The 70,680-nt window shown below is 52.7% G+C and overlaps 2 protein-coding genes across 2 annotated transcripts; both read right to left on the bottom strand.

The window, feature by feature from the left end:
* Positions 1 to 252: 252 nt before the first annotated feature.
* Positions 253 to 40,770, bottom strand: ATF7IP2 (activating transcription factor 7 interacting protein 2). Its single transcript, XM_060174086.1, has 13 exons — positions 39,606 to 40,770; positions 38,056 to 38,223; positions 37,662 to 37,786; positions 25,709 to 25,843; positions 24,506 to 24,604; positions 21,814 to 21,965; positions 11,385 to 11,455; positions 9,512 to 9,573; positions 8,495 to 8,558; positions 8,357 to 8,413; positions 5,334 to 5,419; positions 1,871 to 4,678; positions 253 to 1,828 (listed from the first exon to the last, which is right to left on the bottom strand). The coding sequence occupies exons 1-12, from the start codon at positions 40,252 to 40,254 to the stop codon at positions 4,265 to 4,267; spliced, it is 2,082 nt and encodes a 693-aa protein (XP_060030069.1). The 5' UTR covers positions 40,255 to 40,770; the 3' UTR covers positions 253 to 1,828; positions 1,871 to 4,264.
* Positions 40,771 to 41,574: 804 nt separating this feature from the next.
* LOC132533193 (collagen alpha-1(I) chain-like) lies at positions 41,575 to 51,692 on the bottom strand. Its single transcript, XM_060174087.1, has 6 exons — positions 51,624 to 51,692; positions 51,020 to 51,160; positions 48,922 to 50,819; positions 47,463 to 48,301; positions 45,250 to 45,395; positions 41,575 to 41,619 (listed from the first exon to the last, which is right to left on the bottom strand). The coding sequence occupies exons 1-6, from the start codon at positions 51,690 to 51,692 to the stop codon at positions 41,575 to 41,577; spliced, it is 3,138 nt and encodes a 1,045-aa protein (XP_060030070.1).
* Between the last annotated feature and the right edge of the window lie 18,988 nt (positions 51,693 to 70,680).

The following is a 70,680-nucleotide window of genomic DNA, read 5'->3' on the forward strand; positions in this document are numbered from 1 at the left end:
AGCAAGATTCACGGAGAGATAGAGACCAGAGCCCGACTGCGCTCTGGCTGATGGTGGTGCTGGGGACTGAACCCTCTACCTCAGAGCCTCCCTCAGGCAGGAGAGTCTCTGCAGAACTATCCTGCTTTTCCACCATGCTTCAAGTAAAAATACTCAAAAACACGCACAGTGTTAGCGACTGGGCGGCTAATAAAGGTGGATCTCTGAGATCTCATTTACAAAAGTGGATTCAGACAGGATACAAAAACTGACTGAAAATTATGAAAATATAATTTAGAGATGACCCATCAGTAGGAAAGGGCTTTCTAAATTTAAACACAGAGCCTGCAGGTCATTGGGAGAGACGAGAAAGACACCTGCGTGACTTCTCAATTGCATGGCAGAAAAGACCATTAGATAGCGAGAAACCCAAACTGAGCGTGGACATTTGGTCTGGAGTCCTTGATATTTTTAGCACACTGGCAAACGGACTGGGAATAGTCCAGCAGCTCAGCAGAGTGACAGACATCAAGCACTGCTGTGCAGACTCAGCCCGCCCACAGGGAAAACGGACAGGCGTGCACACACACCTGGTCTACCCCACTCTGTGGACACACACACTCCGTCGTCTCCACTTACTGCTTGTTGCTCAGGGTGGGCAGGGAGGGCCCTGTGAGCGCTGCGATGCTTGGTACTGCAAGGACTGGCCCGGCAGCCTGGGGCTGAGCTGTGTCCCTGCCCCTCCTGTGGCACCAGCCACCCCGCGCGCGCGCACTCGCGTGCCGCACACCCACGCCTTCATTCGGAGTCCCTTCTCTCTCCCGGCAGTTGTTCCGAATCAAGTCTCTCCAGGCCTCAATTCAGATCTGACAGGCCAAGGCATTTTACCCCATGGATCTGGGTTTAAGGTTTTCCACAATGCATTCAAGGTTAGAGAGCACAGGAGTCCGTCCACACACAGAGGGAGCGAAGGAGAAAAACAAAAGGGGTAATAAACAAGAAGCACAGGGCTGGGGGAGAGCATAATGGTTATGCAGAGACAGACTCTCCCGCCTGAGGCTCTGATGAAAGCGGGGCACAAGTCCAGCCCAGTCCGAGCAGCGGCCGACACAGACTCTCCTTTTTGCCTGCAGGGTCGCTGCTGGGGCTTGGTGCTGTGCCAGCACTACGAATCCACCGCTCCTGCGGCTACGGTTCTTGTTTTTCCATTTTATTGGGCAGAACAGAAAGAAACTGAGGAGGGAGGGAGACAGAGACGCCTGCAGCCTGCTCCAACACTCCACAGGTGGGGCCGGGGCTCAAACCGAGATCCCTGCACACTGTACTGTGTGCGCTTCACAGGGAGTGCCCCTCCTGTCTTAGAGCAGTCTGTTGGTTGCAGTGAAATAAACTACAGAGCAGACCCTACGGACAGGACACCCCCCCCCCAAAAAAAAAAAAAGTTTTCGAAACTTCCAAGTCTGGTCTAACTTGTTTCCCTTTCTCCTGAGGGTCTGGTCTGGGGAGCCGCAGGTAAGCCAAGCCCGTCATTCTAGCTGAGGAAACCGGCTGCACGAGAGAGCTCGGCCAGCTTTGCCCAAGTCCTGGTGTCAGTGGCGGGACAGAGTCTGAGTCGCACAGAATCAGCACTTTGCCCCAATCCATCAGCAGTGACCGAGCAGACGGGCCAGACGGTGCCAAGCCCATGCTTCACAAAGACTCACGCATCTCGGGACACCTCAAACATGGGGGACCAACCAGGGAGCGGCTTGGTGGGCAGAGCACAGGGCGGCGAGGCTGACGCTGGAGCTTGATGCCCCAGCACTGCACAGCCAGACTGGCTCTCCCTCCCTTACTGTCAGATCCCTCTCTCCACACACACACACACACACACACACACACACACACACACACACACACACTTACTTCAGTAGAAACAGAGAAATCGAGAGGGGTGGGAAGATAGAGAGGGAGGCAGATAGACATCTGCCTCACACGTGTGACATTTCCCTCCTGCAGGTGGGGAGTGGGGGCTTGAACCTGGCAACGGGAGCACTCAACCTAGTGCACCACCATCTTTAAATCATGTAAACTGAGGCAGGGCAAGCAGAAAGCAGACAGCTCTGCAAGCTCGTGCCTGAAGCCCCAGAACCCAGGGTTCAGCCTGGCACCGCCCTCAGCGAGAAGAGCTCTGGGGGGAGCGGCGTGGCCTGGGGCGGGGGTGGGTGGGTGCGGCAGACAGCGTGGACCCCTCAAGCGGGCGGCCCGAGCACCAGCTCCATCGCTGCATGCGCCAGTGCTGCTCGGGCCAAGTATCTAGCCGCCTGTCTGGACACTCAAAGCACATCCGTGTGCCGAGAGAGGCCCGGACGAGGCCTAGCAGTCCAGTGGCCGTGGTCCCCTCTGCAGCAGGAGGCAGAGCCGGAGGCCGCCCCCAGAAACCTGGCCTCTCCGCGCCCTTTCTCCGTCTTCCTGGTTGGCAATGAGCTCACATCCCCTCACTGGTCTAAGGATGTTTCTGTACCCAGTCCCACGCCGCCTGTGGCCGCCTGGCAAGTGAAGCATCCAGGGTGTCGCTTCCTAACACGGGCCTCGCAGCATTTCCGTCGTCATGCCAGCTGCTGGCGCGGGCCTCCCTGCACGAGGACTCACAGGAGGGAGGGAGGGAGGACGGGAAGGATGGCAGTGCTGGCAAAGCGGGGTCTGCCCTGCCTCTGCCCAGAGGGTGTCTGTGAGGACCTAAAGCCAGGATGCCCGTACCTCAGCGGGGGCTCCCCAGGGACTCGGAGAGGGAGGCACGGAAGTCAGATGTGGCAGCTTATCTGAGGGTCAGCGTCGGCCCACCTAGGAGGGCAGGACAGCCCTGTGTCCAAAGTGGAGGCGCGGACTGCGGGCTGCCCCAGCACCGTGAGAGGCCTGCCCGCCCTCGGGCGGCTCTGTGACCCGGCCGGGAGGACATACCCCGAGCGAGCCCGTCAGCTTCACAGGGTCTCACAGGTCTCCGAGGGGCAGGCTTGCTCTGGGCCAGCTGGCACCATGCCTGGCAGGGCTGGCTTTCCTGCCCACAGTTTGGTTCTCCTGTGTCTGACGACAGTTGAGGCCAGAAACACTCAGGTTTAGGCCCCGGCTCTAACGTGCACAGGGCCTCCCTCTCCTCCTCCCGAGAGCTTCTGCTCAAGATCCTCAAGGTTCCCGGCCCGGAGGCGGGGAACAGTTTCTCTGCCGAGTCCAGGTGCGGGCCCTGCCCGAGGCCATCCTGATGCCCCATCACAGGCACAGTGTTCCCCAGACAAGGCTTCACCCAGGCTGGCGTGGGACCTGCCAGGCAGCAGCTCACCCAATTTCCATCACTCTGGTTCTTGTCCTGCTTGAGAAGGAAACTTGAGGAAACAAAAAGCCTTAACGACATATCTGCCAGCACTCTTCAAACGCTGATGAAAACCTTCTCCTGGCCATCTCTTTAAATCATCCATGCCTCAACTTTCCCTGTGTACCAGGAAAGAAGGCCTTCTGCCAAAGACAATCCTTCAGGTAGAGTCTCTTTGCTGAACCATGCTGCTGTCTCCCCAACACCAGCAGGAAACAAAACGGGGTGCCCAGTCTGTCCCCGTGGGCCCCGCTTTTGTCACGTCTGCTCACACGCAGCTCCCAGGGTCATTTTAGTAAGCGCAGTATCACTTCAGACAGCGTGCACGTCTCAGTGCTGAGGAAACGGGCAAGGACGCGGCTTGGGCATCAGCAGATCAGAGCCCGGATCCCAGGCAGACTCCAGGTTCTCACTTCGGCATTTAGCAGGCTGGAGGATTCCTCGGGAATGCTGCATGTCGTGTACACAACACACAGCACTAGCTGGTTTTATTTCACACACACACACACACACACACACACACACACACACACACGAGTACACAGACAGCTTCTCAGGCTCGTCATGGGACTGACTGCCAGTGCGACACCTCTCTCCCGACTCCGAGGAGGAGGCTACAGACTAAGGGCTATAGAACCCAACAGAGAAGGCATCTCATGCTGTCTCGGTGAAGATCCGGCCTCAGAGCAAACTCACCGAGCAGAGCGGGCGACCTGAGGCTGATTGCCCGCCCACGCACCCTGAGGCCTCTGGGAAGAGCACTGGGCACGGCTCCGCTTCCTCCTGGTCCTCATTCAAAATCCATGAGAAATTCATGAGGAGGCTTCGTACCACACGGAAGGCTGTCCTCACACCCAGGGCTCACGACGGGGCACCTCGTCACAGACAGCGGTGTGAGAAACAAGAAAACTAAGTACATAAAGATCGAGCGTTGTCCTTCTAGGTCAAGTTTTCAGAAAAGCCGGAGACAGCCTTGATGTCGCAGAACGGTCCATAGCGTCCGAATATGTCTTTGGACTGGACGGTGAAGTAGTGCTTGCCGTGAGACAGGAACTGAGAGAGCGTGCACGCCATGGGGAGGGGCATGGCCTTGACCTCGCCGATCTTCTTCCAGCTGAGCTCGCCATCAGGGTCGGCGTGGCACAGGAAGAGGTGGTAGCTGTCCACGGGGGCGCACCGGGGGTCGATCTTGGAGATGTTCCAAGACAGCGCGATGCCCTGGGGCCTCAGCACGCGCTTCACTTTGAGTTCTGGCTTCTGGGGAGGAAGGGTGTCTGTCGCCCACTCGCGAGGCTCGGGCTCTAGCGGCGGCAGCCCTGGGAGAGGTGGCAGGTCCTCCAGGGACTCGAGAGCCTGAAACACATTCACACAGTTTAGGGAGACAGACCACTGGCTTCTGCTAAGATCGCGTGGCTCTGCCCGGCTCCGCGTTCTGTCTCTCCTGCACCGGAAGCCATCAAAGGACCCTTCCAGATCCGAACCGCCACGCCCAAGTCTCCCTCGTGAATGTCACTCGTGTGGCCCGCTCGAGACTCAGCACTCAGGCTGTGCGCTGAGCCAGGGAGGCGGCTCAGAGGCGGGTGCGCTCGCTGTGGGCTCTGGCTTCACCCAGCGCTGCCGCAGGAGGGCGGGCGGCTCGTTCTCCGAGTGACGGATATGAGAGCCGTCAGCACGGCGACTAGACAGAGTGTGAGAACGCCACTCCTCTCTGCCGCTCCTCGTCCGTGTTGCGCGGCCACGTACCATTTGCATCTCTGTAGGTGTCGGAAACCCACCTGGATTACAGTAGCCGCACAAACAGGCAGACTCACGACAGCACATCAGAGTGTGTTCTGGGCTGAAAGGGGAGCCGGGCGTCTCTCCCCGAGTCAAATGGGTCCTTGCACTCAATATGGGCTGAGTCCCCCTTGCACACCGTGCACAGCAGCACCTGGGCTGAGTCCCCCTTGCACACCGTGCACAGCAGCACCTGGGCTGAGTCCCCCTTGCACACCGTGCACAGCAGTACCTGGGCTGTATCTTGTGCTGTTGAATTTGCTTCTTTTGAGACTGAGACAGGTTTCAGCACTGATTCCACAGTGGACGCCGGACACTCTGTGAACACAAAGTTTAAAAGATGAGATGTATCTGCAGTCACCCATCTCAGTCTCCCAGTAAAGAACGGCCTGCGTCCTGGGTGACAGCTGACGTGAAGGAGAAGCCACCGCACTGCACTGTAGCACCAGGCACATGAGACCCAGAAGGCACACGCAGAGGCACTGCCGGAGGAGAGGCAGCGGAGGCACACAGGCTGTTTAGTGGGGACACGGGGTGTCTTGTGCTCGTGAGGAACAGTCCTGGGATTCCAACTGGGCACACCGGAGGCCTGCGCCAGCCTACAGAGCACTGGGCAGAGATCTCCTATGCAGTGGGAAGGAAGAGGGACGGGAGGGAATGGAAAGAGAGGGGAGTGGAGGAGAGGAAGACATGCAGAGGAGGAGAGAGGGCTCAGCAGGGAGGAGCGTGGCTGTGTCAAGAAGGGGCTTCGTGTGAGGAAGCAGCAGGCTGGATCAGTCCTTTCAGGAATCTGGAGAGGCCTGAGGAACACTCGAAAGCAGACCCGCTGCACTGCAATGGCAGGACGGCTGTGTACGCTGTGAGACTTTCCAACTTCTCTCTCTCTGACAGAGAGAGATGACCAAGACGTGGCCTGTGGGACCTGGGAGGCGTGACGGACAAAGCCTTGGGCTCTCAAGCCTGAGGTCTCAAGTCTGACCCCTGTGCTCTAACAAGTCTTTTTTTTTGAAGGGAGTCTGCACAGCCTTTACAATTTTTTCTTCACTGGCTAGGACAGAGAAATTGGGAGGTAGAGGAGAGACCCCTGAGCCCTGCTCCACTGGAGTGGACTCATTAGCACGAGACTCAGGAAATCAATCTGCCGGCTAGACGTCACGCCACAGTTGACACCAACAGCTACAATGACGCTTTCCAGGGGACAGTTTAATTCAATTCTAGCAGAAACTACCTATTGGGAGGATGGCTCGGCCTGGTCAAGCACCAGTCCGCATGGTAGGGCCCAGCTGAAGCCAGAACTGAATGGTGCCCTGGCTTCTGAATATGCCCTCATCGATATAGTTTTACTAACACTGAAAACAGTTCACAACAACACACACTCCTTTAAAGGTAATGTTCTTTCTAGTGAGTCAACAGGCGCTTGGCAAATTCAAGTGGGCTGTAAGACAGAACGTCTCCTCATTAAACTGCTAGCTTTGAAGTTACACTGTGCATTTGACCTTACAGATCCAGTCATCATGGACATTTTTATAAAAACTATTATTTTTTAAATATTTATTTTTTATTCCCTTCTGTTGTCCTTGTTTTATTGTTGCAGTTATAATTGTTGTTATTGTTATCGTCGTTGTTGGATAGGACAGAGAGAAATGGAGAGAGGAGGGGAAGACAGAGAGGGGGAGAGAAAGACAGACACCTGCAGACCTGCTTCACCACCTGTGAAGCGACCCCCCTGCAGGTGGAGATCCAGGGGCTCGAACCAGGATCCTTACGCCGGTCCTTGTGCTTTGTGCCACCTGTGCTTAACCTTTTGTGTTACCACCCGACTCCCAATAAATTTTTAAAATATTTATTCCCTTTTGTTGCCCTTGTTTTTGTTGTTGGATAGGGCAGAGAGATGGAGAGAGAGGGGGGAGAGAGAGGAGGAGAGAAAGACACCTGCAGACCTGTTCCACCGGGTGTGGGTGTGGAGCCAGGGGCTCAAACCGGGATCCTTATGCTTTGTGTCACCTGCACTGAACCCGCTGTGCTACCGCCTGACTCTTTAAAAAAAACTATTTTTAAAGTTCATATTTCAGAGTGACTATACATAACAAATTGCTCCTTCATCAAAACTCAAAACAGCACAAATTTCAAATGGGTATAATCGATTCTTATAATCCTCTATTTCTTTTTTTAAAAACTTTTTAAAAAATTTTATTTTCTTTTTAATTTTTTTCCCTTTTGTTTACTGTCATTGTTATTATTGTTGTCGTTGTTGGATAGGACAGAGAGAAATGGAGAGAGGAGGGGACGACAGAGAGGGGGAGAGACAGACAGACACCTGCAGACCTGCCTCCCCTTTTCTAATCTTCATCTTGACACTGGGAGTCGGGGAACCTTCTGGTCAGGCTCCGGCTGTTGCACACATCCTCAGAGCCACTACTGATGTTCCCGAGTAAGAGGCGCGTCAGACAGAAGACAGGAAGTGAAAGCAGAAGCGAGTGCACCCACCTGCACCAGGCACTGAGGAGGCAGTGCGCCCACACTGTAAGCTGGCGCACAGGGAGGGGCAGGGAGTGAAAGGAGTCATTTTTAGGCTACATACTCACACCGCCTGTGCGGTGACAACTGTCCGGAGGTGCAGATCGGGGCTTGGGCGGCAGGCTGTGGGGGAGAGCAAAGGAGGGAGTACTGTGCCTGCCGGGCTAGTGTGGGGATGCCTCTTCCCGGGCGTGTGCTCTCTGGGTTGGAGAGAACTCGACCGGAGCCAGCCTGGGCTACTGCTCAGGAACAGAGGGAGATGACTCAGGAACAGACTTGTGGTGGCGAGGCAAGGCAATTCTTTATTGATCAGAGAGCCAAGGCTTTTAAAGGGCCGACCCGGAAGTGGCAAATCGGAAACAGAAATGGCTAGGAAAGGGGCGGAGAAAGGCTGGAAAGGTAGGAACTTCCTTAGCAACTGTTGTGAGGGTTTTAACTGGTGGGATTAATAACACCCTGCAGGCAGGGAGGGTCTTGAGGGTAGAAAGAAGATAGATCAAAGGAATGGAATAGGTGGGGATCTTTCAGGCAAAACAATGATTATGTAGATAGGCCATAGTATCAAGAATGCAGGGTGCTTTGTGAACCCTGCCCAGCTCAACCACATCCTCACAATTTCCCGACATCTCCCCTTCTTTCATCTAATGGCCATAGTATCAGGAATGCAGGGTGCTTTGTGAGCCCTGCCCAGCTCAACCACATCCGCACAATCTCCCCACACGTGCTGACGGCACTCACCTGGCTCACTTGGGTGGCACTGAAACGGGTCCGGACACTTGATGGAGCTGCACAGAGCTACAAGCACACGGACTAAATCGTTAGCACAGATTCACCAGCAGATCACATCTCTCCTCCCTCTTAAGCACGACCCCTTACCTATGTTGCAGGTGGACAGGTCTTCTGTCAGGTCAATCACAGAGTCACGTTTCTTCACTACAGTCTGAGAAGTTTTTAAAAATGTAAGACTTTGCCTCAAGAGCAAAAATGTTTTTAAAAACAGCAGAAGAGAACCCATTCCCCCCTCCAGGGCTTCATGCCGGCATGACTCCACTCCTCCCGGTGGCCTCAAAAGCAGACAGAGAAAGGCAGAGAGGGCGAGGGGGAAGCACAGCAGTCTCACCACAGCCCCCACTGGCGTGACACCCCGCGTGGTGGCTGCACACATGGCGCTGTGTGAAGCCAGGACACACTGTACAGTCTGAGCTGGGGACTGACATGCCTTAGTGCCTTAGGACTTAACTATCAACAGGGCCTTGCACCTGGGCTGTCTGTCTGTCTGTCTGGGCTCCACCAGGAGAGGGAGCTGGCAACTCCGCTGCTGCCACCTCCAGGTGCCTTGCTTCTGCCCACTGGGGCTTCACACCTGCACAACCCCACTCCTCCTGGTGCAGAGGGGGGACGGGGAGGGGGAGGGGGAGAAAGAGAGAGGAGGAGAGGAAGAGGGGGAGGGAGAGAGGGAACACTGCCACTCCCTCCAGGGCTTGTGGGTCTTCAGGAAGTGCAGGTGTGCAGGGACCAGGTGAACGTCTCCCGCCCCTTAGTTCTGTTTGCTCAGGGCCCTGCTCAGCTCTGGCTGCCAGTGGTGTGGGGATCGCCCCTCCCAGAGGCAGAGAGGCAGAGGAAAGCCCCCTTCAGTGCAGCGGGCGGGCTCAGCCCGGGTCATACGCGTGGCAGAGTGGTGAGCTGCGGGAGCTCTTCCAGCAGCCCAGCTGTTTGCCTTTCAGTGTTCAAGCTGAACTGGAACCTGGCTACACTGGCTCATCAAATACTGTATTTCTCATAGAACTGATCTACCAAAGAATAAAGGACAAAGTCAAGTTACTCAACATGTAATAATGCCAAAGACTGCAGATTCCATACTCAAATAAACAAGAGACGATGTTTACTACCTACCAGAACTTCAATTTCTGCAGTGGGTGAATTTTCAGCATCTATGAATGTAACTTTTGTAGGACCTGAAACAAATATCAAAAATGAACATCTGAGGTTGCCAGAACTATTGCCTATTTATGAACTCTAGACTCCATGAAAGCTGGAACAATGGTAGTGGAATACTACGCAATCGTGATCACAGAATTAAATCACAGAATCACAGGTAGTACCTCAACTGACTATTCCAATGACTAGTAAGTCAGTTAAAGAACACCTCAAATGGGTTTTGAAGGGTTAGTCCTCCTTTGATTTTCTGCCATATCAACGCTTTCCATTTAGAGCTGACCTATAAGGGGACATGGTCCTCGGGAGCTCGGCAGTGCGAGGAATTTTCTTCAGGGCCTGCAGGGGCTGCCTGCGAGGGACGGCTGCCCGGCCGGTGGCAGGCCCTGTCCTGAAGCCACCTCAGCAAGCAGACAGTGGAGCCAATGACGCGGCCACTCAAGATTTTTGAAATTACGATGCAAGCATTCCAATGCAGTAAAGAAAACGCAGAGAGACTTGTATGAGGAAACTGGGTGAACGTGACAGCTACTCTGACAGGGCGTTCACAGAGAGGACCACGTTCAAGATCTTCACACACTACTGTAACAAAACAGGCTCTATAACCAAAAGTATAATAATAAAAAAGGAAAAATACTGGAGTTGCTAAAGAATATCTAAAACTTACATCTTCAGTAGATCACAGATGATTCAATGGATAAAACAGAACCAATCACTTCTACCACCAACAGAAGGGAATAAAAACCAAGTGAAAATAAAGTATTTGGGGCCTCCAGGAGCAGTGGATTTTGTAGTGCAGGCACTGAGCCCCAGCGATAACCCTGGAGGCAAAAAAATAAAAATAATCTACAGTTTGGGGCTAGGGAGACAGCATCACGGTTCTACAAAAAGACTCTCCTGACTGAGGCACTAAAGGTTCCAGGTTCAACCCCCAGTGCCACCATCAGCCAGATCCGAGCAGGGCTCTGGTAAAAATAATAAATAAAGGGGGGGGGGCGGGTGGTAGCATGGTGGGGTAAGCACACATGGCGCGAAGCTCAAGGACCTGAGTAAGGATCTCAGTTCAAGCCCCCGGCTCCCCACCTGCAGGGGGGGTCACTTCACAAGTGGTGAAGCAGGTCTGCAGGTGTCTGTTTCTCTCCCCGTCTTCCCTTCCTCTCTCAGTTTCTGTCTTATCCAACAACAACAACAGTAGCAACAATAACAATAACAACAACAATAAAATGAGAAAAATGGCCTTCAGGGCAGTGGATTTGTACTGCAGGCACCGAGCCCCAGCAATAACCCTGGAGGCCTAAATAAATAAATAAATAATGGCGCTCAGCAATGGCATACCAGTAGTACAAAGCCCAACGACTGGCTTTGTACGAGCCCCCGGCTCCCCACCTGCAGGGGAGTCACTTCCCAGGCGGTGAAGCAGGTCTGCAGGTGTCTCTTTCTCTCCCCCTCTGTCTTCCCCTCCTCTCTCCATTTCTCTCTGTCCTGTCCAATAAAATGGAAAAAAATACCACCAGGAGCAGTGGATTTGTAGTGCTGGCACTGAGCCCTAGCAATAAATATATGAAAGGCAAGTATTCAATAGTTTTAAACTTGTAGCTATTAAAAAAAAAACACACAGCAAAGAAACAAAAGACCACAAGCTGATACAAGATTAAGAAGAAATCTTAATCAATGAATCACTTATTTATTTAGGTAATATCAATTATAAATTATTTATAAACAATTACAATTCTATTCTTCAGAAAGATTGATTCTCTATTTTAAATGAGTACTGACTGAAGCTTCTGTTTTGGAAAGATCACAGTTAATCAGCTGGAGAGAACTGAGGTACCTGTTGGATCTGCTGTGACCGGACTTTTCAAATCACTGCTTCCCACAGAAACCAACAGAACATCATCGTTACTAAAATGACAAAAGAATAAAAGCAAGATAAAACAATTGTGCACTGTTAGCCCAAACATGCACTCAATACTCAGACTGTTTCTGAATAATTCATAACTGATATGCTTTAGTCTCCGAGAATCTCGGTGTAGTACTCATCTGTAAGCCAAGGTTCACGGGTGTCCAATACAGACTAAAATCTTTGCATGGACTCGCTCCTGACAAACCCAGATATGTTCTATCCAAGTCCAGCACACACAAACATGTATATGAACTGGCCCGTGACAGTGGAACAGCACCACACGGAAAAGCCCCGGAGACAGCCCAACCGCCAGCCAGCTACGAGCCTCTCACTCGCCTCAGGCCGTGTCCGAGCTGAGCTGGGAGCCACGGCAGTGACGCTGCACCCACAGCGCAGGCTGGGAGTTGAGCGCACGTGGCTGGGGTACCGGGCTGCAGAAAACTCTAAGCTGGAAACAGTCTCCTGCTACTTACTATCTCACCCGGACTTTTAGGCTCTTGAATGTTATCAAGAATACGCAAACAGTATTTCAAAGAAAATCTTGAATGTTATCTTAAGCTCACAGAACTAACTGCGACTTGAATTCTACAAACTGTCTTGAATTTCAGCTTCTGCTTTTTAAAACAGATAGTTTCTTAAAAAGGAGTTCTGATTCCTTTTTTTTTTTTTTTTTAAATAGTTTGTTTATTTTTGAGAGAGATGCAGAGGGAGAGAGAAACACCAGAGCACTGCTCAGCTCTGGCTTATGGTGGTGCGGGAGGACTGAACCTGGGACTCTGCCTCAGGCATGAGTCTGTTTACATAACCATTATGCCCCCTCCCTCATCTGAATCTCAGCTTTTGTATATAATTTAGGTCCAGGATCCATTTCAGGTTATTTGAGAACTGACATTCGTTTCCCCCTCTGGCAGTTCCAGGAAAATGTGTTAAAATGTTTTTCTGGGGAGTCGGGTGGTAGCGCAGCTGGTTAAGCGCAGGTGGCGCAAAGGGCAAGGGCTGGCGTAAGGATCCCTGTTTGAGTCCCCGGCTCCCCACCTGCAGGAGGTCGCTTCGCAAGTGGTGAAGCAGGTCTGCAGGTGTCTGTCTTTCTCTCCCCCTCTCTGTCTTCCCCATCTCTCTCCATTTCTCTCTGTCCTGTCCAACACAACAGCAGCTATGACAACAATAACAACTACAACAAGCACAACAAGGGCAACAACACAGGGCTCTCCACCGTCCGCTTGCTTTGTAAGCCACGCTCAGAACAAGCCCGGGGCTCAGGCTGGCAGTGCCGCTCCCGCGCAGGCTCCCCCACCCAACTCCTCCTAGAGAATCAGAGGAGGAAGGAGAGAAAATGCAGAAGGACATACACAGCAGTGCTCAGCCAGCCGAGCACGTCCTCTCAGTACCGGCGTGGGACTAGGGTCCACAGGCAGAAGCTCACACATGGGCGTCGGGCTGTCCCCTCAGCCCGGGGAGTCCAGCCATAGACATCAGGGGACCTCCTCACCCCTGGGATTCCGTCCATGGCCCTCCAGGATCCCCTCAGCCCTGGGGTTCCATCTTTGAAGGATCAGAGACTTGTCTTCCTTCCTTTAGACATGTTTTGTGTTGAATAATGTTTGATTGTGCTTGTTGGAAAGTCATGATGCATTTTTAACAAGGACAGAAAAAATATGTCATGGCTTTTTCGACAACCAGTATAATTTCTTTTCTTTAAAAAATGTATTTTGGATAGAGACAGAAATTAAGAGATAAGGAGAGAGACACCTGTCACAAAAACACATAAAGAACAACTATTAAAGTAAAAAAAGAGAAAGAGGAAGGTCTAACACGATCTGTTTCGGGAGACGGCTGGTAGCGCTGTGGGTTAAGGACACATGGCGCGAAGCGCAAGGACCGGCATAAGGATCCCGGTTCGAGCCCCCGGCTCCCCACCTGCAGGGGAGTCGCTTCACAAGTGGTGAAGCAGGTCTGCAGGTGTCTGTCTTTCTCTCCCCTTCTCTGTCTTCCCCTCCTCTCTCCATCTCTCTGTCCTATCCACAAACGATGACAACAGCAGCAACAATAACTACAACAATAAAAAACAAAAAAACAAGGGCAACAAAAGGGAAAATAAATAATAAATATAAAAAAAATTAAAAAGCTTAAAAAAACTTTCTGTGTTCAGATGCAGGAGGAGGCTGTATCTGGGCGGTCTGGGCTGGGGCGTGGCCTGAGGATGCAGCCTGTGTGTCTGTGTCTGTGTGGGGGGGCGCACCGGCTCGAGGGCCTGCTTCCACAATGCTCTGACCGCGTGCGTGCCTGCTGGCAGCGGCCTCGCCGGTGGCCTCTGCGTGCCTGCGGAACACCGGGACCTCACACAGCCTTTGCTCGCCGGCTCGCTCTGGAGCTCTGGCCCAGGAGGATCCAGAGAAAGCAAGGAAGACTGTCTTTTGTCACTTGGTGATGCGCTGTCACTCTTGCCGTATTCTGTCTGTCAGAGGCGATCAGACGCCTCCCCTGGAGAAAGGCCTACCGCCATGGGGAAACTGCGGAAGCAGCAGAGTCACCTGCGTGCCTGGCTCCGGGCCTGGCCGTCCCGAGCGCGTGCTGGAGCGCGGCCCTGCCCTCCTCGGCTCAGGCCCCGGCCATCGCGGCTGCCAGTCAGGCTCTGGTTCTCTCTTGCCCTCATTCTCTCATGAGTGAATAGGTATTTTATTATTTTTCTTTTCTTAGCTTTTCTGATTATGAGATTGTAGAGTTACAGGATATAGTTGCACACCGTACACACCAGCAAAAATTCTGGGCCCCCACATATTTATAAAACACGAGTACCTTATAAATAAATATTATTTTAAAAAATTAAAAATCCAAAAAAAATTCCAATGAATTAGAAATTAAAATTAAATGGAAATTAAAATTAAAAATTCAATACATAGGTGGTTTTTTTTTTGCCTCCAGGGTTATTGCTGGGGCTCGGAGCCTGCACTCATAAAAACTGCATCTCATAAAAACTGCAGCAAAGGTGGGCGCGAGGAATCACATCATTGCAAGACTGGCCAGCTCCTCATGGGGCGCGAGCGCTTCCACACTACGATCATCATCTCTGGCATTATGCTATTCCACTGCAGAATACTGTGCCCCAGGATGGTTCCGCAGCCCCCATGTCCACTTGGTCGATTCCAAATTATATTCCTCCATGAGGATCATTTCTGGAACCATCCGTTCCACCCCGGTTCCATGGCTGCCAGTTCTTAGCAACATCGCCCCGCCAGATATTCGTCGGGACGCGGCATCATCTAAGTTCATTTCCCACGTCTACGCTCGACCGGACCTGCCAATATACGCGGAGATCTTCGCCCACCCTGTTCAACGCTTGACGTCTTGTCACCCAATCTGGTCCCCTACGCCTACACTGAACTTCTCTGTTCCAGTCTCTTGGAAACAGAGTTGGCAGTCAGCTGAGGTAAAGAACAAACACCTCATCACAGACCCCTGCAAGCGTCAACCCGGCTTTGACCTAGCACGTTATGATTGGGCCCTCCTCAAGCGCTATCGAACAGGCCATGGCCGGTGCGCCGCTATGTTCCATCTCTGGGGGGCCAGAGACGACCCGAACTGCCCCTGCGGCTCCAGACAGACTATGACCCACATAGTCAAGGACTGCCACCTCTCCAGATTCAAAGGAGGTCTCGAAACTTTACATCAGGCTCAACCTGACGCTGTTGACTGGCTACAGAAGAAGGGCAAACGCTAGAAGAAGAAGAAGGAGCCTGCACTACAAATCCACTGCTCCTGGAAGCCATTTTTCCTATTTTGTTGTCCTTGTTGTTGGATAGGACAGAAAAAAATTGAGAGAGGAGGGGAAGACAGAGAGGGGGGAAGAAAGACACCTGCAGACCTGCTTCACCGCCGTGAAGTGACTCCCCTGCAGGTGGGGATCCCGGGGGCTCAAACCAGGATTATTTAAAAAAATATTTATTTATTCCCTTTTGTTGCTTTGTTGTTTTATTGTTGTTGTTACTGCTATTGAAGAGGACAGAGAGAAATGGAGGAGGGGAAATGGGGGAGAGAAAGACAGACACCTGCAGACCCGCTTCACCACTTTCAAACCAGGATTGTTACACTGGTCCTTGTGCTTTGTGCCATGTGCGCTCAGCTCACTGCGCTACCGCCCACCTCACCCCCCGGGGTTTGACTTTAATCCAGTAGAAGGGAGACCAAAAGCTGACAAGTAGCTCAGCAGAGAATATCGAGAGGGCCAGGAGGCACCCCTGGCGGAGCACATGACAGGGCGTGGGGGACCCAGGTTCAGAGGGAGAGTTTCACCAATGGGGAAGCAGGGTACAGGTGTCTCTCTCCTATCTCTCTGTCTCTATCCGATAATCAACAAGAAATGAAAAATATCCAGGTAAAGGCATAGAGGACACGAGCAATGGTGTCCACAGAAGCATGGGACTGGGACACCGGGCAGACAGGACGGCACAGACGCCTCTGAGGAGACATGGGACTGGGACACCGGGCAGACAGGACGGCACAGACGCCTCTGAGGACATGGGACTGGGACACTGGGCAGACAGGACGGCACCGACGCCTCTGAGGAGACATGGGACTGGGACACCGGGCAGACAGGACGGCACAGACGCCTCTGAGGAGACATGGGACTGGGACACCGGGCAGACAGGATGGCACAGATGCCTCTGAGGAGACATGGGACTGGGACACCGGGCAGACAGGACGGCACAGACGCCTCTGAGGACATGGGACTGGGACACCGGGCAGACAGGACGGCACAGACGCCTCTGAGGACATGGGACTGGGACACCAGGCAGACAGGACGGCACAGACGCCTCTGAGGACATGGGACTGGGATACTGGGCAGACAGGACAGCACAGACGCCTCTGAGAAGGCATGGGACTGGGATACCAGCCAGACAGGACGGCACAGATGCCTCTGAGAAGGCATGGGACTGGGACACCGGGCAGAGACAGGACGGCACAGACGCCTCTGAGGAGGTGGCAACCAGGTGACCGTCTGTTTGCCTGTGAGCACGACGGTCAGGCTTGACCACAGGCACCAGGTCTGCTGGGGTGGCTCCGCTTCTGTCTCTCGCAACAACAAATAACCTGTTAAAAAGACACTGTTACCAAAGACGCCGAAAGAATTCAAGTTACACATTCAGGAGTGACTCTAAACCTTACTCAAATTAAAGCACAAATTCCCCCAGCTAACATACACTGCTGAAAATCAAAACTAGGTTGAATGTGCTGGTGGGTGGCTCAAACACAGGTCCTTGAAAACAGTAAGCCATGCACTCTACTTGGTAAGCTACCTCCTGGCCCCCAAACGGACATAATTTTCCCTGAGCGTAACTGAATAAAGCAGTGAAAAGACGGAGTTCTCCAGACTCACGGTGGAAGCAATTCGCATCCAACTTGAATTTACAGTCTAAAAGCTATGCTGCACTCTTTAGGATAACTTCAAAAGAATGAAGGAAGGATAGTTAACAAGTTAATGCGAGCTGGAAGAAAAGACGTGATTCAACTGTCTGTTTATGAGGAGGTAGAGGGGCAAACCAAAGCATCACTCTGGCACACGTGATGCCAGGGCTCAGCTGGGAAGCGCACGCCTGAGAGCCCGACAGGTTCATCTCCCGCAACACCTCCCAGGCCGCAAAAGGCAGACCGCGCCTGTAAGGAGGGAGACAGCTGGCAGGAGCTGGGAGGAGATGACCGTAGAATAGATAGCCAAGTGGAAAATGAGTGGAACTGCAGTTAGGAACTGCAAAGATCAGTAAGATCATGCTCAACACAAAAACTTAGATCTCCTAATTAAAGACAATCATTTTAAATTTTATTTGAAAACACACTATAAAGCAAGTACTTATAATGCAAGGACCCACTAAGCTACACTCGGGAAAATACATTTTCAACCACTGGCACTACGGAGACCAAGGCACCTGCCACTTGACTTTGAACCTGAATTCTATTTTTGGAGCCCGCGACTCTCTGGTCTGCTTTTCATTATTGGCTTTATGGGGGAATGAGCCTGTTTGCGTGAAGACATTTCCTTCCTTTTCATCCCTGTACAACGCTCCACAGCCCGGATTCACTGTGGCTCCTTTCTCAACTGCAGAGTACACGTTTTTGTTCCAGTGTTTGGTGATGAGAAGTGCTTCCAATAAACACTCTGAAGCTCCCACCCACATGAACATGTCAGAAATGGGACTTCCAGGCCAAAGGTTATTCAGATCTTGGACAGTCGGGAAAAGTTTCTTAAGCACTAGGTCAATTTACTCACCAAACAGAAAACTAAACTAACTATAGCCAACATCCTTTACTGCAAACCTCACCACTACCTGGCGTCCTCTGAGGGGATGTTTCATCTTTCTCCCCTGGTTACTAGTGAAGAGGACGGGCACAGCTTCACGCAGTCATCGGTCCCTGGGAGCCACTCTGTTCTGAAGTAGGTGTGCAGGGCTCTGTTCTGAAGTAGGTGTGCAGGGGGCTCTGCTCTGAAGTAGGTGTGCAGGGCTCTGCTCTGAAGAAGGAGCGCAGGGCTCTGCTCTGAAGAAGGAGCGCAGGGCTCTGCTCTGAAGAAGGAGCGCAGGGCTCTGCTCTGCAGTAGGAGCGCAGGGCTCTGCTCTGCAGTAGGTGTGCAGGGCTCTGCTCTGCAGTAGGAGCGCAGGCTCCCGCCCGTTCTCCTTTCCTGTGTCGTGGCGTGGGCCAGGGGGCTCTCTGCACACACTCTGGGAACTAGTCCTCTCCGGGTCACTGGGCTGCAAGTCTTCTCTCCCCTTCGCTGGCCTGAATTCTCACCATCTTTACTGCTCTTTTTGAGGGAAGGAGTTTCCAGCTTGAGTGAGGCGGAGGGCCAGGGAGAGGGTGTTTGTGTCGCCTCCCTGGCTGTAGGACATGGGAGCCAGCATCCCCCATGGTTCTGAGGCTCTGAGGCTCTGAGGTCCCAGGCTCAGTGCCCAGCCCCACCGCAAACCAGAGCTGAGCAGTGCTCTGGTCCAAACAATTCCTTTTGTTGTCTAGGCCTTTCATTTGAGGTTGAGTTTTGCATGCAAGCTGGCACAGGGATTCGATTTACTTCAGCTCTCCCCCAACACAAATCACAGTGACAGCACCTCCCACATGCCCCCGGCTGCTCTCCTCACTGTCACACACATGCAGTCAGACTCCCAGACCATCTCACCGCTGCGTCTGAGCACTGACTCAGTCATGCAGTCCACGACTACGCCAAGTTCCACTGCTTTGTCTCTGTACCTACGAGTGTCACAGTCTCTCCCTCTCTGTAGTCAGACAGCCCTTCAAGTCTAACAGTACAAACTGGGAGATGAAAATGGTGCTATATAAAATAGTGTGAACAAAAGACAGGTCAGAGCTGGGGGCAACAGCACAGGGCTTCTGCAAGACTTTCCTGCCTGAAGCTCTGAGGTGCCAGGTTCAATCCCACACGCCACCATAAGCCAGAGCTGGGCAGTGAGTGCTCCTGTTAAAACACCAAAACAGTGAGGACATTTTATGGCACAGCTGTCCAAAATCCGGAACAGCTCCCCACTGAGTTCTTCAATGCTTGCTCGCTCGCACCGTGGCCCCGCCTGAGCGCGCGCTCCTCAGACCAGCCCTGAGCACTGTGCGCGGTGCCAGTGAGGGGACTGCATTTCTCCGCAAGCCTCGCTTTCTAACTACTCTGTCTCCGGCACAGGAACACGACTTACTGCTTCTGTATCTGACAGCAGCAGTCTCATTCAGCACTAATTCTACCAATTCATCTATAAAATCCTTTTGGAATTTCTCATCGTCGAGAGTCACAATGTTTGATCTTCTTGAATCCTTCTGCTTCCACCGTGTGGTTCTTTCTGTCTGCTTAGCATCAGGGAAGATGTCCCGCATCCTCACAGCTTTCATCTCCACAAGAAAATCTCCAGTGTTTCAACAGCAGTTTTGTTTCAGAATTTATTAGATTTGCTTTCAGATTAAGGACGTCACCTTCTATTTCAATTCTGTTGATGATTTATTCTTACTAATAAATTCAGTATTTTAACACATCTTACAACTGTTGTAAACTGATGATTCTTTCTGGCAATCACATTACATTGATGATAGTAATTGAGGTTTTATTATTATTTTTACTAAGGCAGCCTTGGGGCACTTCTAGGACTAACTCAACAATCATAGACCACTGAACTTAACTCGTCAGTATCTACATATATTTCAGTGAAATTTTCCATTTTGCAGAAGTGATTTTAGACTCAGAGCTAAGCTATCATTTAAAACAAATGGGAAGACAGCTTCTTTTACTGTCCTTAGCAAAAATACAAAGTGGTGCTGTCTTCAAACTTATACATATATATGTATGTGTGTGTGTATATGTATATATATATATGTATATATATATATATATATAGAGAGAGAGAGGGGGGGGGATAGATGGGGGGGAGGAGACAGACAGACAGACAGACAAGAAGCAGAGAGTCAAAGAGACCAGGTGGGGGTAGATAGCAGAATGGTGATGCAAAGAGACTCTCATGCTTGAGGCTCCAAAGTCCCAGGTTCAATCCCCTGCACCACCATCAGCCAGAGCTGAGCAGTGCTCTGGTTAAAAGAAACAAAAAAAGGGGGAGTCGGGCGGTAGCGCAACGGATTAAGTGCAAAGCACAAGGACCGGCGTAAGGATCCCAGTTCAAGCCCCCGGCTCCCCACCTGCAGGGGCGTCGCTTCCCAGGCAGTGAAGCAGGTCTGCAGGTGTCTGTCTCTCCCCCCCCCCCCCGTCTTCCCCGCCTCTCTCCATTTTTCTGTCCTAATGACATCAATAACAACCACAATAGCTACAGCAATAAAAAAACAAGGGCACCATAAATAAATAATTAAAAAGAAAGAAAGAGCGCGGAGACCGCAGCATCAAAGATGACTCCGGCTCCGTGGGCGCTGTGCCCAAAGTCACTTTAAAAGCCCTATTTCAACTGTGTCTGCACGCAGTCCCATCAGCGGCATCTTTCTCTTTTCTGCTACTTTGTTTCAGCACACACAGCAAGAAAGGTAAACTCCAAGACTGACTGAAATGTCTTTTATCTTCATCATCTACATACACGTCTCCTTCGCCGCAGCTTTCCGGCTCCGAACTACAATGAAGGCCTCGCCGTCATCAACTACAGGGATTTCTCCTGCATCAAACGGCATGTGGCAGCCCCGCTCTGCTCAGTGCAGCACAGACCTGCTTCTCCTGCATTCAGCAAGTCCGAGCAGTCGCCTGGGGCAAAGCGCGCGTCTCCCACAGTGGCCACCACTCTTTCACGTGTGCCTGGCTATGTGGTTTCTTTCGTAACAGCTGCAACAGAATTCAGCACATACAGGCACAACTGGAGGGCGTTTTCAGGGGACTTCAGAATAGACAGAGCTCTAAGACTGCCGAGAATCACCGGCACCAGAATTCACTGCAACAACCCGTCGTCCTGCCCCTGCCCTACCCCGCCCCGCCCCGCCCCGCCCCGCCCCGCCCCGCCCCGCCCCGCACTGCCCCTGTGAGCCCTCCCAGCCAAGAGGATGGCCTGCCGCAGTGTTTGTTCAAGCAGACTGATCATTCCCTGGCAGTCTCCTGGCACTGAGGTTAACCACATTTCACTCTTGTCTGGTTCCACCGCCACACAGCAAAGCACACAATTTTTATTTAGCTCGCTGCCTCCAGGGTTATCACTGGGGCTCGGTGCCTGCACCACGAACCCACTGCTCCTGGTGGCCATCTTTTTTCCATTGTTGGTGGTGGTGTTACTGTTGCTGCTGCTGTTGTTGGAAAGGACAGAGAGAAATTGAAAGAGGAGGGGAGGACAAAGAGGGAGAGAGAGAACGACACCTGCAGACCCGCTTCACCACTGTGAAGAGATCCTCCTGCAGGTGGGGATCCCTGTGTGGGTTGTTGCACTATGCATGCTTAACCCGGTGGGCTACTGCCCAGCCCCCGAACAGGTACACTGTTAACCTGCTCTGCTGTCAAGTTAGGACACCGTCCCATTTAGGAGAAGGGTCTCAGGCACCTCCTTTTATCCGTCTTCCCCACTCTGTGTTATGTGTCTCGGCCACGACATGGGCGGGGGTGGGGGTGGGTCCCTGACTTTCCCACAAGTAGAACTGGGTTATGGGAATGATCCAAATGGCCACTCCGCCCTGCAGATGAAGAGCCTCACTAGCTGGCCGCCTGGTCTTAGCAACACTGCAGAACTGTCAGAGAGTGACGAAGGCTTTGCGAATCAAGTCCATCCTTCACAATGTTCACATTGTGACACACATGTTCAAGAGAGTGAAGCTCTCGTCTACTTGATGCTGAGCTGAGAAGAGCCCACTCTCAGGAGGCGTGCACCCAGACAAGCACTGACCCCGCGCGAGTGCCTACCTTTCCAAAACAGGCCCATCATCGTCCCGCGACAAATCAATCCTTTCACTGGCTCTTTCTGAAGGCCTGTTGTTCAAACAAGTCTTCGTTTCTTCTAGACCATTAACTGACTCTTGCTTCTTCAGCAAATTCACAGCTCCTGAAGTTGTAACCTGTTGAGCAGGTGAGGAAAAGGCAGTGGAGGGCAGAATTAGCAACTGTGTAACATTTTCCAGGTAAGATTTACTGTAAAACATCAAAATATGGGGCCAGGTGGGGGCACACCTGGTTGAGCACACACGTTACAGTGCGCAAGGCCCTGGGTTCAAGCCCCTGTCCCCACCTGCAGGGGGAAAGCTTTGCGAGTGGTGAAGCAGGGCTGCAGGCGTCTGTCTGTCTCTTTTCCACCCCTCTTCCTCTTGATTTCTGGCTGTCTCTATCAAATAAATAAAGATAATGGAAAAAAAGAAAATGTCAAAATACTATTCCATAAACACAGAAAACATTTCAAATCAAATGTCTGTCAATGGCTGCTGACCATGACAGTGATCTTTTTTAAAGTGAATTTAAAAATACTTCAAAGGAATAATAACAATAATACAAATCAACTTATTAGCCTGGACAGAAGGAAAAAAAAAATACCTAACTTCTTTTCCAATTAGATTCTTTTTTTATTGAAATTTTTTTTCAATTTTTTATTTTATTTATTTATTCCCGTTTGTTGCCCTTGTTGTTTTATGGTTGTAGTTATTATTGATGTTGTTGTTTTTGGATAGGACAGAGAGAAATGGAGAGAGGAGGGGAAGACAGAGAGGGAGAGAGAAAGACAGACACCTGCAGACCTGCTTCACCGCCTGTGAAGGGACCTGCCTGCAGGTGGGGAGCCGGGGGCTCGAACCGGGATCCTGACGCTGGTCCTTGAGCTTAGCGCCACCTGCGCTTAACCCGCTGCGCTACAGCCCGACTCCCTTCCAATTAGATTTTTTTAAGTTTTAGGAACTAGTAAACATTAAACTTTTTTTTTTTTTTTTTTTTTTTTTATCAGAGCACTGCTCTGCTCTGATATATGGTGGTGCAAGGGATTGAACCTGGGACTTTGGAGCCTCTGGCTGTAGAGTCTCTGCATAACCATTATGCTATCTACCCCTGCCCAACATTAGACTTTAACAAGGAAAATTTCAATTTCTATTATCAACTATTAATGAGTGAATGCCAGAAGTAATTCAAGAAATTTTTCTATTTATTTATTTATTTTATATTCATTTATTTTACCTTTTGTTACCCTTTTTTTTTTATTGCTGTTCTTCATGTCATCGTTGTTGGATAGGACAGAGAGAAATGGAGAGAGGAGGGGAAGACAAGAGAGTTGGAGCCGGGGGCTCGAACCGGGATCCTTATGCTGGTCCTTGTGCTTTGCACCACGTGCGCTTAACCCTCTGCGCTACCGCCCAACTCCCTCTATTTATTTATTTACAAAAGCAACCAGGATAGACAGGGAAAAAAGAATCATCACCAAACACAAAGACACCCAAGGGAATGAGAGATCTTCACATGTCAAGCATCAGGCAGAGACAATAACCAAAATACACTGAGACATCAAAACTCAGAGCTGAGTCGTGCTCCGGTGGGAAACAACAAAAGGGAGAAAGGTGAGGGGGAAAACTGCACAACTGACAGGGCACGGGCCGTCCGTGCTTAAAGTTCCCGGTTTGATCCCTGGCACTGGATGTACCAGAGTGGTGTGCTCAGGCCTCCCTCCTCGGTCTCCTGAGAAGCAATCTCATAATAATAACTAAAATCTTTTTTAAAAATGGGGGAAGGGTGGTCCAGGAAGTGGCGTAATGGATAAAGCACTGGATTCTCAAGCATGAGGTCCTGAGTTCAATCACCAGCAGCACATGTACCAGAGCGATAGCTGGTTCTTTCTCTATCTTTCTCATTAATAAATAAATAAAATCTTTGGGAAAAAAATGGGGAAAGGATCTGAACAGATTTTTCACTAAGAACAAGTCTCTAAAGAGATCTATGGGGGACCGGTGGTGGCGCACCTGGTTGAGCGCACGTCGCACGTGCAAGGCCCAGGGTTTAAGCCCCCAGTCTCACACCTGCAGGGGGAAAGCTTTGCGAGTGGTGAAACAAGACTGCAGGTGTCTCTCTGCCTCTCTATCTCTTTCTACCCTCTGGAGTTCTGGTTGTCTCTATCTAATAAAGATAACACCAGGAAAAAAAAGGAGAGTTCTGTGCACACCTGTGCTCACGACACAGCTGACTGTAATACGCCACAGAGAGATACAAGGTTCACATCTAGTTACTAAGGATGTCTTCTCCAGAAACTCACAGGACATACAAAGAATAGATGGACCGCCCTTTAGGTCCTCTTTAGTTTGGAAATATGCCCATCTGCTACAGTCTAACGACTTGACACACGGCTCAACTAAGTCATCTGAAGTGTCACGGCAGACCGGTTGGATGCGACGCGTGAAGTGTTAGACCTTCGGTGATGACCGAGTCCAGTCGCCAGCACTGCGCGCACCACAGTGATGTCCCGGCATGCGCTCTCTCCCTCTCCCTCTTCCCCAGAGCACTGCTCAGCTCTGGCTTATGGCTGCGACTCTGGAGCCTCAGGCATGACCATTATGTTGTCTACCCTCCAGCCCCTTCTTTATTAATAAATAAATGAATAAGTAACTCTTTAAAAGTGGCTCACACCGACCTTACAATCTGTACCGTTGGATAATGTACTCGGCTCCACACAATTCCTCTGGGCTAGCAGCACAGTCTTGATGCGTCTTTGAAGTCTTGCTATTTTTGTCTGGAAGAAAAGGAAAATCCGCACAAAACCAGAGTACTAAGCAGCATGTCATACAGAGATGACCTAGCAAGATAAAGGGCACGCTGTGTACAAGTGAAAGATCCAGCATGTTGAATTCTTCCACGACGTTCAGGGACGGAGAGGGAAGGTGGCAGTCTGCAAGAGCGTGACCAGTCAGAGGGAAACCAGCGAGGGAGGACGCCAGACAGCATGGGAGCTCCCTCATGTGGGACGTGGTGTGCCAACGGGGGAGCCAGAGAGAGCAAGGCCAAGCGTCGGACTCCGGGAACAGTGTGGGCACCACACAGAAAGGGCTGACAAGAGGAAAATGAGGGCAAAGGTGCCTTGCTGCCTTCTGAGAACACAGAGCTGAAAGCTGCAGAGACTCACAGTGCACTGTTGATTCAAGTTTAAAAAATGTAAAAAGTTGAATCATAAAGATGAATGAAGTAAGAGATAAAAACATCCAACTTCTGGGTGTCCCACAGTAAATTAGTGTTTTAGAGACAGTCAGGAAGTAAGCCCAGCTGATTAAAACAAAGTCCTCAAATGTGAAGCAAGCTCAACAAACATTAGTGTAAATAGAATATTCTAAGGTGTGGACCAGGAGGTAGCGCAGCGGGTTAAGCACACGTGGCGCAAAGCGCAAAGACCTGCACAAGGATCCCGGTTTGAGCCCCGGCTCCCCACCTGTAGGGGGGGGTCACTTCACAAGCCGTGAAGCAGGTCTGCAGGTGTCTGTCTTTCTCTCCCTCTCTGTCTCCCCTCCTCTCTCCATTTCTCTGCCCTACCCGACAACAGCAGCAATGACAATAACAATAACTACAACAAGGGCAACAAAAGGGAAAGACAGCCTCCAGGAGCAGTGGGTTTGTGGTGCAGGTGCTCAGCCCCCGCAACGACCCTGGAGGCCAGAGAAAAGACTATTCTGAGGTAAGAGGAACTGCCCACGGGCAACTCCTAAGAGCCAGCACCGCTGACCTTTTACCAGAGGACCGTGTCACAGTGAGCTGTGGGTCCGCCTTACTGTCTCGCTCTCCGCAACATGAAACGCCAGCAGGTGCCACTCTCGGACGAGAGCCCAGTGGGGGGGGGACGACTCACGAGCAGCTCGTCAGCCACCGCCGCGTGCTTGTTGCGGCACTGTGCCATGCCGATACGCTCCGTCAGCTCCTGGAGCTTGTCGTCAAACAGCCTGTGACTCCGGCTGCAGACCTCCTGTCGAATCAGATGTTTGACCTAGAATCAAGAAAACCAAACAACCGCGTTTCAAACTTAAAGCAATCTGATCTTCTACTTGTGTTTGTTTTTTTTAAGATTGTATTTATTTATTAATGAGAAAGAACCAGGTATCACTCTGGTACATGTGCTGCTGGAGACTGAACTTGGGACCTCATGCTTGAGGGGTCAATGTTTTTTTTTAAGATTTTTAAAAAATATTATTTACTTCCTCTTTGTTGCCCTTGTTTTTATTGTTGTAGTTATTATTGTTGATGTCGTCGTTGTCGGATAGGACAGAGAGAAATGCAGAGAGGAGGGGAAGACAGAGAGGGGGAGAGAAAGACAGACACCTGCAGACCTGCTTCACCGCCTGGGAAGCGACTCCCCTGCAGGTGGGGAGCCGGGGGCTCGAACCCGGATCCTTAGGCCGGTCCTTGTGACCCAATGTTTTATCCACTGCGCCACCTCCTGCACCATTACTACTTTTTTTTTTAACTAACTTTGTTTCAATTTTCTTTGTATTATCTTCATTTATTTATTGGATAGACACAACCAGAAATAGAGAGGGGAGGAGAGATAGGAGAGGGAGAGAGACAGAGAGACACCTGCAGCCCTGCTTCACCACTCGCAAAGCTTACCCCTGCAGGTGGGGACTGGGGGCTTGAACCCGGGTCCTTTCGCACTGCAACACGTGCACTCAACCAGGTGCACCACTACCAGGCCCCTCTTCTACTTCTTAAAAACAGCTGTCTTCTTCTGCATGTTTTCAGTGAAATAAACTTTAAGTCTGCGTGTCTTTCGGTAGACTAGTTTTAGAAAATCGCTTATGAAATTCACTAAACCATGCCTAGTTTTTAAACGCACTGAATCGAGAGTTCACAGGCTGACGATACCTGGAGCCTCAGTGGCTACAGCCAGACGGCTTCTCTGATACGCAGAGCCTGATGGGAAGGACTGACTGGCCCACGGGGCGGAGAGCAGCTTGAAGACCCTGAGCCTTGCTCTTGCTGCTCTCAAGTAGGTGACCTCGAGGGAGTCACGAGTCACAGCAGGTCTGGTCCTCGTTTGACTGTCCAAAGTGGGTGAAGATCCCATGTCGGATGATGAGACTAACACATTTTCCTCACATGTATGCACACGGCTTCATGTGGAAGACACACTAGTGGCCTGGGAGGCGGCACGTGGCGGAGGCGCTGGCCTGAGGCAAGAGGTCCTGAGTTTCATGCCTGACACTGCACACACTGAGTCCCATGCCCAGCACCGCGTCAGAGCTGAGCGCCTGTCTGGTCTCTCATGGAGGCCGCAATAAAGAGCCCACTGTCCTTGGTTTCTCACCACCAGGGCTGTCCCTGGGGCTCGGTGTGCTTACGACTTCAGCTGCCAGCCCACAGGCCCCTGCTGCGGCCGTGAGATCACTGGATCTGGCTGCCAGCCTGACTGGGCCTCTTCTCACAGCAACATTCAGTGCTGACTCTTAAGGTGACCATTTTGCATGGCCCGTGCATCATGTTATAAAGACTGAGATGGCCACACCCGTTCCAGAGGGTGAAGGCAAGTGGACAGAGACAGCAGCGCCACTCTAGTGCCCTCAAAGCTCCCTCACAGACCCTCCTAGGGGGCGGCCGAGGGCTAGAACCTAGGTCCTCACACACGGCAAAGTGTGCACTGACCTGGGGGGGGGGTCACGTGTCAATCCCCGCTGCCGTTTATCAAAGGGGGTGACTGACATGAACACCCAGAGAAGCCGGAGACAACTGTGCATGACTGATGCTATTCAGTTTGATGCACGATCGCCTAGCAGCATGGGAGCTATCACACAACATCAACACCATCACCTAGCTTTATTTTAGAAACAGGCCAGGGTGAGAGAGAGCAGAATGGTCCTGCAAGGAGATTCTCATGCCTGAGGCTCCAGAGTCCCGGCTTCAATCCTCCGCACAAGACCAACCACAGCTGAGTAGAGCGCTGTTTAAAAAAGAGAGAGAGGAGAAGGAGAGGAGAACAGCAAACAGACTAGCCTGTCCTCAGGGAACGGCACTCACCTCCGTGCCCACTGGTACATGCAGCCCTACTGAGTGGCTATCCTGGCAGGCCCTCCTCTGAGCAATGACACGAGCAGCCTGGGCAGCTCTGTCTCCCAGCACCTGGCCTGTGCTGCTCAAAGCAGAACAGGCTGCTACACTCTGTCCCTCCAAGTCCCTGGGCTGCCCCACAGTCCCTCCTCCTCCTCGCCCAGGGGTCTTCAGCATCAGGCTGCTGGATGCTAGTCTGTCATGTGTCCATCACCATCTCTTCAGGGTCTGCATATTTGTTCATGTAAACAAATGCTCAGAAACACCGTGTTTCTGCGGACAGCTGCCATCTGCCCACGTGCGGCCAGAGAGCAGGCTGGGGTCAATAACAGTCAGATTCACATGAATCGTGAGAAGCATAACTAAGTCTTATGGCAAATAACTTGTCAGATCACATTTCCTACTAGGTCTCACCCTGGATTCAAACAGAACTTCCCAAAAGAGGGAGGAGAAGGCTCACCTTCTAGGCTGGTTCCGTAGGATTCTCTCAAAAAGATCTTCACTTGTGAGTAGTGCAGCGGGTTTAAGTGCACATGGTACAAAGTGCGAGGACCAGCATAAGGATCCTGGTTCAAGCCCTTGGCTCCCCACCTGCAGGGCAGTCGCTTCACAAGTGGTGAAGTGGGTCTGCAGGTGTCTTTCTCTCCCCATACCCCCTCCTCTCCATCTCTCTCTGTCCTATCCAGCAAGAGTGACATCAATAACAACAACAATAATAACTACAAGGGCAACAAAAGGGAATAAATAAATATAAAAAAATTTAAAAAAAGATCTTCACTTTGAGAAACAGTGCTTGTGTCTGTGTCAGTCTGTACTAGGCACTAGTCATGTGAACACAGTATCGTTAAACGTGACGGCATGTCTGAGGAACAGGGCTTGTGTCTGTGCCAGTCTGGACTAGGACACTAGTCATGTGAACACACTATTGTTAAACATGTGACGGCATGTCTGAGGACAGTGCTTGTGTCTGTGCCAGTCTGGACTAGGACATTGTCATGTGAACACACTATCAAACATGTGATGGCATATCTGAGGAACAGGGCTTGTGTCTGTGCCAGTCTGGACTAGGACATTGTCATGTGAACACACTATGGTTAAACATGTGATGGCACGTCTGAGGACAGTGCTTGTGTCTGTACCAGTCTGGACTAGGACACTAGTCATGTGAACACACTATGGTTAAACATGTGACGGCATGTCTGAGGACAGTGCTTGTGTCTGTGCCAGTCTGGACTAGGACACTAGTCACAGGAACACACATTCAAACATGTGACGGCATGTCTGAGGACAGTGCTTGTGTCTGTGCCAGTCTGGACTAGGACACTAGTCATGTGAACACACTATGGTTAAACATGTGACGGCATGTCTGAGGACAGTGCTTGTGTCTGTGCCAGTCTGGACTAGGACACTAGTCACAGGAACACACATTCAAACATGTGACGGCATGTCTGAGGACAGTGCTTGTGTCTGTGCCAGTCTGGACTAGGACACTAGTCATGTGAACACACTATGGTTAAACATGTGACGGCATGTCTGAGGACAGTGCTTGTGTCTGTGCCAGTCTGGACTAGGACACTTGTCATGTGAACACACTATCAAACATGTGATGGCATGTCTGAGGAACAGTGCTTGTGCCAGTGCCAGTCTGGACTAGGACACTTGTCATGTGAACACACTATGGTTAAACATGTGACGGCATGTCTGAGGACAGTGCTTGTGTCTGTGCCAGTCTGGACTAGGACACTAGTCATGTGAACACACTATGGTTAAACATGTGACGGCATGTCTGAGGACAGTGCTTGTGACAGTGCCAGTCTGGACTAGGACACTTGTCATGTGAACACACTATGGTTAAACATGTGACGGCATGTCTGAGGAACAGTGCTTGTGTCTGTGCCAGTCTGGACTAGGACACTAGTCATGTGAACACACTATCAAACATGTGACGGCATGTCTGAGGGACAGGGCTTGTGTCTGTGCCAGTCTGGACTAGGACACTTGTCATGTGAACACACTATCAAACGTGACGGCATGTCTGAGGACAGTGCTTGTGTTTGTGCCAGTCTGGACTAGGACACTAGTCATGTGAACACACTATGGTTAAACATGTGACGGCATGTCTGAGGAACAGGGCTTGTGTCTGTGCCAGTCTGGACTAGGACATTTGTCATGTGAACACACTATGGTTAAACATGTGACGGCATGTCTGAGGACAGTGCTTGTGTCTGTGCCAGTCTGGACTAGGACACTTGTCATGTGAACACACTATCAAACATGTGATGGCATGTCTGAGGAACAGTGCTTATGACAGTGCCAGTCTGGACTAGGACACTTGTCATGTGAACACACTATGGTCAAACATGTGACGGCATGTCTGAGGACAGTGCTTGTGTCTGTGCCAGTCTGGACTAGGACACTTGTCATGTGAACACACTATGGTTAAACATGTGACGGCATGTCTGAGGAACAGTGCTTGTGTCTGTGCCAGTCTGGACTAGGACACTAGTCATGTGAACACACTATCAAACATGTGACGGCATGTCTGAGGGACAGGGCTTGTGTCTGTGCCAGTCTGGACTAGGACACTTGTCATGTGAACACACTATCAAACGTGACGGCACGTCTGAGGACAGTGCTTGTGTCTGTGCCAGTCTGGACTAGGACACTAGTCATGTGAACACACTATGGTTAAACATGTGACGGCATGTCTGAGGAACAGGGCTTGTGTCTGTGCCAGTCTGGACTAGGACACTTGTCATGTGAACACACTATGGTTAAACATGTGACGGCATGTCTGAGGACAGTGCTTGTGTCTGTGCCAGTCTGGACTAGGACACTTGTCATGTGAACACACTATCAAACATGTGATGGCATGTCTGAGGAACAGTGCTTGTGCCAGTGCCAGTCTGGACTAGGACACTTGTCATGTGAACACACTATGGTTAAACATGTGACGGCATGTCTGAGGACAGTGCTTGTGTCTGTGCCAGTCTGGACTAGGACACTAGTCATGTGAACACACTATGGTTAAACATGTGACGGCATGTCTGAGGACAGTGCTTGTGACAGTGCCATTCTGGACTAGGACACTTGTCATGTGAACACACTATGGTTAAACATGTGACGGCATGTCTGAGGAACAGTGCTTGTGTCTGTGCCAGTCTGGACTAGGACACTTGTCATGTGAACACACTATCAAACATGTGACGGCATGTCTGAGGGACAGGGCTTGTGTCTGTGCCAGTCTGGACTAGGACACTTGTCATGTGAACACACTATCAAACGTGACGGCATGTCTGAGGACAGTGCTTGTGTCTGTGCCAGTCTGGACTAGGACACTAGTCATGTGAACACACTATGGTTAAACATGTGACGGCATGTCTGAGGAACAGGGCTTGTGTCTGTGCCAGTCTGGACTAGGACACTTGTCATGTGAACACACTATGGTTAAACATGTGACGGCATGTCTGAGGACAGTGCTTGTGTCTGTGCCAGTCTGGACTAGGACACTTGTCATGTGAACACACTATCAAACATGTGATGGCATGTCTGAGGAACAGTGCTTGTGCCAGTGCCAGTCTGGACTAGGACACTTGTCATGTGAACACACTATGGTTAAACATGTGACGGCATGTCTGAGGACAGTGCTTGTGTCTGTGCCAGTCTGGACTAGGACACTAGTCATGTGAACACACTATGGTTAAACATGTGACGGCATGTCTGAGGACAGTGCTTGTGACAGTGCCAGTCTGGACTAGGACACTTGTCATGTGAACACACTATGGTTAAACATGTGACGGCATGTCTGAGGAACAGTGCTTGTGTCTGTGCCAGTCTGGACTAGGACACTAGTCATGTGAACACACTATCAAACATGTGACGGCATGTCTGAGGGACAGGGCTTGTGTCTGTGCCAGTCTGGACTAGGACACTTGTCATGTGAACACACTATCAAACGTGACGGCACGTCTGAGGACAGTGCTTGTGTCTGTGCCAGTCTGGACTAGGACACTAGTCATGTGAACACACTATGGTTAAACATGTGACGGCACGTCTGAGGACAGTGCTTGTGTCTGTGCCAGTCTGGACTAGGACACTAGTGATGTGAACACACTATGGTTAAACATGTGACGTCACATCTAAGGACAGTGCTTGTGTCTGTGCCAGTCTGGACTAGGACACTTGTCATGTGAACACACTATGGTTAAACATGTGACGGCATGTCTGAGGACAGTGCTTGTGTCTGTGCCAGTCTGGACTAGGACACTAGTCATGAGAACACACTATGGTTAAACATGTGACGGCACGTCTGAGGACAGTGCTTGTGTCTGTGCCAGTCTGGACAAGGCACTAGTCATGTGAACACACTATGGTTAAACATGTAACAGCATGTCTGAGGACAGTGCTTGTGTCTGTGCCAGTCTGGACTAGGACACTTGTCATGTGAACACACTATCAAACATGTAACGGCATGTCTGAGGAACAGGGCTTGTGTCTGTGCCAGTCTGGACTAGGACACTAGTCATGTGAACACACTATGGTTAAACATGTGACGGCACGTCTGAGGACAGTGCTTGTGTCTGTGCCAGTCTGGACTAGGACACGTCATGTGAACACACTATGGTTAAACATGTGACGGCACGTCTGAGGACAGTGCTTGTGTCTGTGCCAGTCTGGACTAGGACACTAGTCATGTGAACACACTATGGTTAAACATGTGACGGCACGTCTGAGGACAGTGCTTGTGTCTGTGCCAGTCTGGACAAGGCACTAGTCATGTGAACACACTATGGTTAAACATGTGACGGCATGTCTGAGGAACAGGGCTTGTGTCTGTGCCAGTCTGGACTAGGACACTTGTCATGTGAACACACTATGGTTAAACATGTGACGGCATGTCTGAGGAACAGTGCTTGTTTCTGTGCCAGTCTGGACTAGGACACTTGTCATGTGAACACACTATCAAATATGTGACGGCATGTCTGAGGAACAGGGCTTGTGTCTGTGCCAGTCTGGACTAGGACACTAGTCATGTGAACACACTATGGTTAAACATGTGACGGCACGTCTGAGGACAGTGCTTGTGTCTGTGCCAGTCTGGACTAGGACACTTGTCATGTGAACACACTATGGCATAAACATGTGACAGCATGTCTGAGGACAGTGCTTGTGTCTGTGCCAGTCTGGACTAGGACACTTGTCATGTGAACACACTATCAAACATGTGATGGCATGTCTGAGGACAGTGCTTGTGTCTGTGCCAGTCTGGACAAGGCACTAGTCATGTGAACACACTATGGTTAAACATGTGACGGCATGTCTGAGGAACAGTGCTTGTGTCTGTGCCAGTCTGGACTAGGACACTTGTCATGTGAACACACTATGGTTAAACATGTGACGGCACGTCTGAGGACAGTGCTTGTGTCTGTGCCAGTCTGGACTAGGACACTTGTCATGTGAACACACTATGGCATAAACATGTGACAGCATGTCTGAGGAATAGGGCTTGTGTCTGTGCCAGTCAGGACTAGGACACTAGTCATGTGAACACACTATGGTTAAACATGTGACGCATGTCTAAGGACAGTGCTTGTGTCTGTGCCAGTCTGGACTAGGTACTAGTCATGTGGACACTTAGGTTAAACAGCTGACATACCACAGGATGCGCCTTGGCTGTGGGCTTCTAGTGGCAGCAAAAACATTACAGAAACAGATTCTCACTGCAATGTCTATTAAAACTGAAGCCTACCATGCTTAGACTCAGACTTGATGAGGCACAATGAGATCAAAGTAAGCACACCATATGCTTAGTGGTTGTACGGCATGATTACGTCAACGTGGGTAGAGGGAAGCAGATCTGAAAGGAGCAGGTTTTTGCAGCAGCCCACACGGCCCAGGAGCTGCAAGGCCCATGAGCATCCCAGAAGTGTCAGTTCACTCAGCAGGTCAAGGTCCTGACACAGAGACATCAAGTAATGCCGCCTAAAAAGCCTTCTGTTCTGGCCTAAGTCCCAGGTCACTGTCTCGGGGTCACGAAGAGCTCAGAAAGGAAGTTGCAGTACCAAGAACAGCAGCATTTCCCAACACTACGTCTGCCTATTGGTCTCCACCTATCAGCTTTGTATAATGTGTCAGTCACCCCCGGGCTCACTGCAGAGCTGTGCCCTCAGTCACCCCCGGGACTCACTGCAGAGCTGTGCCCTCAGTCACCCCCGGGACTCACTGCAGAGCTGTGCCCTCAGTCACCCCCGGGCTCACTGCACAGAGCTGTGCCCTCAGTCACCCCCGGGACTCACTGCAGAGCTGTGCCCTCAGTCACCCCCGGGACTCACTGCACAGAGCTGTGCCCTCAGTCACCCCCGGGCTCACTGCACAGAGCTGTGCCCTCAGTCACCCCCGGGACTCACTGCAGAGCTGTGCCCTCAGTCACCCCCGGGCTCACTGCAGAGCTGTGCCCTCAGTCACCCCCGGGCTCACTGCACAGAGCTGTGCCCTCAGTCACCCCCAGGACTCACTGCAGAGCTGTGCCCTCAGTCACCCCCGGGAGTCTCTGCAGAGCTGTGCCCTCAGTCACCCCCGGGACTCACTGCAGAGCTGTGCCCTCAGTCACCCCCGGGCTCACTGCACAGAGCTGTGCCCTCAGTCACCCCCGGGAGTCTCTGCACAGAGCTGTGCCCTCAGTCACCCCCGGGAGTCACTGCACAGAGCTGTGCCCTCAGTCACCCCCGGGACTCACTGCACAGAGCTGTGCCCTCAGTCACCCCCGGGCTCACTGCAGAGCTGTGCCCTCAGTCACCCCCGGGCTCACTGCAGAGCTGTGCCCTCAGTCACCCCCGGGACTCACTGCAGAGCTGTGCCCTCAGTCACCCCCGGGACTCACTGCAGAGCTGTGCCCTCAGTCACCCCCGGGACTCACTGCACAGAGCTGTGCCCTCAGTCACCCCCGGGACTCACTGCACAGAGCTGTGCCCTCAGTCACCCCCGGGACTCACTGCAGAGCTGTGCCCTCAGTCACCCCCGGGACTCACTGCACAGAGCTGTGCCCTCAGTCACCCCCGGGACTCACTGCAGAGCTGTGCCCTCAGTCACCCCCGGGACTCACTGCAGAGCTGTGCCCTCAGTCACCCCCGGGACTCACTGCAGAGCTGTGCCCTCAGTCACCCCCGGGACTCACTGCAGAGCTGTGCCCTCAGTCACCCCCGGGACTCACTGCACAGAGCTGTGCCCTCAGTCACCCCCGGGCTCACTGCAGAGCTGTGCCCTCAGTCACCCCCGGGACTCACTGCAGAGCTGTGCCCTCAGTCACCCCCGGGCTCACTGCAGAGCTGTGCCCTCAGTCACCCCCGGGACTCACTGCACAGAGCTGTGCCCTCAGTCACCCCCGGGCTCACTGCAGAGCTGTGGCCTCAGTCACCCCCGGGCTCACTGCAGAGCTGTGCCCTCAGTCACCCCCGGGAGTCACTGCAGAGCTGTGCCCTCAGTCACCCCCAGGACTCACTGCAGAGCTGTGCCCTCAGTCACCCCCGGGACTCACTGCACAGAGCTGTGCCCTCAGTCACCCCCAGGACTCACTGCAGAGCTGTGCCCTCAGTCACCCCCGGGCTCACTGCACAGAGCTGTGCCCTCAGTCACCCCCGGGACTCACTGCACAGAGCTGTGCCCTCAGTCACCCCCGGGAGTCACTGCAGAGCTGTGCCCTCAGTCATCCCAGGGACTCACTGCAGAGCTGTGCCCTCAGTCACCCCCGGGCTCACTGCAGAGCTGTGCCCTCAGTCACCCCCGGGCTCACTGCACAGAGCTGTGCCCTCAGTCACCCCCAGGACTCACTGCAGAGCTGTGCCCTCAGTCACCCCCGGGAGTCTCTGCAGAGCTGTGCCCTCAGTCACCCCCGGGCTCACTGCACAGAGCTGTGCCCTCAGTCACCCCCGGGACTCACTGCAGAGCTGTGCCCTCAGTCACCCCCGGGCTCACTGCAGAGCTGTGCCCTCAGTCACCCCCGGGCTCACTGCACAGAGCTGTGCCCTCAGTCACCCCCAGGACTCACTGCAGAGCTGTGCCCTCAGTCACCCCCGGGAGTCTCTGCAGAGCTGTGCCCTCAGTCACCCCCGGGCTCACTGCACAGAGCTGTGCCCTCAGTCACCCCCGGGACTCACTGCAGAGCTGTGCCCTCAGTCACCCCCGGGAGTCTCTGCACAGAGCTGTGCCCTCAGTCACCCCCGGGCTCACTGCAGAGCTGTGCCCTCAGTCACCCCCGGGAGTCACTGCACAGAGCTGTGCCCTCAGTCACCCCCGGGACTCACTGCACAGAGCTGTGCCCTCAGTCACCCCCGGGCTCACTGCAGAGCTGTGCCCTCAGTCACCCCCGGGCTCACTGCAGAGCTGTGCCCTCAGTCACCCCCGGGACTCACTGCAGAGCTGTGCCCTCAGTCACCCCCGGGACTCACTGCACAGAGCTGTGCCCTCAGTCACCCCCGGGACTCACTGCACAGAGCTGTGCCCTCAGTCACCCCCGGGACTCACTGCAGAGCTGTGCCCTCAGTCACCCCCGGGACTCACTGCACAGAGCTGTGCCCTCAGTCACCCCCGGGACTCACTGCAGAGCTGTGCCCTCAGTCACCCCCGGGACTCACTGCAGAGCTGTGCCCTCAGTCACCCCCGGGACTCACTGCACAGAGCTGTGCCCTCAGTCACCCCCGGGACTCACTGCAGAGCTGTGCCCTCAGTCACCCCCGGGACTCACTGCAGAGCTGTGCCCTCAGTCACCCCCGGGACTCACTGCAGAGCTGTGCCCTCAGTCACCCCCGGGACTCACTGCACAGAGCTGTGCCCTCAGTCACCCCCGGGCTCACTGCAGAGCTGTGCCCTCAGTCACCCCCGGGACTCACTGCAGAGCTGTGCCCTCAGTCACCCCCGGGCTCACTGCAGAGCTGTGCCCTCAGTCACCCCCGGGACTCACTGCACAGAGCTGTGCCCTCAGTCACCCCCGGGCTCACTGCAGAGCTGTGGCCTCAGTCACCCCCGGGCTCACTGCAGAGCTGTGCCCTCAGTCACCCCCGGGAGTCACTGCAGAGCTGTGCCCTCAGTCACCCCCAGGACTCACTGCAGAGCTGTGCCCTCAGTCACCCCCGGGACTCACTGCACAGAGCTGTGCCCTCAGTCACCCCCAGGACTCACTGCAGAGCTGTGCCCTCAGTCACCCCCGGGCTCACTGCACAGAGCTGTGCCCTCAGTCACCCCCGGGACTCACTGCACAGAGCTGTGCCCTCAGTCACCCCCGGGAGTCACTGCAGAGCTGTGCCCTCAGTCATCCCAGGGACTCACTGCAGAGCTGTGCCCTCAGTCACCCCCGGGCTCACTGCAGAGCTGTGCCCTCAGTCACCCCCGGGCTCACTGCACAGAGCTGTGCCCTCAGTCACCCCCGGGCTCACTGCACAGAGCTGTGCCCTCAGTCACCCCCGGACTCACTGCAGAGCTGTGCCCTCAGTCACCCCCGGGCTCACTGCACAGAGCTGTGCCCTCAGTCACCCCCGGGACTCACTGCAGAGCTGTGCCCTCAGTCACCCCCGGGCTCACTGCACAGAGCTGTGCCCTCAGTCACCCCCGGGCTCACTGCAGAGCTGTGCCCTCAGTCACCCCCGGGCTCACTGCACAGAGCTGTGCCCTCAGTCACCCCCGGGCTCACTGCAGAGCTGTGCCCTCAGTCACCCCCAGGACTCACTGCGGAGTTCAAGCCTGAGAGACAGTCCACAAGACCCACGCGTCACCTGTTCCAACAACGCCGCTCGCACTTGCAGGCGCTCACAGCCGTCTTCACGGATTTGTTCTGAAGTCCTCATGCGCTTCACACTTTCTTTGTTTTCTGCAAACATCCTCTTCTTCTGACTCTGGCCTTGAGGAGACAGAGAGACCAAAGAGAGAGATTAATTCTCATGAAGGAAATGGGGTTGCCCTCCTTCTGAGACATGGAGATGGGGGACTCTGGGCACATTTTTTAGAAAGTGTTAAAATATAAATAAATAAATAAGTAGCGCAACAAGCTAATAATCAACAGGACTGTGGTCTCAGAGGTGCCCCGCTAACTCTGTGCGGCACACGCACACTCCTCGTGTTTACCCAGCTTCGAGCGACAGAAAAGTCCCCCGAGAGCTCTGCAGTTACTCGGCAGACGGGCACAAAGCCCCAGCTCAGCCCTGGCACCTCGTCGTGCCAGAGCTGAGCGCCCTGCAGGAGTTAGTTCCACAGGAGAGGCACAGGGTTTGCACTCGGAGGCCACTGATGCCACGGCGCAGGCCAGGTTGTGGGCCTGGACTCCCTCGGGGAACAAGCCTAAAGCAGCAAAAACGCCTTCCATATTTAAAGAGGGCTACTTGGGTAGTCCCACATATTTTAAACAGATGATCCTAGGAGGGAGAGGGGGAGGGGGGGAGAGGGAGGAGTGTGTGTGTCTGTTTGCATAGGGCTTTCACTGCTTTTCCACTCAGGCAGACAGAGGCGGAGACACACCCTGGTACGAGGATTTCCTAGCCCTGCAAGTTCCCTTGTGGTGGCTGGGAACTTGAGGACATACTCTAATAGTGAGCTGGTCCCTGCTCCCACAACTTCTGAACAACTGAAACTATAACAGCATGTCAGGCAGTGGCATACTTGGTAGAGCACTTTGCCAGGCTGAAGTAACTAGGTTCAAGCCCCGTGCCCCCTGCAGGGAGGAACCTTTACCAATGGACTAGGATTTCTGCCGGCTCCTCTCTCTCCCTCCCCTCAGCTGCTGTCTGTTCTATCAGATAAAACACGTCTGCAGGGAGTAGTGGATATGTCGTGCAGACGGAAGTCAACAATAACCTTGGTGGCAATTAAAGTCTGTGTATATATAAATAAAATTAAGTCCACACTGCTTGCTGCCTAGACAAGAATATAAAAGTACATCCTATGCAGCCATCTTATAAACATCCTAATTCCAAAGAAATTTACTTTTGCTAATGATTTTATAACCCTAGAAATCATTGGTGCTTTTTGTTGTTGCCACCGGTATTATCACTGAAACTTGGTGCTTGGAGTTTTAACCTTAAGTAGAGGCTGGGAGACAGAATGAGAGTGGGCCAGAGACACAGGCAAAGGCAGACACTGGCAGCACTGCTCCACGTGAGAAGGCCCTCCCTAGCCCTGTCCCCATCCCCGTCCACGTTCCCGTCCCCTAGCCCGTCCTCGTCCCTGTTCCCGCAGGGGCGACAGAATTCTTGAAGCTGCACCGTCACACACAGTAACATGTGCACTCTACCAGGTGTGCCCCAACTCGCTTCAGAAACTGTCGACTTCAAGCGGCCAAGGAGGTGGTGCAGTGACTACAGCACTGGTCGAGTTTTGTCACTGGCACGGGCTCCCCTACCCCACTCATCCTCATTAAGAAATCTGAAAAAAAGTCGACTTGTGAACGTTTCTGCCACTCTCTGCACACACACATCTGTGTCCACGTCCACGTAGAAGCAGCCCTCCTCTCAGAGTAAGAGCTGCAGACGGAGGCTGCCTCCGGCACTGGACGGGGAGGTGGCCCTGGGCGGCGCTCCTCCTATCCGTGGCTGTCCGGCTGTCCGGCTGAACACACCGGCCACGAAGAGCCTTGCACAGAGGGCCGCGCCGTGCCTCGCCTGCCAGCACCCAGTGCGGATGGAGGCGCCTCTAGACCGCGTGTCGCGTGTCCCGCGGACACTTACTGCTGCCGCTGCCGCTGCCGCTGCCGCTGTCGGCGGCGTCGATTGCAGCCAGGAGCGCGGGGTCCGCAGGCGAACTACTGAAAAGGAGCGACTCGGCCAACGTGGGCGTCTTGATGAAGAGCACGGAATGGGTGTCTGGGCGCAAACCGTCCCCGGGCCTCCGGTCACGGGACTCAGGGGAGGCGGCCCCGCGGCAGGTCCGCTCATCGGTCACCGCGGGCCGGGGCGGCGGGGGGCGGCCCCCCTCCCGCTCTTCAGCCGCGGGGCCGGTGGCGGGTGCCCGGCGTGTCAAGGGGCTCTCCAGGCCTCTCGCCTCCTGGCTGGTGACCTCCCGAGGCCGATCTCCCGTTCTGCTCAGCTTCTGCTGAGGACACACGCGGCGCTTTCCAGCGGAGTCCAGTCTCGCCTCCGAGTCGGCCCTGGGAGGCTTCCCCTGAGTCTCGGCCAGCGCGGCGGCCTCGTCTCCAGAGTCTCCGCACCTGGCACTGCGATGCCAGCCATCGCCCGGCGGCCCGCCCTCCTCGGCGGCGGCTGTTTGCAGCTCGTCCGTCCTCCAGCGACTCAGCATCTCCACTTGCTTCCGGCAACTTGCTGGCAACGTTTTTTTGGCTTTCAATATCTTCCTTTTACTTGTATCTAGACTTGCCATCTTTCAAATCCTGGAATTTAAAATACCATGTTTAAATGTGTTTCTCCGAGCGCAAGTTATCTGCAATATTGCAGCAATGTGCTGAGACTCTCCAGACTTAAGATGAAACACTATTTCATCGGAAACACTATTTCCAGATGGACCGTGGGCAAGGGGTCCCAAGTCCAGTCACAGCATGAAATGAGTCAGAGTGACACTCTGGTGTCTCTCTCTCCAGATATTTAAAAGTAAAACTTAGGAGCCAGATGTGGTGGTACCGGGTCGAGCACCCACATTCCACTGTACAAGGACCCGGGTTAAAGCCCCTGACCCCCACCTGCAGGGGGAACCTTCAAGAGTGCTGAAGCACTGCTGGGGGAATCTGTGTGTCTCTCTCTTCTTCTGCCCTCAGTTTCTCTGTAATCTGTCCAAAATAAATAAAATATTTGGGGTCAGGCGGTAGCACAGTGGGTTAAGCGCACATGACGCGAAGCACAAGGACTGGTGTTAAGGGTCCCGCTTTGAGCATCAGGCTCCCCACCTGTGGGGGGGGGTGTCTCTTCACAGGCGGTGAAGCAGGTCTGCAAGTGTCTTTCTCTTCCCTTCCTTGTCTCCCCTCCTCTCTCCATTTCTCTGTCCTATCCTACAACAGCAATGACAACAACAACAATGACAAGGGTCACAACAAGGGCAACAAAAATGGGAAAAATGGCCTCCAGGAGCAGTGGATTCATAGTGCAGGCACTGAAGGATCCCAGTTCGAGCCCCTGGCTCCCCACCTGCAGGGAGGTCACTTCACAAGTGGTGAGAGGCGGGTCTGCAGGTGTCTTTCCTCCTCTCTGTCTTCCCCTCCTCTCTCCATTTCTTTCTGTCCTATCCAACAACGACAACAATAATAACAATGACAATATACAACAAGGGCAACAAAAGGGGAAAAAATACGTCTCCAGGAGCAGCGGATTCGTAGTGCAGGCACAGAGCCCAGCGATAACCACTGGCGACAAAAATAAAAGTTCTCGCTGAGAGAAACTGAGAGGGCAGGGTAGAGAGCGTAACGGGTTTGGCAAAGAGAGTCTCGTGCCTGAGGCTCCAAAGTCGCAGGTTCAATCTCCCGCACCACCAGAAGCCAGAGCTGAGAGAGAGAGAGAGAGAGAGAATGCGAGCCAGCCTGAGGGACAAGACACGCAGCACCGTGCCACACTCGTAAAGGGCAGGTGCCTCCACAGGGACAGCCAGGAGCCTGAAGCTGGGTTCCCGTGCTCAGTGAGGTGTGCACTCCACTGGGTGAAGCACCTCTCAGCCCGAGACTAGGTCTTCAGAGACAAGGAGAACTGCCAGGCTTCAAGGCCGCAGAGGCACAACAGAAGCAAAAGCGACCGTGCGGACCTGAAACAGGCCGGTTGCCGGAGAGGCAGGACACAGGCACGTGGAACCTCAGAGACGGAGCATTTGGGCTTGAGGCACGAAGCCCGAGCTGACGTTATCTGCGCAACGGCTTCCTGTCATCGCCACCTGCTTCATTAGTTGAGGCTTTCCAGTACTATGTCCTTTTTATTCGCTGTCACTGTTGGGCTGGGACCAATGCCGGGATCTCTGACACCCTGCGGGTGTCCTCGCCCCTCTCTATCAGAACTAAAAAAGCCTCTAGGAGAGCAGATTCCCGTGCGGGTAACTACCTAGTCCCAGCGACAACCCTGGCGGCCAAGGAAAGGTAAGAAAGCCGGCGTGTGGCGAGTTTCCAAGCGAACGCACCTTTTAGTGAGTGAACCTGCCAAGCCTGCCAACGGTGCCAATGCTGTGGGTGAGCGTTCAGGCACAAGCTTTCTGTTTCAGTTACTACTAACTGTATTTATTAGATAGAGACAGCCAGAAGCCGAGAGGGAACGGGGAGACAGAGAGGGAGAGGGGCAGACACCTGCAGTGCTGTCTCACCACTTGTGAAGCTTTCCCCTTATGGGGGGACCGGCAGCTTGAACCCGGGTCCTTGTGCACTGTGACGTGTGCTTAGCCAGGTGCACCAGCCAGCCCCCAGAAAAAAGTTTATGGGGGGGGTTGTCGGACGGTAGCGCAGCGGGTTAAGTGCACATGGCAGCAAAGCGCTAGGATCGGCATAAGGATCCCGGTTCGAGCCCCCGGCTCCCCACCTGCAGGGGAGTCGCTTCACAGGCGGTGAAGCAGGTCTGCAGGTGTCTGTCTTTCTCTCCTCCTCTCTCCATTTCTTTCTGTCCTATCCAACAACATCAACAACAACAACAATAACCACAACAACAATAAAAAACAAGAGCAACAAAAGGAAAAATAAATAATATAAAAAGGTTTTCTCTGGGCAAGTGTCCGCTTCACTCTGGCATATGGGTGCCTTGCTGAGTCTTAATTCAGTGCGTACGTAACCTTTGAAGGAGTTCTGCTTTTTCCTAGTCACCGCGCTGGGAGGGTGGCTCACGGTGCCCACACAGATGCTGACACATGGGTCCAAGTCTTCACCTCGCCGTGACAGCTGTCTGCAGAATGCTCTCAGCCCCAATTCAAGTCTGTTTCCATCACCCACACCTCTCCCCGGCCCCTCCGGCCCCAGGATCCTCTGTTTTCTTTCCCCAGCCCGGGTCGGTTTGTTTCTTGACACACCTTCGCAGTACAAATGGCTGTCTTGTAACTGAGCCCGCCTGGCCTCTAGTGCTTCCTCTGTGTCTGCGTGTAATTTCCTATAGCTGTCGCCTCTGTTGCCACAGCTTTGCAGAGAACAACCCCAGAACTGCCAGGGAGTTATCTTGGATCACACTGGTCTTCCATTATTCATGTACGATTCAGCTTCCTTCTTGTTAATCCGCCTTATGGGGGGAAGTCTTACAGGACAGCTGCTGCTGTGGGGTAGTTTCTCTTCACTGGCTCTACCTGGGCCCAGCACCTCCCAGCCCAGCCTGCTTCGCTCGGCGGCAGCGTTCCTTCGCCAAGCCCCACTCGCGCCTGCTTCTCTCTCCTTGCCTTGCTTAAGGACCACCTGTAAGCGAGGACACTCAGGATCCATTCCTTTCTCGGCTCATTGACATTCGTGTGTATGCATGTGGCACCCTTATTTCCTAGCGGCCGTCTTGTGACTGGCATCTAGACTGCCGGCCACACGCTCACCGGCAGCTGTACAGTCACCATCCTCCTTAGAGAAACGCCTGACCAGACTGATTCCTCACTTTCCAACGTGGCTAATCGCCTTTCCGCTGCTTTGTAAAAGTTCTTATTTTCCAGATTTAGTTCCATTAATTTTTTGAAAACTTTACCTCAAAATGTGTGAGATCTTAGCGATTTATCGTTGGAATGAATGTTGAGATGTTCAAACTTCCCATGTTTCTTGTGTTTTTCTTTTTAAAAAAATATTTATCTATTTATTCCCTTTTGTTGCCCTTGTTGTTTTTCATTGTTGTAGTTATTATTGTTGTTATTGATGTCATTGTTGGATAGGACAGAGAGAAATGGAGAGAGGAGGGGAAGACAGAGAGGGGAGAGAAAGACAGACACCTGCAGACCTGCTTTACCGCCTGTGAAGCGACTCCCCTGCAGGTGGGGAGCCGGGGGCTCGGACCGGGATTCTCACGCCGGTCTTTGTGCTTTGCGCCACCTGCGCTTTCTTGTGTTTTTCTGTGTTGTATCTAAGATAATGAAATCTTCCTTGAGGAGAGATCAAAGGCTGAGTTCAGTTTCACCCGGAGTCAGGCTGTGCAGACAACGAGGCGTGGGGCTCACTGTATTGTATCTGCGTGGCCACAGCTGTCCACCTTCACCTGGACAGGCTCTCTCCACTGTCACGACTGCTGCCACAAACCAGTCAGATGTAAACTTGAAGACTTATCTGTGGGGCCTGAATTTCTTCCATAGACACACAGGCTTGGGCTAATGTCAGTAGCACGATTTCTTGAATGATGTAGCATTACAGTAAGTTTTGAATTCAGGATGTGAACATTACTCATTTCTTTATACCAAAGCCCTGGTCAGTTACGGCTTATGGTGGTGCGGAGGATTGAACCTGGGACTTTAAGAGTCTCAGGCATGAAAGTCTCTGCATATCCGTTATGCTCTCTACCCCCACCCAACTTTATTCTTTATGAAGGCTGATTTGCCTGTTTTTCAGTTCCTTGAATATTTGTGTGAATTTTAGGGTCCGATGAACACATTCTGGAGAGAAGCAAAGCTCGGGGTTGCTAGGGTGACGCTGAGCTCCAGCTCAGAGAACGTGACTGTCCCGCTTCTACCAAGTGACATAACCCAGGAGCACGGGGAGTCTAGTCAAACCTTCAGAATGTCTTTCATGTGCTGTCTGCCGTCAGAGGAGAAGCTTTTGGCTGGAAGTTGTTCCCTGCGTGTGTATGGAGACAGTCTTTGCTTTCTGCAACTCTGTTGATCTGATGTTTACCTTTTCTGTTTGTATGGATTCTTGGGTTTGCTAGGCAGCAGGTCACCGGGCTGTGGAGGCTCTCTTTAACCTTCTCTAATCTCAGTGCTTCTCCGATCAGCTATTGCGACTATAACCTCCCTACTTTGCCACATGCTCAAGCCAGGTCTGATCCTGGCTCACACCTCCTGCAAGGAGGCTTCAGTGTGGCTTCTCTTCTCTTTGTGCCTGTCTGGCTCTATCTGAAAAGCTCAGTTCAGAACAATGAAGCTCCAGAGGTGGCCAAAACCAAACAAGAACCACCTCCTGGGCGGAGGAGACAGCATAATGGTTCTGCAAACAGACTCTCATGCCTGAGGCTCCCCAGGTTTAATCCCCCGCACCACCATAAGCCTGAGCTGAGCAGTGCTCTGGTGTTTCTCTCTCTCTCTGCATCTCTCTCAAAAATAAAATTAATTAAAAAAATTAAAAATTAAAAAAAAAAAAAGCACCACCTCCGGAAAAACAGCCTGGCCATTCTTGGTGAAGAGTCTGTCAACAGACCTCTGAATCGTGTGAGCTACTGTGTACCCACGGCATTCTGCACAACACAGCAGCGGCTACAGCGTCTACCTGGTGCTTATAGTCCTTGCTACCCTCCGGAACATCAGCGGGACTCCAACACCCCACTCATCTACCCGCTCCTGAAAGCCACGTGACTTCTCCGGAGACACAGCTGCTAGACCATCTCCTTCTCCGTAACGTTCAAGAGGAAGCGCCTTGGATCTTGGAGCAGGAGGTCCTGAGTCTCGTCACGGCAGCGTGTAAGCGTGATGCTTCAGGGCCTTCTCCCTCTTGTGCTCAAGGCTGAAGGTCATTGCCTGTCTGAACATTCCAAGATATGGCTTTGATTCTCAAGAGAACAACTAGTTTGTTTTTAGTTTACACTGAATCTCATGCTGGGCCGGGTGATGGTGCACCTGCCTGAGCTCACATGTTACAGTGCACAAGGACCCGGGTTCAAGCCCCTGGTCCTGCCCTGGTCCCCTGAAGCTTCACGAGTGATGCAGGGCTGCAGGTGTCCTTTCTCCCCTTTCAATTTATCTTCCTCTAACCGATAATAAATTCATTAAAAAACAGCATGAATATTCTTGTGTATTTAGAATTGCAATGTTTTATTTTTAACCAACTATCCAAACATTGCTCCAAAATGATTATGTCAAATGAAAGACATCTGACATGCCACAGAGGAACCAGAAAACACGCCCAGGTACAGATCATCGAGGAAGAACAGACTCAGGGGCATTAAAAGGCAAAGAGATACACCTGGAAAGCGGAGGGGTAGCCCACGCCCCCCCACCCCCCACCCCCGCTGAATGACACTGAGTTATGTAGATTCTGGATGAGGATGAGGGCCAGACCCGGCGTCTTCGTCTTTAAAAGCCACTTTTATTATTTATTGGCTGCAGCTGGACATCAGAGAAGGGGAGAGACAGCGCAGCCCGCGCCTCGGCACTTTCCCACGTATCTCGTCTGTCTCTGTCTCTGGGCAGAGAGCCTGGCCGGCGCAAAGCAGCAGGCTCCGTCACCTGCGCGTCCCCGGGGTGCACGGGGGTTCCGGGTTCAAGCCCTGGCCCATGCGGACCAGGGTGATGTCCGTCCCCTGCCTTGTCAATGTGAAGAAAATGGTGAGAAGACGACCAAAGGAAAGCAAACGCAGAGACAGGTGCTGCGGGCTGCAGGGCAGAGACATGGAGATACACAGACACGGAGAGACACAGAGACACAGACAGACACGGAGACACAGACAGACATGGAGACACAGAGACACAGACAGACACAGACACAGAGACACAGACAGACACGGAGACGGACACAGAGACACAGACACAGAGACAGACAGACAGACACAGAGACACAGACAAGACACGGAGACACAGACAGACACGGAGACATGGAGACACGGAGACAGAGACACAGACAGACACGGAGACACAGACAGACACGGAGACACAGACAGACACGGAGACACAGACAGACACGGAGACACAGACACAGAGACACAGACAGACACGGAGACGGACACAGAAACACGGAGACACAGACAGACACAGAGACACGGAGATGGACACAGAGACACGGAGACACAGACAGACACGGAGACACAGACAGACACGGAGACACAGACAGACACAGAGACAAACACGGAGACACAGAGACACGTAGACGGACACAGAGACACAGACAGACACGGAGACACAGACAGACACGGAGACACAGAGACACGGGGACACAGACAGACATGGAGACACAGACAGACACGGAGACACAGAGACACGGGGACACAGACAGACATGGAGACACAGACAGACACGGAGACACGGAGACAGACACGGAGACACAGAGACACGGAGACACAGACAGACACGGAGACAGACAGACACGGAGACACGGAGACACGGAGACGGACACAGAGACACGGAGACGGACACAGAGACACGGAGACAGACACAGAGACACGCCGACACAGACAGACACACAGACAGACACGGAGACAGACAGACACGGAGACACAGACACGGAGACGGACACAGAGACACGGAGACGGACACAGAGACACGGAGACCGACACAGAGACCGACACAGAGACACGCCGACACAGACAGACACACAGACACACAGACAGGGGCGCCAGCACGTGCCCCCGTGCGCAAGGACCCGGGTTCGAGCCCCGGGCGGGGGGCAGCGGCATGTGTCTGTCTGTCTCTCTGCCCCAGGAACAGCCACAGAGCCCCCTCCCCCCCCCCCCTCCCCGGAAGCCGGGCCGGTTCTCGCGGGTGGGGACCCTGGGGGTCTGCGCCCCGCCCACTTCCGGCCGCCCTCCGGCCAGGAGCCCCGCGCTCCCTCCGCGCCGCGCCGCCCCGCCCCGCCCCGCGTCTCCCTCCGCGCCCCTCCGCCGCCAGCGCCGCCGCCGCGCCCTCGGTCCCCGACGGGAGGCCCTGCCGGCCCGGCCCCGCGACGCCGCTCCCGCCGCCCCACAGCCCCGGCGCCCGGCCCCACAGCCGCGAGCGCGGTGACAACCGCCGCCCGCACGAGCCGCCTACCTGAGCCGCCGCCTCCGGCGCCGCCGACCGCTGCGGCCGCTCCGCGAGTCGCCTGCGAGGTCGCCGAGGGAAGTCTCGGACGCCCCGCCCCCGGGGCCACGGGCCAATGGTAGCGCGCCGCCGGCCGGCCGGCCAATCAGAGGCGGCCGGGCCCGAGGGGCGGGGCGCAGGGCGAATCAAGTGGAAGCTGGCTGAGGAGTGAGGGTTCCCTGGGCAGCCTCGGGTCGCGGCCGCTTCTTCCCGGCATTCCCCGGGGCATGGCACCTTCTCCCGGCAGCCCCCGCGGCGTGGCCACTGGGCAGCCTCGGGTCGCGGCCGCTTCTTCCCGGCATTCCCCGGGGCATGGCACCTTCTCCCGGCAGCCCCCGCGGCGTGGCCACTGGGCAGCCTCGGGTCGCGGCCGCTTCTTCCCGGCATTCCCCGGGGCATGGCACCTTCTCCCGGCAGCCCCCGCGGCGTGGCCACTGGGCAGCCTCGGGTCGCGGCCGCTTCTTCCCGGCATTCCCCGGGGCATGGCACCTTCTCCCGGCAGCCCCCGCGGCGTGGCCACTGGGCAGCCTCGGGTCGCGGCCGCTTCTTCCCGGCATTCCCCGGGGCATGGCACCTTCTCCAAGCGTCTGCAGTGCTGAGACTCGGTGCTCCGGCCCCACCCGGGCGTCTGCGGGGCTGAGACTCGGTGCTCCGGCCCCACCCGGGCGTCTGCGGGGCTGAGACTCGGTGCTCCGGCCCCACCCGGGCGTCTGCGGTGCTGAGACTCGGTGCTCCGGCCCCACCCGGGCGTCTGCGGGGCTGAGACTCGGTGCTCCGGCCCCACCCGGGCGTCTGCGGGGCTGAGACTCGGTGCTCCGGCCCCACCCGGGCGTCTGCGGGGCTGAGACTCGGTGCTCCGGCCCCACCCGGGCGTCTGCGGGGCTGAGACTCGGTGCTCCGGCCCCACCCGGGCGTCTGCGGGGCTGAGACTCGGTGCTCCGGCCCCACCCGGGCGTCTGCGGTGCTGAGACTCGGTGCTCCGGCCCCACCCGGGCGTCTGCGGTGCTGAGACTCGGTGCTCCGGCCCCACCCGGGCGTCTGCGGGGCTGAGACTCGGTGCTCCGGCCCCACCCGGGCGTCTGCAGTGCTGAGACTCGGTGCTCCGGCCCCACCCGGGCGTCTGCAGTGCTGAGACTCGGTGCTCCGGCCCCACCCGGGCGTCTGCGGGGCTGAGACTCGGTGCTCCGGCCGCACCCGGGCGTCTGCGGGGCTGAGACTCGGTGCTCCGGCCCCACCCGGGCGTCTGCAGTGCTGAGACTCGGTGCTCCGGCCCCACCCGGGCGTCTGCGGGGCTGAGACTCGGTGCTCCGGCCCCACCCGGGCGTCTGCGGGGCTGAGACTCGGTGCTCCGGCCCCACCCGGGCGTCTGCGGGGCTGAGACTCGGTGCTCCGGCCCCACCCGGGCGTCTGCGGGGCTGAGACTCGGTGCTCCGGCCCCACCCGGGCGTCTGCAGTGCTGAGACTCGGTGCTCCGGCCCCACCCGGGCGTCTGCGGGGCTGAGACTCGGTGCTCCGGCCCCACCCGGGCGTCTGTGGTTCTGAGACTCGGTGCTCCGGCCGCACCCGGGCGTCTGCGGGGCTGAGACTCGGTGCTCCGGCCGCACCCGGGCGTCTGCGGGGCTGAGACTCGGTGCTCCGGCCGCACCCGGGCGTCTGCGGGGCTGAGACTCGGTGCTCCGGCCCCACCCGGGCGTCTGCGGTGCTGAGACTCGGTGCTCCGGCCCCACCCGGGCGTCTGCGGGGCTGAGACTCGGTGCTCCGGCCCCACCCGGGCGTCTGCGGGGCTGAGACTCGGTGCTCCGGCCCCACCCGGGCGTCTGCGGGGCTGAGACTCGGTGCTCCGGCCCCACCCGGGCGTCTGCGGGGCTGAGACTCGGTGCTCCGGCCCCACCCGGGCGTCTGCGGGGCTGAGACTCGGTGCTCCGGCCCCACCCGGGCGTCTGCAGTGCTGAGACTCGGTGCTCCGGCCCCACCCGGGCGTCTGCGGGGCTGAGACTCGGTGCTCCGGCCCCACCCGGGCGTCTGCGGGGCTGAGACTCGGTGCTCCGGCCCCACCCGGGCGTCTGCAGTGCTGAGACTCGGTGCTCCGGCCCCACCCGGGCGTCTGCAGTGCTGAGACTCGGTGCTCCGGCCCCACCCGGGCGTCTGCGGGGCTGAGACTCGGTGCTCCGGCCCCACCCGGGCGTCTGCGGGGCTGAGACTCGGTGCTCCGGCCCCACCCGGGCGTCTGCGGGGCTGAGACTCGGTGCTCCGGCCCCACCCGGGCGTCTGCGGGGCTGAGACTCGGTGCTCCGGCCCCACCCGGGAGTCTGCGGGGCTGAGACTCGGTGCTCCGGCCCCACCCGGGCGTCTGCGGGGCTGAGACTCGGTGCTCCGGCCCCACCCGGGCGTCTGCGGGGCTGAGACTCGGTGCTCCGGCCCCACCCGGGCGTCTGCGGGGCTGAGACTCGGTGCTCCGGCCCCACCCGGGCGTCTGCGGGGCTGAGACTCGGTGCTCCGGCCCCACCCGGGCGTCTGCGGGGCTGAGACTCGGTGCTCCGGCCCCACCCGGGCGTCTGCGTGGCTGAGACTCGGTGCTCCGGCCCCACCCGGGCGTCTGCGGGGCTGAGACTCGGTGCTCCGGCCCCACCCGGGCGTCTGTGGTTCTGAGACTTGGTGCCATCAGGCTCGTAGACTAGGGGCAGAGCAGCGAGCGGGAAAACCAAGAAGCGGTGCGGCTGATCCCTGAGCGTGGGACAGACTCCTGCCCGGTGCCCGTGCCCACTGATCGCGTGGACCCCACTTGGCCCGCCACTGGCAGACGCCCGACGTGAAGGGCTTAGAGCCGCGCTGACTGTCCGAGGCTCGCCGCCACCCTGCTCGGGGCTCCACAGGCCCCTTTGTGCCGTGCGGTGATTCGCGGGCTCCCTGGCTCGCTGTGTGCGGGGAGGGGGAGGCAGCGGCGTGACCAGGACGCGGACCACGTGGTAGTGCTGTCCTGCGGAAGCCGCACCCAGCCCGAGGCTCCTTTCCTCTCGGGATCCATCCAGTGAGACAGAGAAGCCGGACCCGCTCTGGCTCGTGATCAGAAGCCTCAGCCGGACAGCCTGACACTTCAGCGCGGTGCCAGAGAAAGCTCAGAGCTGTGGCGCATCTGCAGCTCTGTGCCGACCTGAAGCCAGGTGGCGTGGCCGCCTCTCCACAGTGCTGAGTACGCTCACCAGTGAAGAGCGGGTGTCACCGCAGCCCGGAGCCCCAAGGACCCAGGTCCTGGTGTGCTGGGTGCAGACAGGGTGGGCAAAGAAAGGCCTGCGGGCTCCCGAGTGACCAGAGCACAGGACGGGACGGGGGCGGCCTGGTGGCCGTGCGGCGGGGGACTGTGGGGCCCTGGCACGATGGAGCAGGGCAGCAGGAAGGCCGGCTTCCCCCAGGCCTCGGGTGCTTTGCGAAAGGCCTGGGCGGTAAAATGGGTAGCGGCTCTTCATCGGCCTGCACCCAAGTCCTCTGTAAAGGATCTTTCGTACTTTTAGTATCGCACCCCTGCTCAGCTCTGGCTCAGGGTGGTTCTGGAGAATCAAGTCTCTAGCAGGAAAGCTTTTTTTGCATAACCATTGTGCCAGTCTCCGCAGCCCCCCACCCCCAGCCCTTTAACAGGAAATTCCTTGGCTGGGGAACTAGCTATCCAAAAAAAAAAAAAAAAAAAAAAAAAAGCTCCCATGGCCTGGCCTTCAGGGAAGATAAATCACAGCCGAATTATCAGCTGTGGTGCTTTACCTCAGGGATTGAAGTAAAGGGACACTGTTAACATTTCCAACTGACTCTAAGCATCTCACTTAGACATGGGTCAACCCAGGAAAGTGTGGCCAGTGGATTGCAAAGAAACTGCTCAGCTTGTGAAGGCACCAACAGTCGCCTACTTCTCTCTTCAGTGTGAACACGAGACCCTGCCTCCGATCTTCCAAAGGCAGCAGTGTCAACATTAACATCTCTGCCCACTCCTGAAACACACCAGAGGTGATGGGCTTCAGGGATCTGGGCTGACTGGACACCACCGCACACTAGAGGTAAACAGCGGCACCCAGCTCACATGGTTCAGAAGGCACCAGATAGAACGGTCAGACCAAAAAGAAATGTTGCAGATACGAACCAGGACAGGAACTCGGGGGAAAATTCCAGCAAGCAGGCCAGGCTGTGGCACACCTGGTTAAGGGCACACATAGTGTGTAAGGACCCAAGTTCAAGCCCCTGGTTCCTACCTGCAGGGAGAAAGCTTCATGAATACTGAAGTAGGGCTGCAGGTGTCTCGCTGTCTCTTTCTTTTTAAAAATACCATTTATTTATTTACTACTGCATAGTAGTAAATAAATAGGGAGAGAGAGAGATACACGCAGACCTGCTTCGCCACGTGTGAAGCTTTCCCCCTGCATGTGGGACTTGAGTTTGAAATCTGGGTCCTGGAGCACTCTATTGGGTGAGCCTACCCAGGTGTGCCACCACCTGGCCTCCTCTCTGTCTCTTTCTCTATCTCCCCGTTCCTTCTCGATTTGTCTCTATCGAGGGGGAAAAAAATCCCAACAAGCTAGAAGCAAATAAGAAGGATGGAAACATCCAAACGCTAATCAATGCAAGAACTATAGACATGAGGAAAGCTTTTTATAGGAATATTATAAGGAATGGCAAAGCAACAAATGAGCCTCTGAAAGAAAACATGAATTAACCTTGAAGTAACTAGAGAAAAGCTAAAGTAGCCGAGTTGAGTCCAGCCAGCTGATTAAGCTAATACGCTATCTGAATAGGGTAATAAAAATAGTTGAGAGCAGGGAGTCAGTTGGTGCCGCAGCAGATTAAATGCGGGTGGCGCAAAGCGCAAGAACCAGCATAAGGCTCCCGGTTCGAGCCCCTGGCTCCCCACCTGCAGGGGAGTCGCTTCACAGGCGGTGAAGCAGGTCTGCAGGTGTCTGTCTTTCTCTCCCCCTCTCTCTCTTCCCGCCTATCTCCATTTCTCTCTGTCCTATCCAGCAACGAAGACATCAAGAAAAACAATAACTACAACAAGGACAACAAAAGGGAAAATAAATATATATTTTAAAAAGATTATTAAAAAAAGAAAATTCTGAAGGCTGCAAGAGAATTTCACCTACAGAGAAAAACCCATAAGGTTATCAGCAGACTTCTCCACACAAATACTACAGCGCAGAAGAGAATGGCGAGCTATCTGTCTATCGAGTGCTCAATGAGAAAGGCTTTCAGCCAGGACGACTGTCACTCAGACTAGACGGAGGCATAAAAACCCTCTCAGTTCAACACTTGAAGGAATGAGCTATCACCAAGCCTGCCCTCCAAGAAGTTCTCTAAGTTCTCCTGCAAACAATAATAACATCACTAAAAACTTGCCATATAGCAGAACACTCAGAAAAGTTTATGATAATGGCACTTGTCATGAGCTAAGGAATTGAGCAAAGGACTCACTCAGAGAGTGTGTCAGGGTAAAACAATAATTTTTACTTATTTAGATGCCATAGGAAGATCACACAGTTCACACAACACACAGCCAACCCGACAACCCCTCCTTCCTCACTGTCTGTAGGCAGGCACTGCTCTCCACGGGGTCACAGCCACTGTGCTGCGGAGGAGGAGGTCCTTTTGTTCTGCTGTGCGACCAGGAGAGCCAGGGGCTCTGGCAGACAGGGAGCTGCGTTACTGAGGCCAGCGTGTGCTTTATGTCAGCCACACTGGCAGCACGCCGTTCAGTCACCGAGGAATTGGCTTGCTGTAGCTGACTCTGAGCCTCTACTTCTACTTAGCTGGCCTCTGCTTTCAGAGCTGCATCTCCACTGGCCAGGTTCGGGTTGAGTCCTAACTACGCACACACATCTCTGTCTTATCACACTATGCAGGCGCACTATGCCTCCTAAAGTTATACTTGGTTTACAAGTCATGCTCACGACATTCATATATTCACTACATTAGGGTTACACGTTCACGACATTCATATATTCACTACATTACGGTTCCATGTTTTCTACATTTATATATTCACTACATTACGGTTACATGTTCATGACATTCATATATTCACTACATAAGGGTTACACATTCACTACATTTATATATTCACTACATTAGAGTCACATGTTCACGACATTCATATATTCACTACATAAGGGTTACACGTTCACCACATTCATATATTCACAACATTAGGATTCCATGTTTTCTACATTCATATATTCACTACATTAGGGTTACACGTTCACGACATACATATATTCACTACATTAGGGTTACACGTTCACGACATTCATATATTCCCTACATTAGGGTCACACGTTCACTACATTTATATATTCACTACATTAGGGTCACACGTTCACTACATTCATATATTCACTACATTAGAGTCACATGTTCACGACATTCATATATTCCCTACATTAGGGTCACACGTTCACTACATTTATATATTCACTACATTAGGGTTACACGTTCACGACATTCATATATTCACTACATTAGGGTTACACGTTCACGACATTCATATATTCACTACATTAAGGTTACATGCTCACTACATTCATATATTCCCTACATTAGGGTCACACGTTCACTACATTTATATATTCACTACATTAGGGTTACACGTTCACTACATTCATATATTCACTACATTAGGGTCACATATTCACTATATTATATATTTACTACATTAGGGTTACATGCTCACTACATTTATATATTCACCACATTAGGGTCACATGTTCACTACATTCATATATTCACTGTATTAGGGTCACATGTTCACTACATTCATACATTCACTACATTAGGGTCACATGTTCACGACATTCATATATTCACCACATTAGGGTTCATGTTCTCTACGTTCATATATTCACTCTACTTGACTATGTGTTCACTGCATTCATATATTCACCACTTTATGGTTACATATCCCCTACAAATGTGAAATGGGATAGAATTCTCCACACAGATATCACAGTACTCACACCAAGTCAGGAGGTTCAGCATGAATTTTGTTTAAGCCTACTCAGTTGAGAGTCCAGCCCACGGAAGTCTCATACAGCAGCCCCCCAAGGACTGAAAGCCTAAGCACAGTCATGTGAGAGATGGTTAGGTCTTCTCTTCAAAGGAACATGAATAGTACAACTGTGTAGTAGAAAAATTCTCTTTATGATTGTGACCACCTGTGGCCAGGAGTTCTGTAATCTTTAGGGCAGATCACATAGCTCCTTGCCGTCCTTGCTAACCCCCCAGCAGAGACCCTCAGACTCTCTCCCTCCTTTCCTTATTTAGGCAATGGGGTGATTGACTGTTGTAGGAACTGAGAAAAAAGTAATAGAAGTAAGATGGTAAAATAATGAGACAAATGAACCTAGTCTCAGGATACCCAAGGGTTAAGTAGGCAATTATAAGGCAGGCCTTTCCCTGAGGAAGAAAGCAGTTCTCAGGAGTTAAGGCTATAAACAGAGACAAGCCTGGAAATCTGCAAGGCAGGAGATAAATCCAAGGACAGACTCTGAGAAAACAGTCTGGGGACCTAGGGCCAGGAAAAGGAAATAACCTCGAGGCCAAAAAAGACCCCCTCCCTCCCCTGCACTGCCACACCTGTCTGGCCAGATAGGCAGGCCACGACCGCGGTGTGACAAAACAGTGCGGGTGACCTGGTTAGGGAACCGGACAGGGGCCTTACAAGCTCCTGTACGGAAGACCGTACCCAAGATAGGTGGTGGACAGAAGCCTGGATATTTGTGTGGACGGATCCCTGGGTCTCCCGGTTGGCGGAAAGGCCTTGGATGGCTAGGTGGACTTGGTTTCGCTTCTGAAAGCTTACTGTTGTTGTTTATCATGCTTTATGCAGGCCACCCAGGGAATGTCCAGGAGACTCCGGAGACGCTTACAGTGCAACCCCCCAAGTCTAGTCTGGACATTCCAGATGGGACCCCACTGGATGAAAAGCCCCTTACAACAGTAAATCCCAGCACTTCAAGCCCCAATGACTTGGCTATCCAGGTTGAGCAAGGACTGAGCACTATTCTCAGAAATATTACATTCAATCATACAGACAATGGTCCTTTAGCTTTCCCAGGAAACATGTTACATAGCAACCCTGAAATGCACCTGCATATTGTCTTAGGTAGATTACAGGAAAGGGAGCTTGGCATAAGGATCAGAGCAAGACGCCGTGTTCCCACTAGTGCCTCCCCTATTCTGGGTATTAAGGTCCAGTGCTTGGAAGGAGAAAGAATAGCCTTTTGGATAAATGAGAGCAGTGAAAGCATTTAGTTCTTACTGATAAATTGACTTTTGTCTGAAACCAAAGGGATGTGGTTAATAACCCATGAAAGAACAGTATGGCTGTGCTTTCGTTTTGATGGTAGTTGTATGCCTTCAGTTCCTCCTGTCTGTGTTACTTATAAAAAATGTACCCTGCGTACTTTGTGGTCAACTGACTTGGCCAGCTTTTGATTTATGCTTCTTTGTTATGCTATTATAAAAAGAATCTCTATATCAGTAAAAGATTGCAGCAGCACTGAAACTCATGTGTCTCAGTGTTGTCTGTCGCGCCGAATCCACCTCCCACCTATAAGTCTCATTCTCCCTGGATCGGCCTGCTGAGCCCCCAGTTGGGTGGTCGGCGGCACTGCACCTTGTTAGAGGTAGTAGTTTTTAAAGTTCTTTTTATGCAATAGTTTTAGAAGCTCTTTTTTAGTTTAGTTTCTTATAGTGTGAGATGGAAAATTCCTTGCCCTTTCCCCCTGACCACAGGACTTAATCAGTAAACCACAAGCTGTTTACCAAGACCCTGCATGCAGGCAAGGCTTATCAGGACCTTTGCACAAGGAAACTGTTTACCAGAAGGTTACAGCGGATGACAGGGGGTGACAGGGGAATGTGGTGACCCTACCTGGATAGGTTCTATTGGTTGTGTGGTTTTGCAATGTTTGAAATCAGCCTGCGCTTTGCTTTGAATGGACCCCGCTTTCTGCCTGGTTTGAAATGATTGGATTCCGCATTTTCTATAGCATATTATTAGATATAGGTTGATAAGGTGATGTGTTCCCCCCTCCCTGAGTGTATTCTGAAATCCTATAAATTGTGTGGTTTGAGCCTTGTTCAGGGTCGAGCCTGGTGGACTGCTGTCAGTCACCTCTCGACCCGGATTCGAATTTGTGAATAAACATCTTTGCTTTCTTGCAGTGGATGGTGGTTTGATTTTTGCTCGCTAACACACCTGGGGGCTGTAGATAACTATTGTTGTGAAACTGTCATGTAACCACACTGTGCAGTGAACCTTGTCACGTAGCTATGTGACATAAAAGGCAATATAAACCCTAAAAGACTTGGGTATGGGGTCGACTGCCAGAAGGCTGTTGCACCAGCCCCTCGGTAATTCGGCCCTAGCCAGCTAGTAAATAAAGCTCCCTGTCTTTACATCACCCTGGTCTCTTGGTGATTTTCTTGGATTACCGCACCTAACACTGTGAGCTCTGCAGCCCAGCCAGGGGTGGAGGAGACAGTTCTGTGTCAGGTATAAAAGATGCGAGAGTGGTCTGGGACATGCCTCAGTGGATAAAGCACCGAACTCTCAAGCATGAGGTCCTGAGTTCAAGCCCCAGCAGCACATGTACCAGGGTGATGTCTTTCTCTCTCCTCCTATCTTTCTCATTAGTAAAAGAAACTCTTAAAAAGAAAAAAAGACGGAAGAAGGGTAAAGGGGGCGCGCTGCTGCCTGATGGCCCCTGTTGGCAGTGTTAGCGAGCAAAAATCAAACCACCACCCGTGCAAGGAAGCAAAGATGTTTATTCACGAAGTCGAGTCCGGGCCGAGAGGTGACTGACAGCAGTCCACCAGCTCGACCCCGAACAGGGCTCAAACCACACAATTCATAGGATTTCTGAATACACTCAGGGAGGGGGAAACGCATCACCTTATCAACCTATATCTAATAATATGCTATAGAAAACGCGGAATCCAATCATTTCAAACCTAGCAAAAAGCGGGATCCACTCAAAGCAAAGCATGGGCTGATTTCAAACATTGCAAAACCACACAACCAATAGACCCTAGCCAGCGTAGGGTCACCACATCCTCCCGCCATCAGCCACAACCTTCTGGTAAACAGTTTCCTTGTGCAAAGGTCCTGATAAGCCTTGCCTGTAGTCGGGGTCTTAGTAAACAACTAGTGGCTTACTGATTAGGTCCTGTTTTTCTGGGGGAAAGGGTAAGGAATTTTCCATCTTACAGGCAGCACGCTCCTTTGCACAAGAATAATGCCTGGCTTCAACTCCTTACTCTTTGCCTTGGTAAGTGAGTTTAACTGGACATCACTCCAGCAGTCACAGCACCTTTTCATGCTTGTCGCAGCATATGCCAGCATCGGTTACAATAGTTTAATTTCTGGGACTTGGCTTGTTTACCTGAAATCTAGTGACTTTTAGGCTTGTACCACATCTTGATACAAAACATCTTGTTTTTCCCAGAAACGAATATCCTTATGCAGGTCCTTGCGCTTTGCGCCATATGCGCTTAGCCCGCTGTGCTACCGCCGGGTCCCAGAAACAGACATCCTACCTTACTGAAAGAGGCAGAGTTTACAGAAGCGGAAAGTTAGCATTATTCCTACTCTAGGTTTGCTTAACTTGTTTATTATTTATTCATTCCCTTTTGTTGCCCTTGTTATTTTGTTGTTGTAGTTCGACTCCCTTGCAGGTGGGGAGCCGGGGGCTCGAACCGAACCGGGATCCTTACACCGGTCCTAGCGCTTTGCGCCACCTGCACTTAACCCGCTGCATTACCACCTGACTCCCGCTAGCAATTTCTTGATCACACCTGTACCTATTTCCCCTGGATTACACTTGTACCCATTTCTCCTTGATTATACTGTTAGCTTCGGTAATCCAAGAAATTCACCAAGAGACCAGGGTGATGTAAAGACAAAGAGCTTTATTTACTAGCCCGGGATAGGGCTCAGGCTGAGAACCCACAGCTGTACTGGGTGCTCAATCCTGATTACAATTTCTACTGGGCTTAAATAGGGCTCAGGACAAAGGGGCTACGTGACAGGCATCATGCCAGTTTAGTTAAAGTTTTCCCAAGCCATAGCAGGAGGAAGCTGGGGGTAGGGGTAGGGGCTTTTGGTTATCTCCCCTCCTGCCTGGTCAGCAGGATGTAGCAGGTTGGGGAGTTGCCTTTGTTAATTGTCTCCCCTCAGCAGGAAATGTTTCCTTAACCGATTCTTTTCAAAACAAGTAGTTTACTGGCCTTTCCAGGAGGCCCATTTTCTCGAATTTTACTTTTTTAACCCTTTTATTTCTGGAACAAAGGTTTACCTTCTAACAATACCTGTACCCATTTCAACCCTCAGAAGTGGGTTATAGTAAATATAGTTAACGGTCCATGTGTAAAATTTCTCAGTTTTCTGAGAAACACTAAACACTCTCACCCCCAGCCTAGGTCCTCCTCCACCGTCGTGCTCCAGGACCTGCCCCCAATTCCTTTACTTTGCTGCAGTACGCCAATGTATTAATTTATTTCTAGCCGTGTACAGACCCAGGCTTGAGCCCTGCCCAGTGAAGGAAGCTTTGGCGCTGTGATTTCTTTCTCTCTCTTTCGGCCTCTCTATGTCTGTTAAAATAAAGCTTCAGTAGTGGCTCGATTCATAGAACCAGCAGTCCTGGTGTGCTGGGCAGTCCTTGGGCCTTCCAACCGGATGGTCCCTCCCTGGGTCACGACAGGGTGGTGCTGGAATGGGGAGGAGCTCTGTATTGTTTCCTGTGGCTGACTAGGGCGCTAAGGAGCTTCCCGAGGGCTGAGCTTCTGCCCAGGTAGTCAAAGCTTATGCTAACGAGATGCTTTAGAATTCGGTCCCAGGTAGACTCCCAGGGGTGCTCCCCAGAAAGGGGGTGAGCTCACTCTGTGACCCTGTGTGTGGGGTGGGCGTGGCGTGGTGGAGTGCAGGGCTCACTGGCATGCCGCCTCCCGTGTCCAGTCCAGTCCCCAGCTCTGCACACTCCTGAGTGAGACCCACCTGTGGTCCCTTGTAGAGGGTCAGGCTGTGCCCGGCCACAGGCTCACCTGGTGCTGGGGAGGCTTCCAGCTCGGTCATCTAGCCAGTGCCCCCACCCCTGTGGTTTGTTATTTAAGTACGGAACTCCCTTCTGGGGGACACTGGTGAGTGAGTGCAGCCTCCAGCCACAGGGCAGGGGCAGCACTGCCGCCCTAGCCCTAGGGCCCTTCTTCTTCTAGCGTTTGCCCTTCTTCCGTAGCCAGTCAACAGCATCAGGTTGAGCCTGATGTAAAGTTTCGAGACCTCCTTTGAATCTGGAGAGGCCCTAGGGAGCCGGAACTCTACCGCCCCGCCCCGCACACTCCCCAGCCACTCAGCCTTCCCTGTGGGCTGCTGCTTCCGTTTCTTTTTAAAATGCAAATCCCAGCAATTACTGAAGCCGGGCCTCCCAGCTTCTGCTCCCCATGAAGAATTTGTGTCCATATCCCCAGAGGGATAAAGAATAGGGAAGCTTCCAGGGGGAGGGAGGGACCGAACTCTGGTGGTGGAGACTGTGTAGAACTGTGCCCGGTATCTTAGTCTTGTACATCATTATCAAATCACTAATTAAAAAGTAAAAAACACAGGGTGGGGGTAGATAGTTTAAGGTCTGGTTGGTGGCGGAAGGGACCTGATAGGAGAAGTAAGGTGGTGAATGTTAACTGGGGCTTTATTCGGGCGCTCCTGGCGAGGCTCGTGGTCCTGAGAGAGTCGGGGGCCAGTGAAATCGCGCCCAGGGCCTGGGGAAGGAGATTCTTAGAGGAAGGAGAACAAGGAAATTAGGTGGGAGTCCTGTGGGGGTTTTCCACAACGTGATGTCTGGCTGTATGAAACTGTTAGTCACAGGCATGCATTCCAGGGACGGGCTGCCGGGTTCCACATGCTATAGCTGAGTGTCTTTAGCCTCAGGCATCTTCAGTGGTCAGGCCCTCCAAGACCTATCAGATTATGCAAAGAAATTCTCATGCTTGAGGCTCCAAGGTCCCAGGTTCAATCCCCCACTCCACCATAAGCCAGAGCTAAGCAGGGCTCTGGGGGGGAGCACAAACCCTGCATCTCTTCCTGTGCCCTCAGCACTCTGCCAGCCTCCCCCTCCCTTCCAGTCAGCCCAGGACAGCAGGAGCCTCGGCATCCAGCAGGACGGGCTTCAGCGAGCACTTGTGATGGAGTGCTGGTCAGAGTATGGAGCTCTGTGTCCCTGGGCCGGGTGCTGTCTACGTGGAGGCAGCTGCCACTCCGCTGAGGGGAGGCCCGGCCCGGCCCGGCCCGGCCCAGATCAAATCTGCTTCTAGATCTTGCTGAGTGCACACGCTCAGCCCTGGCTCCTGGTGCAGGGACCGAACCTGGGGAAGTCTTTGCAGAACCATTATGCTGTCTCTCCCAAACAGCTAGTTTCTTTTTGGATGTACGTACTTTTTGACAGGATGGGGAGATTGAGCAGGGAGGGCGCTGCTGCAGCCCTGCTTCACTGTAGGCTGCGGGGAAGAGGCTGCAGCCGTGACTGGGGGTCTGTTATACTCCACCGCCACCCAGAACTGGGGGAGCAGGGTCTCCAGGAGCTTTAGGTCTCACTCAGCTGAGGGGAGAGCACACGCACCCACGAGAGGGAGGAGGCATGCTCTGGATTCCGCTATGCGGGGTCTAAGCCACGTCCACACCCAGACGGCCGGCAGGTGACTTTCATCTTAAAATTACTTATCAAGGCAAAAAATAAGGAGCTGAAGCAAGGTGTCCGTTCTTTTGCAAAAGGGTGTGCTGCTAACGGTGGCCGGCAGGCAGCAGCGCCCCTCAGCCTCCTCCCATCTTGATACCTGTCTCCTCCACGCCTGGCTGGGCTTCAGCGCTCGCTCAGTCTCCCCACTGCCTAAATAAGGAGGGAGGGAGAGAGTCAGGGTGTCCGCTGGGGGTTAACAAGCACTGCAAGAAGCTGACCTCAGGAATACAAGGCTGTTAGCGAGCGAAATCAAACCACCATCCACTGCAAGGAAGCAAAAGATGTTTATTCACGAATTGCAATCCGGGCGGAGATGGTGACTGGTGTTAGTCTACCAAGCTCGACCCTGAACAAAGCTCAAACCACACAATTTATAGGAATTCAGACTACACTCAGGGAGGGGGAACACATCACCTTCTCAGCCTATATGCAATCATTTCAAACTTAGCAAAAGCCTGATCTATTCAGAGCAAAGCATGGGCTAGTTCTAAACATCACACCAGACCAATAGGTCCCGGCCAAAGTGGGGGTCACCACATTTTTTTTGTTGTTGTTGGGACCACCCGGCCATCTGTTTGCAATTTTATCAGGCCATCTGTGTTAACTATCTGGTAACAGTATTCCTACGCAGAGGTCATGAGGAGGCCTGTCCGCTACAGGGTCTGTCAAAATAATTGATGGCCTTCACTGTTTAGGTTCTGTTGAGGGGAAAAGGGCAAGGAATTTTCCACCTCACTGGGCAGGAGGGCAAAAAGCAACTATATTTAAACTATTCTTAAAACTCAAACTCAAAAAGCAACTATACTTATAACTATTCTAGAGTTATTGCCTCTAACAAAGACTACTGGGAGTGGTACGGGTTAAGCACAAGGACCGGCGGAAGGATCCCGGTTCGAGCCCCTGGCTCCCCACCTGCAGGGGAGTCACTTCACAGGTGGTGAAGCAGGTCTGCAGGTGTCTGTCTTTCTCTCCCCCTCTGTCTCCCCTCCTGTCTCTGTTCTCTCTGTACTATTGTTAGGTTCAGGAATCCAAGGAAAACACCAAGAGAGACCAGAGTGATGTAAAAGCAAAGAGCCTTTATTCTAGCCCGGAGTTGGGGGCTAGTTGGGGGCTAGGGCCGAGACCTCACAGCTGTCTAGGTGCTTGACCCCAAACCCCAGCCTAGACCCCGAACCCCAGCACAGGAGGAGATATGTAGGGTGTAGGTTACACGGCACACATGACAAGCTTAGCCTCCTGGTTATCTTCTTTACACATCTGGCGGAGATGTGGGGAAATGTCTCCGGAGATGCCTTTCTTAATGCTCAGCTTATCTTTGTTCCTGTTGACTCAGGGCCATGGGTTCAGTTTCCAGTCATGGTCCTGAATTCCAGGACCTGTTCTTCTGAAACTGGGGCCTATCTCATTTCTGCAGTTTTGGGAGCCTGTCATGGAGTCAGTGCAGTCTGCACCCTTCACTATCCAACAACGACATCAATAACAACAACAATAATAACTGTAACAACAATAAAAAGCAACAAGGGCAACAAAAGGGAAAATAAATAAATAAATATAAAAAATTTTAAAAAAGAATACAAAACTACTGGCCATAGGCGGTCATAGGTAATAATTTATAAAGAGAATTATTGTCCTAAACAGTTGTATTCATGTTCTTTTGAAGAGAAGACCTAACCATCTCTCACAATCCACAATCTCCTCTTCCTTGAGGGGTCCCCTCCCTGATCAGCAAGGGGCAAGACAAGCTTCCTGGTCACAGGGGTCCCGGGTCCTGGTCGGAGTGGTTCAGGGTCCTGTGGTCATCTTCCTTCTGTTAGTGCTCTTCAGGTGGGGCCTGGGGGCTTGAACCTGGGTCTCTGTGCACTGCAAGGTGTGTGCTCAGCCAGGTGCGCCACCATCCAGCTCCATAAGAGAGAGAGAGAGGGGAGTCGGGCTGTAGCTCAACGGGTTAAGCAAAGCACAAGGACCGGCATAAGGATCCCGGTTCAAGCCCCCGGCTCTCCACCTGCAGGGGAGTCGCTTCCCAGGCGGTGAAGCAGGTCTGCAGGTGTCTGTCTTTCTCTCCTCCTCTCTGTCTTCCCCTCCTCTCTCCATTTCTCTCTGTCCTATCCGACAACGACAACAACAATAAAAAAAAGAGAGAGAGAGAGAGAGACAGTGCTGCTCTGACACAGGTGGTACCGGGGTAATCCTCACAGCCTCCTGCTTGAGAGTGCGGTGCCCTGTCCACTGCAGTGACTCCCTGGCCACTTACCCCTCCTCCACCCTTCTTTTTTGATAGGAGAGAAATTGAGAGGGGGAGAGACAGACACCTGCAGCCCTGCTTCACCCTCTTGAAGCTTCCCCCCTGCAGGCATCGATGGGGGCTTGAACCCGGGTCCCTGTGTAGCGGGGAGCAAGAGGGAGCAGGGCAGAGGGTCCCTGTCAGCTCAGCCGGTGGGAGTCTCAACTGGCATCAACAGAAAAGCGTCCCCCCTGCCAGCTTCTATGAAGCCAACATCACCCTGATACCAAAAGCAGACAGGGACACAACCAAAAAAGAAAACTACAGACCAATATCTCTGATGAACATAGATGCGAAAATATTGAACAAAATTCTAGCCAACCGGATACAGCAGTATATCAAAAAGATTGTTCATCATGACCAAGTGGGGTTTATCCCAGGCATGCAAGGTTGGTTTAATATACGTAAATCAATCAATGTGATCCACCACATCAACAAAAGCAAGACCAAAAACCACATGGTCATATCAATAGATGATCAATAGATGCAGAGAAAGCCTTTGACAAAATACAACATCCCTTTATGATCAAAACACTACAAAAAATAGGAATAGATGGAAAATTCCTAAAGATAGTGGAGTCTATATATAGCAAACCTACAGCCAACATCATACTCAATGGTGAAAAACTGGAAGCATTTCCCCTCAGATCAGGTACTAGACAGGGCTGCCCACTATCACCATTACTATTCAACATAGTGTTGGAAGTTCTTGCCATAGCAATCAGGCAGGAGCAAGGAATTAAAGGAATACAGATTGGAAGAGAAGAAGTCAAACTCTCCTTATTTGCAGATGACATGATAGTATACATGGAAAAACCTAAGAAATCTAGCAAGAAGCTTTTGGAAATCATCAGGCAATACAGTAATGTGTCAGGCTATAAAATTAACATTCAAAAGTCAGTGGCATTCCTCTATGCAAACACTAAGTTAGAAGAAATTGAAATCCAGAAATCAGTTCCTTTTTCTATAGCAACAGAAACAATAAAATATCTAGGAATAAACCTAACCAAAGAAGTGAAAGACTTGTATACTGAAAATTATGAGTCACTACTCAAAGAAATTGAAAAAGACACAAAGAAGTGGAAAGATATTCCATGCTCATGGGTTGGAAGAATTAACATCATCAAAATGAATATATTACCCAGAGCCATCTATAAATTTAATGCTATCCCCATCAAGATCCCAAGCACATTTTTTAGGAGAATAGAACAAATGCTACAAATGTTTATCTGGAACCAGAAAAGACCTAGAATTGCCAAAACAATCTTGAGAAAAAAGAACAGAACCAGAGGCATCACACTGCCAGATCTCAAACTATATTATAGGGCCATTGTCATCAAAACTGCTTGGTACTGGAACATGAACAGACACACTGACCAGTGGAATAGAATTGAGAGCCCAGAAATGAGGCCCCACACCTATGGACATCTAATCTTTGACAAAGGGGCCCAGACTATTACATGGGGAAAGCAGAGTCTCTTCAACAAATGGTGTTGGAAACAATGGGTTGAAACATGCAGAAGAATGAAGCTGAATCACTGTATTTCACCAAATACAAAAGTAAATTCCAAGTGGATCAAGGACTTGGATGTTAGACCAGAAACTATCAGATACTTAGAGGAAAATATTGGAAGAACTTTTTTCCGCATAAATTTTAAAGACATTTTCAATGAAACGAATCCAATTACAAGGAAGACTAAGGCAAGTATAAACCTATGGGACTACATCAAATTAAAAAGCTTCTTCACAGCAAAAGAAACCACTACCCAAATCAAGAGACCCCTCACAGAATGGGAGAAGATCTTTACATGCCATACATCAGAAAAGAGTGTAATAACCAACATATATAAAGAGCTTACCAGAGTCAACAACAAGACAACAAATAACCCCATCCAAAAATGGGGGGAGGACTTGGACAGAATATTCACCACAGAAGAGATCCAAAAGGCCGAGAAACACATGAAAAAATGCTCCAAGTCTCTGATTGTCAGAGAAATGCAAATCAAGACAACAATGAGATATCACTTCACTCCTGTGAGAATGTCACACATCAGAAAAGGTAACAGCAGCAAATGCTGGAGAGGGTGTGGGGTCAAAGGAACCCTCCTACACTGCTGGTGGGAATGTCAATGGGTCCAACCTCTGTGGAGAACAGTCTGGAGAACTCTCAGAAGGCTAGAAATGGACCTACCCTACGACCCTGCAATTCCCTTCCTGGGGATATATCCTAAGGAACCCAACACATCCATCCAAAAAGATCTGTGTACACATATGTTCTTGGCAGCACAATTTGTAATAGCCAAAACCTGGAAGCAACCCAGGTGTCCAACAACAGATGAGTGGCTGAGCAAGTTGTGGTATATATACACAATGGAATACTACTCAGCTGTAAAAAATGGTGACTTCACCGTTTTCAGCCGATCTTGGATGGACCTTGAAAAAATCATGTTGAGTGAAATAAGTCAGAAACAGAAGGATGAATACGGGATGATCTCACTCTCAGGCCGAAGTTGAAAAACAAGATTAGAAAAGAAAACACAAGTCAAACCTGAAATGGAATTGGAGTATTACACCAAAGTAAAAGACTCTGGGGTGGGTGGGTGGGTGGGTGGGGAGAATACAGGTCCATGAAAAATGATGAATGAAATAGTGGGGGTTGTATTACTAAATGGGAATCTGGGGAATGTTATGCATGTAAAAAAAAAAAAAAGAAGAAGTAGAAATGCAAAGCAGAAATTGACTGAGTTTGGAGTATGGCACCAAAGTAAGAAAGCAGAAGTATACTAGAGTTTGCAGTGAGTACCTCCCTAATACTTCCTCTCCACTTTTCCAAGCTTTGGATCCATGATTGCTCAACAATTTGTTTGGCTTTGTATGTTAACTCTCTTTTCAGTCACCAGGTTCCAGGTGTCATCAGGATGCCGGCCAGACTTCCCTGGATTGAAGACACCACCAATGTGTCCTGGAGCTCAGCTTCCCCAGAGACCCACCCTATTAGGGAAAGAGAGAGGCAGACTGGGAGTATGGACCGACCAGTCAACGCCCATGTTCAGCAAGGAAGCAATTACAGAAGCCAGACCTTCTACCTTCTGCAACCCTCAATGACCCTGGGTCCATGCTCCCAGAGGGATAGAGAATGGGAAAGCTATCGGGGGAGGGGGTGGGATATGGAGATTGGGCGGTGGGAATTGTGTGGAGTTGTACCCCTCCTACCCTATGGTTTTGTTAATTAATCCTTTCTTAAATAAAAAAAAAAAAAAAAAAAAAGAAAAGCGTCCCGAGGCAGCCGTGTGCCAGGGAGACAGGTGTGTGTGTGTCTGTGGAGAGGAGGGAGGGAGGGCAGGGCCTGGGTCTTATGACTCCAGTTAAACATCTTTTGACTTTATTTATTTTTGTTAACGAGCATAAATCAAGACCACCATCTTCTGCAAGGAAGCAAAAGATCTTTATTCACAAACTCGAGTCCAGGCCGAGTGGCAGCTAGTAACAGCCTACCATCTCGACCCCGAACCGGGCTCAAACCACACAATTTATAGGAATTCAGAGTACACTCAGGGAGAGGGAACACACCATCTTAACAGTCTATATCCAATTACATCATATGGAAAGCGCGGAATCCAATTATTTCAAACCAAGCAAAAAGCGGCATCTATTCAAAGCAAAGCGCGGGCAAATTTTAAACATTGCAAAACCACACAACCAATGGGACTTAACCAGGGTTTAGGTCCCCACGTCCCCCTACCGTCTGACCATACCATCTGGAGACCAGTATACTTCTAAAGCTGTGCAAAGGTCCTGATAAGGCTAGCCCTCATGCAGAACTCTGCAAAAACACCCGATGGCCTCCACGGATTAGTCCTGTTTGTCAAAGGGAAAAGGGCAAGGGACTTTCCACTCCACTCAGCAAACAACTTAACTTCTAACAGAAAAGTGGAACTTAAAACTTAAGACCTAAGACTAAAATGGGAACTTCAAATCTACTTAGATGCATCTCAGAGAGGGGTTTTTTAATGTAACAGCTTGTTACCGCCTGTCACAATTTTCTTATATTTTGATAGGACAGATAGAAATTGGGAGGCGAGGGAAGGAGAGGGACGAGACAGAGACACACCTGCAGCCCTGCTTCACTGCTTATGCAGCCCCTTCCTGCAGGTGGGACCGGGGCCTGAACCCGGGTCCTTGAGCACGGTGACCTGTGCACCGCCCCAGCTTCTAGTCCACGGCCCTAGCTGCTCTGCCATGACTACAGGTCCTGCCCCAGCTTCTATAGTGGGTTCAGGTGATGAAGCGGGCTCCCTTGGGACTCCGTGGGTGTGCTGACTGGCGGGCGGGGGGTGGGGGGCGGGGGGCGGAGCCTCTGGTGCAGCTGTGGCCGCCTGCGGACAAGGCGGGGCAGGTGCAGGGCTGAGTACTAGTGCTGAGTGCCCTTCACCTCGGCCAGCCCTGGCCCTCTCTCCCCGGCTCTGGCTCTCGTCCTTGGCTGTGTTGCCGCCTGCCGTGCTCCGCGTGGGATGTCTTTCCCCTTTTCCACCTCGGGTCTTCTCAGAGACCTCCAAACTGAGGCAAACGGCAGGAGGCTGGAAGCAGCGCCCCTTCCCGGAGCAGCACCAGCCAGCTCTCACCAGAGCCTTCAGGTCAGGCCCTCTGGGCACTCTCTCTCTGGCAAGAAAGGAAACGGTCCTCGTGGCTCTGGGCAGTGAGAGGAGATGGCAGGGGTGGGCTCTGACCCGTGATCACCTGGGGTGGGGACACACGGCTGAGGCTCTGGATAGAAGGCGCCTGGGAGATGGGAGGCCGGAGGCAGAGGTGAGGCTCAGTGGGGTTTCAGGCCTGGGAAGCCGAGGCACAAAGAGAGGCGTTCAGGAAGCACCCCCTTGTCCACAGGGCAGGGAGCTGCAGCCCCCAGCACTGCCTCCCTGTCCTGCTGGAGGAGAGAGAGACAGAGAGGAGATCCGGAGCGGAGAGGGAACACAACTCTTTATTCGCGGGCACCTACCTCAGAGTTGGGTGAGAGCGAGCGCAGCGGTGGCCGCCTCGCACAGCACCCTTCCCTGCGTCTAATCACCGAAGTGAAAAGCGGGCAAGAGAGGGGGCGGACGAAGAAGGGCTTTACAGGGCAACCACGGAGTGACGAGCCGGGACAGGGTTGGTTGGGAAGGGCACTTCGAGAATAGCGTATTAACTCTCGGGGGACGGGCACTAGCCTGAGGGCACATCTGCACAGCACCTCCCAGCCCTCTCCCCAAGCCAGAGCTGAGCAAGGCTCTCGGGAAAATTATACTGTCAGGTTCGGGAATCCAAGGAAGACACCTAGAGACAAGAGTGATGCCGAAAGCGGAGTCTTTATCTTCACCTTTAGTGGTGAAGCCTTGGACGTGGGGAACTTGAGGTCCTGAGTCTGATGCTGGTGGTGCTGGTGCCAGAACCAAAACAGAGAGAGATGAGAGACAGAGAGACAGAGATAGAGAGGATGCAGAGGAGCACGAGAGAGAGAGAGAGAGACAGAGAGAGAGGGAGAGAGGGAGGATGCAGGTGCTCTTCAGAGCAGCCTCCTGAGTGGAAGCTCAGAGCCTGGTTTTCCCCCCTCACTGTGACCTCCCCAGTCCCCCGCCCTCAGCCCTGGTCTTGTCACCCTGCTGGGTCTTCCTTCGTCTGGGAGGGGGCACGGCTGGTGCACAGGCCTTGCTCGTGAGGCCCCGAGTCTGACCTGACCCCCGGCAACACCCACGGCGGCAGCTGAGCGGGCCCCGGCCCGGTGTGGTCGGCTGCTCCCTGCCCCGCTCCTCACGGGCGGCGCTGATCTCCCGAGCAGTGACTACGGCCCGTCAGTGACGTGGCAGAGAGCCAGGGTCAGGCCCACTGCTCCTCTGACCAATGGCAGTACGGGGACTGAACCTGGGGCCTCGGGGCCTCAGCACAACACTCCCTACCACCACCCCCAGGCCCAGGGCCAAGCAGCCTTTGTTACAGCTGTGAGGTGTGAACAGTGCGGGAATGATGATCTGGTGTGGAAAACCAGGGGCGGCACGATGGACAAAGCTCAGGGCTCTCGAGCACGAGGTCCCAAGCGCAGTGGCCGGCAGCACGTGGGCCAGAGTGACGTCCGGTTCTTTCTCTCTCTCTCCTCCTATCTTTCTCATGAATAAATAAATAAGATCTTAAAGGAAAGAAGACCGAGAGGCGGGTGGTGGCGCAGCGGGTTAAGTGCAGGTGGCGCCAAGCGCAAGGGCCGGCGTAAAGATCCCGGTTCGAGCCCCCGGCTCCCCACCTGCAGGGAAGTCGCTTCACAGGCGGTGAAGCAGGTCTGCAGGTGTCTGTCTTTCTCTCCTCCTCTCTGTCTTCCCCTCCTCTCTCCATTTCTCTCTGTCCTATCCAACAACGACGACACCAATAACAACAATAATAACTACAACAATAAAAAGGGCATCAAAATCGGAATAAATTTAAAAAAAAAAAGGAAAGAAAACCTAGGGGACGGTGTCCCTAAGGGCCTGAAGAGAACAGGCTCCGCGAAGGCCGTCTCCTTTACTGACACTGCGTCTGCGGCATACCTGGGGCTGTGAGCTCGCCAGGTGTGGCCATCCTCAGGCCCGTTCCTCTGCTCTCTTCTCCTCTCCTCCTTTTTTTTTTTTTTTTGGCTCCAGGGTTATCGTTGGGGCTCGGTGCCTGCACCACAAATCCACTGCTCCTGGAGACTTTTTTTTTTTCCCTTTTGTTGCCCTTGTTCATCATTGTTGTTGTTATTATTGTTGTCATTGCTGTCATTGTTGTTGGATAAGACAGAGAGAAAAGGATAAAGGAGGGGAAGACAAAGAAGGAGAGATAGATACTGCAGACCTGCTTCACCGCCTGTGAAGCGACTTCCCTGCAGGTGGGGAGCTGGAGGCTCGAACCGGGATCCTTCTGCCGGTC

The sequence above is a fragment of the Erinaceus europaeus genome, chromosome 15 (genome assembly GCF_950295315.1).
Source record: "Erinaceus europaeus chromosome 15, mEriEur2.1, whole genome shotgun sequence".
NCBI classification, from domain to species: domain Eukaryota; kingdom Metazoa; phylum Chordata; class Mammalia; order Eulipotyphla; family Erinaceidae; genus Erinaceus; species Erinaceus europaeus.

What these genes read in the sequence shown, in the direction of transcription:
- ATF7IP2 (XM_060174086.1), bottom strand. Translation starts at nt 40,254, where the DNA reads ATGGCAAGTCTAGATACAAGTAAAAGGAAGATATTGAAAGCCAAAAAA. An exon ending in GCTTTGTGCCCGTCTGCCGA is followed by an intron (nt 37,787 to 38,055) that starts GTAACTGCAGAG and finishes TGTCTCCTCAAG; the next exon opens with GCCAGAGTCAGAAGAAGAGG. An exon ending in CCAACGGTACAGATTGTAAG is followed by an intron (nt 21,966 to 24,505) that starts GTCGGTGTGAGC and finishes CCTGCTCAACAG; the next exon opens with GTTACAACTTCAGGAGCTGT.
- LOC132533193 (XM_060174087.1), bottom strand. Translation starts at nt 51,692, where the DNA reads ATGTTAATGTTGACACTGCTGCCTTTGGAAGATCGGAGGCAGGGTCTC. An exon ending in TGTTCACACTGAAGAGAGAA is followed by an intron (nt 51,161 to 51,623) that starts GTAGGCGACTGT and finishes TTTACCGCCCAG; the next exon opens with GCCTTTCGCAAAGCACCCGA. An exon ending in TGGCCGGAGGGCGGCCGGAA is followed by an intron (nt 45,396 to 47,462) that starts GTGGGCGGGGCG and finishes GACGAGACTCAG; the next exon opens with GACCTCCTGCTCCAAGATCC.